Genomic DNA, 72,089 nt, shown 5'->3' on the forward strand with positions numbered 1-72,089 from the left:
CTAGGAGATCATAGCATTGTTTGAATTTGCTGTTAACCAATTAAGAGCTCACTCTGTGACCTATAATTTATATATAGATTTATGTCCAGTAGAGCTGCAAATGATTTCTATCTGGTAAAAACAAAATGCTCATGGTTAGTTACTGTTTCTTGCTTTATAGGACATTAACCAGTTTTGTATCTAACCTACCAATCTTTTTTTTAAATTAATTTATTTTTATTTATTTTATTTTTGCCTGCGTTGGGTCTTCGTTGCTGTGAAGACCTTTATTAAAATGCCCACAAATGGCCAGTTCCTCCGTGATTTTTGAACCTGCTTCATCGTCTTTTCAATTGAAGTATAGTTGATTTACAATGTTGTGTTAGTTTCTGGTGTTCAGCAAAGTGATTCAGTTATATATATATATATTCTTTTTCATATTCTTTTCCATTACGGTTTATTACAAGATATTGAATATAGTTCTCTGTGCTATACAGTAGGACTTTGTTGTTTATCTGCTTCATCATCTTATTAATTAATGAGTAAAATCTTTGACCTATGTTCATCTTATATTCACATATGAGTCATGTTTTTAACTTCTGAAAATCAGACTTTGACATGCATTTATTATTGCTTAAGGTAAATATTTAGCAGATAATAGTGGTACTCCCATTTACATAAAGGGCATAAATTATAGGCAAATAACCCAGGCTCAAACCTTCAAGAATTTAACTTCTGGCAAGAAGCCTGGAAAGCAAGTAAAATACATAAGTACCGTCTAGGGAGCATTCTTCCCTGCCTGCAGTCAGCAGGGGCCCTTCTTATCCTTCCATGATGTCATTACCTGATCGCTCTCATTGTATCTGGCATCTATATTATATTATAATCATCACTTTTGAGAGTCTGTTCCCCTCACCAGATCCTGAGCTTCTAGATAGTGTCTTAGAAGTCTTATTCGTCTTTTCATCGCCAGTACCTAGCACTCAGTAACCTCCCAGTAAGTGTTTATGATGGACGCATGTGTGAGGGGCGTGACCTTTTCTTCCATCAGGCCCAGCTTAGGCCAGGCGCCCCCTTTTGCACTCTCAGAACACCCTCTTCCTGTTATATCCCTATGTTTAATGCCTCTCTCCCCAGGTAGATGCAAGTGCCATGAGAACAGGGACAGACGTTTCAGCTGACCTGGTGCCACCGCGCACCACCTTAAGCCTAAGAAGCTGCAGAGGAGATGGGAGAACGGGGGTGAGCTCAAAGCTTTGTCCTTTGCCGCTCGGTTCACGTGTAATGGCACTGTTGCTGCTGCTCATCACCAAAGCTAAAATACAGAATCATTTCTTGAAGCAACGTCAACTGGAATATCCCATTACTGATGACTGGTCATAAAATCCTTGTCTCCTCAGTGAGGTACACTTATTTCAGCTATAGAATGATTAATTTGTATACATATATATATATAATCTAAAAGATTAGCTTTACTTGTATTTCATTATTTTAAATTTAGTAACATTGTTTCATCTTTTTTATAATGTCTTCTATTTATGGCAGTTAAATGCTATTCTTTTTTAGATATTGCAATAAGGTATTTTTCAAAATTTTTATCTAAATAAGAGTCAATTTAAAGAAAAAAGTAACTGATAATACAGGTATATGCATATATGACAAAAATTGTGAAGTGCTATTCAAAGAAGTCCAGTTAGTCTCTAGTGGAATAGGGATCGCCTATCAAGATGTGGCTTAGCCTCAGTGAAATAAAGCCAGGGGTCAACCAATGAGCTCCATCACTCCCTGACACTGTCTGCAAATATTATACAGGTGTTTTTTTCTCAGGAAAGGATCAAACTTTCCCTCAAATTCTTAAAGGAATCTGTGACCCAAATGTGATCACTCACAAACTACTACTGTGATTCAGTTCTTTTTGCTCCAATTCCATTGCTCACTAAGGAATCTTCTGTTTCCTAATTTACTAATAACACTGATTACTAATTTGCCAGGTCCCTTGACTAAAGTAAGGCAGTGTTCTAGATACAAGATTCAAAAGGTCCGGCTATTGGAAATACAGACCTCACTTAAAGTGAGTAAATTGACATCTGGTTTTCAAATTAATCTCTTATGAAACTGGTCCAGCAGGAATCTGTCTCATTGGTTTTGACCAAAGTTTTTGAACTTAAAACACTGAGAACCAACCTTGGGTGTCAAGTGTGTGTTTCCTGGTTTACCTCCCTCTCTCTGAGGACGGGCTGGGAGTCTTGTGTAGGTGTCGTCCTCAGTGTGTCGTACAGGGCCTGTCACACATGGGCAGGCCGGAGACATCTGTTAATTACATGCAGGAAACAAAGGCTATTTATGCACAGTAGGGGATGGGTGACAGTTGTTTACACTGTGACATACACACAGAGGGGACAACATATCTATGTGACAACATCTCCTTGGGTTGAGATGGAGGAAGAGTTACCTAAAAAGTGAAGAGCAGCACTGTTTTTAATGAGTTTTAGTCCAGAATACAAAGCAAGGTGCTAGTTGCTACTTCAAAGATGGAACAGTGGTAAACAATGGCTTTTTCTTCCCCCATTAAGGCAAGTTACAGAAGTGTTTCAGATGGACAGGATGAGATATTTGAATCTATCTTTGAAAAAATCACCCTGAAAGCTAGTAGTATTGTTGCAGTTTAAAAGGCTTTCCATATACCCTTTGCCCCACACCCACCCTATTTATTGATTCAAATTCTGGAACTTTCTTGATCCAAGAGATTTTTCTGGCAGAATTTCTCTTTTGAGACCTTTAGCATGCAACGGTCATTTTTCTTGGTTTTGTTGCTTAATCTCCTTGAACTTTGCATCACTGGATGAGTAAGAAAGCCAGCATGGTTCTTTATGAGTTCTTCTGAGGAACTTTGACTGTGACCTGTAAGAGGGGTGCAGAGAAGCTGTTAAATCTTCATGCTTCCCTTTGGTCTGCAGGCCCCCTCAGCTGGGTGCTGCCTGAGCTATAAACAGAAGGGCTTTCCTGACTTCTAACATCTCGATGGCCAATGGCCAATCCCAGCAACCGCTAGGGCTGTGTTCTGCATTAGATCACACTCTGCCTCCCCTTGACCTAGTCATTCTCAACCGGGGGCAGCTGTGCCCCCCAGAGAACAGTGGGCAATGTCTGGAGACATTTTTGATTGTCACCGTTGGGGGGAGGGTTGCTACAGGCATCTAATGGGCAAAAGTCAGGGATGCTGCTCAACATCCTACACTGCACATGACAGCCCCACCACAAAGGATTATCCAACCCCAAGTGTCCACAGTTCCAAGGCTGAGAGACCCTGACCGAGACCCGTATGTTCCTCCACAAGAATCAGAGCCAGGAAAAGATAATGTGCCCAAGCTCACAGGTGTCTCAGTGTGTTAGTGGGAAGGTTGCAGATTCAGATGGATATGGGGTTGAATCCCAGCTTTCCCCGCTACTGGGCAAGTGCTTCACCTCTGTGTGACTCGTTCCCTCATCTGTAAAATGGGATAACAGCAGTATCTCCTTCATGGGGTTGTTGTGAGCATTAAATGATGTAACATACATAAGACAGTCTAGCACAGATTTTGGCACAAAGTAAACTTTCAGTAAAAATAAAAAGAAATTTTCTCATCAGTCCCCCTTGCAAACTTGACTTCTCTTCTGAAAAATCCCTATTTTTGTTAGTGTTGTTATCATTCGAGTTCCTAAAGCTCAAAATACAGGACTTTTTTTTTTTTTTTTAAATTACAGGACTCTTTATCATGAGCACCAAGCACAGTGTGGGTGCTGGGCTGAATCAGCTTTGCCCCCTTCACCCACATCCTCTAACCCTCCTAAGCCATCAAGTCCTGCCATTTCTTCAAAAGCCTTCTCGAGTTCTCCCCAACATCTCATTTCCTGAGGGCTCCAGCATTCACAGCTTACACTTGGATTCCTCCACAAATCACCTCAACTCAAGCCTCTCCTTTTCAGGCTCTTCTACTGCCCTCCAGTCAATCCTTAAGTACTGCAGTTCCTTGGGGCTCAGTCCTAGGCCTCCCTCCCCCCTCACTCCATACCTAAATAATCTCCTCCATAACTATTGTTTTGATGAACAGTTATAGGCTAATGACATCTCAATGTCAATATCAAATCTGGGTCTCACCTCTTGTATATAATGGAAACATTTCAATAAACAAGTAAACATGTTTACTTTATTCCAGTGATCTTCTTGAGAACTTAGGTTGTATATTATTAGAGTTTCATACTATACAGAGTTATTCTCAGGCTTCCACTGTAGTACTGAATGAAGACCACTGTTTACCTTTTCTTGCTCTGTTCCCCCTTTCTCATCCTGCTCCCATCGCCGCCCCCACCCCCAGGCTGGTTTGCTTGCCCTGTGCCCATTTCTCTTTTCTTAAAATATCATTTGTGAGTATGTTTCCTGGTTAAATTATAATTAGTATTCATTGTAGAGAGAAAATCATTTTTACTTTAGTATCTTTTTTTCCTGTCTTTTTTCACATTGATAAAGATATCTGAGTATCTGTATATGAGCATATACAGTTTTAAAGTTGGGCTTATACTGCATTTATCACTTTGTATCCTGCTTTTTTACTTCAAAGGATAAGCATTTTTCATATCAAATATTCTACAAAAATACTTTAACAGCTACTTAATATTCCATAATTTATTGGGCATTTAGGTTACATCTGATTTTTCCCTGTTGGAGAATGCTGTGATGGCTATTTATGGAAATAAAGCTTTCTTTCTATTTCTGATTAGTTCTTCAGGATTGCAGAAGCAAAGGATATGGCCCTTGATATCTAATGCCTCGTAGCTTGATTCTTATTAGAAGTTTTTCCTCGCTGCTTCAGCCCACTGGGATCTTTGCCTCCTCTCAGGTTTTACAGTACTCAGTGTATAACAAAGCCCAGCAAAGGACTGTGTAGGCATAGTGGTGGTCAAGTCCCTACTTATTCCTCATGAGACACAGCAGAGACTGGGTCTTTACCCTCTCTGGTAGCTTCCATGGCTTAAAACAAGAAACTAGCAGTCAATACTGATGGACCCCAGCACGAGGGAGAGGGCTGAGAAGGTGCCCATACTCACAGTTTTCACTTCAGTGTATGCCTGAAGCCCATACTCTCCCAGCTCCCGGCCGCTCCCAGACAGCTTGTAGCCACCAAACGGTGACTGGGCCCCAAACACATCATAGCAGTTGACCCTATAATTTAAGATGAGATTTTAGAAGTAACTCTTGGGGTGGGGGATAAGCATCATACCCCTCGGACCTCCTGTATTGTTCTAAAATTTTATTGAGAAAAATGGATGGGTAGAACCCTACTAATAGCTAGCTATATAGGAGTCAAAAGCAGGCCACATGAAATAAAGCCTTAAGTCATCTCATCCTTCATGATGTGGCCACACATGGATGTCAGTAACGGGGTGCACCACATGCTAGCTTCCCATTTTAATGAATCATTTTTGCTAATTGGGTATTAAGCTTTTTGGGGCAATTTTTTTAAATTATTAAATTTTAACTGAATTTAAAACTCACCACTTTAAAGGTGCTTTATAGTATATTCAGTGCTTTATAATGTATTCACAATGTTGTGCAACCATTACCTCTATATAATTCCAGAACATTTATCACCCCAGAAAGAAACCCTATACCCAATAAGCAGTTACTCCCCATTCCCCCACTCCTTCAGCCTCTGGCAGCCCCTAATCTACTTTCTCTTTCTATGGATTTGCCTATTCTGGACATGTCATATAATGGAATCATATAATATGTGACCTTCTGTGTCTGGCTTATTTCATTTAGTATTATGTTTTCCATGCTGTAGCAGGTTATCAGTACTTCATTCCTTTTTATGGCTGAATATTTCCATTGCACAGAGAAACCACATTTTGTGTATCCATTCATCAGTTGATGGACAGTTAGGTTGTTTCCACCTTTTGACTACTGTGAATAATCTGTGAACATTCAGATACACTTTTTTGTGTGGATGTATGTTTTTTTTCTCTTGGGTATGTACCCAGGAGTGGAATCACTGGGTCCTATGATAATTCTATGTTTAACTTATTGAGAACTGCCAGACTTTTCTAGTGGCTGCAACATTTTATATTCCCAACAGCAACGTATAAGGGTTCCAGTTTCTCCACATCCTAACCAACACTTGGTATTTTCTGTTTTTTAAATTACAGCCATCGGGGCTTCCCTGGTGGTGCAGTGGTTAAGAATCCGCCTGCCAGTGCAGAAGACACGGGTTCAAGCCCTGATCCAGGAAGATCCCACATGCCGCGGAGCAACTAAGCCCATGTGCCACAACTACTGAGCCTGTGCTCTAGAGCCCGCGAGCCACAACTACTGAAGCCCACATGCCTAGAGCCCATGCTTCACAACAAGAGAAGCTACCGCAATGAGAAGCCCATGCACCACAACAAAGAGTAGCCCCCACTCGCCGCAACCAGAAAAAAGCCCACGTGCAGCAACAAAGACCCAACGCAGCCAAAAATAAAATAAAATAAAAAAATTTTTTTTAATTAAAAATAAATAAATTACAGCCATTCTAGTGGGTGTGCAATTGGTGCTAAGCTTTTAAGACCAGTGTTTACAAAGATGTGGGCCCTCAGCTCTGGTCTCCTGCTCTTGTTACAGCTTGGTAAGGAGCCCCAGTCATCCATCTGCTTGCCCAAGAACAGCTGCACAGGCATATGCACTGGAGGGAAGTTTAATCTGGAGGAGAGGGGGAAGGACATCCCTATCTGCTATACCACACCCTGACCCAGGAGGAACTAAGCCTGGCACCCCAATTCTGGGATGTGAGTAGTGGATTCCAGAAGACCCCGGCTTGGGGATCTCTACCTGGGTTGCGAGAGGCTGCTGGGAGGCACTTACCACACGGTGCCAGCCTGGAGGGCTTGGGACAGATAATTGGCCTTGTCCAAGTCCTTTGTGAAGACAGCTGCAGCCAGCCCATACTTGGAATTGTTGGCTCTCCTAACGACTTCCTCTATGGTCTTGAACTTCAGAATCTGCATCACTGGCCCAAAGATCTGGGGTTAGAGAGCACAATGGGTGGGTGGGGCAGACACGGAACCACCTGTTACCCAGCTTTCCACAGCGCTAAGCAGATGATTCCAGATGTGGTAACAAGCCCCCAGACACACCCTAACAGTTCCAGAGGGAGACGACAGCTCCCACACTCACTGGAATACAAAGGGAAGGAAGCTAAGGGGACCTTCTATGTGCCACGGACCTTACATACCTTATCTTATTTCTAAACAGTCCTGTGAGGTAGGGGCTTGCACTGACAGGTCACATGGAGATTTAGTTTCAAAGAATTTCAGTCATTCAGCAACACTAGATGCTGAAGAAAAAGCTATGAACAAAATAGGGTCTCTGATCTCAAGATGCTCTGAGTTTATCTTATACTTTCCCTGCCCTATTTCTGAGCCATTTCTTCAAGGCATCCTGGTTCCTTTTAGTGGGCTTTAGTGGGCTTTGGAAACCAAAACATGGGAGCTAGGTGTGCTTGTTGCGGTTGGGGTGTGGCTGCTCTCAGCCCTACCAGGGGAGAGACCCCGGGGAACAGATCCTGATGTAATTAAGTGATTGGCATGTGACCATGACAAGTGGTGGGAGCCCAGAGGAGCTACCTGGCCTGAGTGGTGGGAGGCAGGGGATCAGCGAAGGCCTCGAGAGGTGATAGTCAAGCTGTGACACCACACGAGCAGAAACTAGCCAAACCAGAGTGAGGGTGAGGAGCAGGGAGGAGGGAAATGGAGTTCCAGGCACCGGCACACGCAGCACCCATTCTTACAAAATCCCATTCTCCACTAAAAGGAACTAGGACTTCTTGAAGAAATGACTGATTCTAGGACTGGGTGGAGAGTGTCAAGACGGAGGTGCGAGAAGACTGCCAGGAGCCCATCATGGTTGGAGCAAGGACTGCGAGACGGGGCATCTTGCACTTTGGGCACTAGCAAAGCAAAGGCAGCCCCTGCCCTTCTAGAAAATGGATATTTTCCATTACCATCAAGATTAAAAAAAAAAAAAAAGCATCAAAGTAGTCATGATGGGAAAAGAGGCAGAACTCTGTTGTACTCTCTTACCCTGATTTTGCATTTTAATATTATTTTATTTTGAATTATCCATGAAAGGGGGTGGCAGTATAATGTTTTCCCTGCATAGGGCCGCTAAAGGGCTTCATCCTGCTGGGGGAAGTGGAGTGAGTCTGAAATCCACAAGGGCAGAGTACACATGTCAGATACCCCTGGATCTCCAGTGTCTGCAGAGCACCTTTCACATAGTAGGAATTCAAAAATTATTTGTGGGAAGGGATATGGGGATATATGTATACGTATAGCTGATTCACTTTGTTATAAAGCAGAAACTAACACACCATTGTAAAGCAATTATACTCCAATAAAGATGTTAAAAACAAATTTTGTGAAATGAACGAATGAATGACATGGAGCTGCTGCCCTACGTTCGTAATCAGTGCCAAGGGGGAGAGAAGATCAAGGGACTCTCGCCATGTGGGGAAGTCAGCCCTTTGATCTAGTCCAGTGTCTGCTCACATGAAGGCCATGAGAAGGGCCGGGAAGAGTCATTCCTTGACTCACAGCTCGCAGGGACGAGAACACACAGGACCTGTAGGCTCTGCCGGGGAATTCAGACGTTCTCCCCAACCACTGGCAGCCATAAGAGGCTGAAGAGGAGAGGCACAAGATCAGAAGTGAACTGCAAATCATTTGTCTTATGCATAGAGCCAGGATTTGGCCCAAGGCCAGCGGATGGGTCCTGGGTCAAGATGCTGGACTGAACTGTCCGCTTCTCCTCCTAGGAGCACTCCCTCGAGCGCTGGAGCCATGCCTACCTCCTCCTTTGCGATGGTCATGCCATCCTGCACGTCTCCAAACACGGTGGGCTGGATGAAGTAGCCATGGTCAGCAGCCGCCCCTCCACCACACAGCAGCTTCGCCCCCTCCTCCTTCCCAGATTTGATGTAGCCAAGGACCTTCTTAAACTGAGTTTCATCCACCTGAGGGAGAAGGAACCCAGAGTTACAGAGATGCTACAGCCATACCTCTCCCAGCTGCAGGCTTAGAACCACACAGGCAAGAAGACAACTGGGAAATGGGCCAGATCATGAATAAGCAAGGCCAAAAACATAAGAATAGATTCCTCCAGACTCATTAGCCCTCAAAGAAATGAATATCAAGCCCACTGTTTTTGTTTTTCAAATATGAGATTACTAAAAATTTTAAATAGTAAGAAAATACATTGATGCCAAGGGTATGTTGCATACTCTGTAATATTCATACATTATTAGAAGGACTGATACAACATTATAGGTCAGTTACACCTCAATTTAAAAAAAAAGAGAAAGGACTGTTAGCTGGTACAGCTCTTCGGGCAAATGGCTTATTAATATCAGACAAAAAATTAGATGTTCATATCCTCTGACCCAGCTATTTAACTTCCAGGAATTTATTCTACATGTGACAAAGGGACCTGAACAAGGATAGTCACTGGGGAACATCTTACAGAAGCAAAAAGTGGAAACAATCCCAACTATGCATCAGTAGAGGAGCTGGTTAATATGGCACATCCATATACTGGCATCATTAACAACAGATCTGTCCACTGACTGACACAGAAAGACAGCCTAAGATGTTCTGTGAAGAGCGGGGAAGCTTGTAGGATGATATATATTATATGACCCTACTTTTGTTCAAACAAACATGCCAAAATGTAACTGTGTGTATGTGGTTACCTACGAGGAATAGACATGAAGGGGACAAGGGGATCTTATTTTTTACTTTAAACTCTTTTTTATGACGTTTTTAATACAAATTTGTATTACCTTAATTATATAGCCACAAACCACAAAGAAGAATGAGAGAAAAAAAGACGTTGGGATTCACAGCAGCACTATTCGCAATAGCTAAAAAGTAGAAACAACCCAAGGGTCTATCAACAGATGAATGGATACAGAAAATGTGGCCTATCCATTCAGTAGCATGTTATTCAGCCATGAAAAGTAGTGAGCCATCAAGTCACGAAAAGACATAGAGGAAACTTAAATGTACATTGCTAAGTAAAAGAAGGCAATCTGGGGAAAAAAAAAGAAAAAGAGGAAGAAGCCTAATCTGAAAAGGCTACAGACTATATGATTCCAACTATATGACATTCTGGAAAAGACAAAACTATAGAGACAGTAGAAAGATCAGTGGTTGCAAGGGTTTAGGGGGAGGGAGGAATGAACTGGTGGAGCACAGGAGATTTTTAGGGCACTGAAACTATTCTGTGTGATACCGTAATCATGGGTACATGCCTTGATTCATTTGTCAAAACCCACAGAATGTACAACACCAGGAGTGAACCCTAATGTAAACTACAGACTTCATTTAATAATAATATATCAATATTGGCTCATCAAATTATAACAAATGTATCACACCAATGCAAGATATTAATAATAGGAGAAACTAGGGGATGGGGAGGTTAGGGGATATATGGGAACTCTGTAGTTTCTGCTCATTGTTCTAAAAAAATAGAATCTATTACTTAAAAGAAAAAAAAGGCTGCCTTGGGCCAGCACTGGAGCCTGGGGAGTAGACACAAGGAACGCAGACGCCCCCAGGACAATGAAGCCTGCAGAGAGGCCCCCACCCAGAAGTGGGCTCAGGGCCGCGTGCAGGGGATTTGTGGGAGGAAGCATCCCTGACCCAGTGGATTCCTCAGCCCTGGGAGGAGGAGGCTGGAGGAGGCCAGCACAGGGCCCTGTGGAGAGTGAGCCCAAGACAGGCTGGGTCTAAGGCCGATGCTGGAAAAAGGATCAGGATGTGAGAGGAAGTGGTGGGGTGAGGCACTGTGTTTCCTTTTGTTATAATTATTATTGACTATATTTTTATATTTATATTGACTATAGATTTATATTTTTATTAGTTAAAATGAATACATGCTCATGGTAAAAAAAAAAAAAAATTTTTTTATATTTTAAATCAAACAGCTCAGAAGAGTATAAAGTGAAATGAAGTCCCTCTGCTACCACGGCCCTCCGCCCTCCTCCCAGAGGTAACTGCGATTAACAGGTATGCGTGTGTCTTTCTGGTAGATGCATTTATATGGATGGCCAAGGTCCAGGAAACATGCATTCCCTTTCTCACAGCCATTCCTCCTATTTATTATGTGTATGTAATTTACAAAGGGCTTTCCATTATTAATTTCCACTTCACGGCCACTCTGTGAGTTACAAAGGGCAGGCTTTATGGATGAGAGAATGGTGGCTCAGAGACAGCATGTGGCTTCCCAAGGGCACACAGCTGGTACCTGGCAGAGCTGAGACTTGAAGCCAGGCCTGCCGGATTCAGAGTCCAAGGCCCTTTCCTCTTCTCCATGGTGGCTCCGGACACCGAGACCTGCGTGCAACCACGGGGCTTACCTGCGGCCCCTGCTCAGTCTGGCTGTCAAAGGGGTTCCCGACCACACGAGACCTGGCCCGGGCAACACTCTGCTCCACAAACTTGGCATAAATGTCCTCCTGCACAAAGGTCCGGGAGCCTGCACAGCAGCACTGGCCCTGGTTGAAGAACAGGGCGAAGTGGGCCTGCTCCACAGCCCAGTCCACTGCGGAGGCAGAAGGCAACCATGAGAAGAGGATAAGGAGGAGCCTGGCCCCGGTGGCTGCTACCCTTAACCCGTTAACACTACCAACAGCGTTCGTGCCTGCTGGGTGCCAGACTCTGTGTGGGAACAAGGCAGGGCCGATCGCTCCCTTCTCTGAGTGTGGAGACCAAGTGGCAGATAGACACGAAGGAGAGTGGTCATCACCCACTGTGGTAATGGAGCCAAGGGCGGCTGGAGGACCAAACCAGCTGGCCTATGGCCATCAGGGAAGACTCCCTCAAGGAGGACGAATCTGGGAGCACCTCAGCAGGACCAGGAAAAAGGATGTGATGGAAGAAAAGTAGTCTAATCTGAAAGCATGCTGCAAGCTTGTGCAAGTGAGTAGCTCAGCCTGGCTGGATTATAGGGAGCAGAGAGGAGAAAGGCTGGGGGAGAGGCCACATCGTGTAGGCCAGAGGGCCATGCTGAGGAGTCTTACTTTCATCCTGAGGCCCTGGGGGCAGAAACCAAAACCGAGGGATGCTGAGGACTGCGGAACTGAGTGGGACCACAGAATACAGAGCTAGTGGCAGGTTGATACCAGACCTCCCCCCTGAAAACTTACTGTCAGCATCTGACATGATGATATTGGGACTCTTTCCTCCTAGCTCCAGGGTCACTCTCTTGAGGTTACTGTTCCCCGCAGCAGTCTGGATTAGGTGGCCAACCTATAGGGAAGCAGGAACAGAGACAAACTCAGCGGAGGAAAACAAAACCAAATGTTCTCAGACACACAGAACAGAAGCCCCCACAACCTGAGGGAGTAGCTGGACTACAAGAGACCTGGAGAATTTCACCAAATCTGGCCATTCACTTACCATCACTGCCCCATCCTCTGAGCTCCTAGGATGACAATGACAGTAACGACACGAGCAGGGTCATTGCTGTGTGGCTTCTACACTCAGCACCACCTACATACCAGACACTGTGCTAAGTGTTTTGTGTGCGTTAAGTTCAACCCTCACAACAACCTCAGAGGTAGGGCCGACTCTTTCCCTTGATATAGAAATGTGGGAGCTATAGCTCAGAGTGGTCAAGTCACTTGCCCAAAGTCACACAGTAAATGTGGAATCAGAATTCACATTTGGGCAAACTGCATCCAGCACCAGTTCAGACCTGCTATCCTGCCTCATTCTCACAGTGTTTTAAATGGTATCTCCTAGCACAGGGCAAGGATGGGGTGCTTCTCACCTCCATATTCCAATAGCCTGGTACAAAGACACCCCTGTGCTTATCTGTTGAATGAACACACATACCGTGGTCAAGAAACCATCCCGTCTGACTTCCCTGGTGGCGCAGTATGGTTAAGAATCCGCCTGCCAATGCAGGGGACACGGGTACGAGCCCTGGTCCAGGAAGATCCCACATGCCGCGGAGCAACTAAGCCCATATGCCACAACTACTGAAGCCCGCGCGCCTAGAGCCCGCGAGCCACAACTACTGAAGCCCGCACCTAGAGCCCGTGCTCCGCAACAAGAGAAGCCACTGCGATAAGAAGCCCGCGCTCTGCAACGAAGAGTAGCCCCCGCTCGCTGCAGCTAGAGAAAGCCCGCGCACAGCAACGAAGACCCAACACAGCCAAAAATAAATAAATTAATTAATTTAAAAAAAAAAAAAAAGAAAGAAACCATCCCATCTGCAAGATTCTCAACATCCCCTTGAGGCATTAATTTAGGTGGTGACTAAGCCAAGAAAGAGCCTGGACTGTGTCATCTAGGCCACAGTTCTGCCCTCCCGCAACCGCCATCTCTGCGTACAGACTGAACATCTGAAGGTATCTTTACCTCGAGGATCACCTTTTAAAGATCACCTTTATTATACTATTCAGCATGCCTTCTCTAAAGTCATGCAATGAAGCCTTCCAAGAATTCAAGGATAGGAAAAAGGAATTTTGTCCCTGCTTTCAAGGTGATTATGTTTAAGGAATCCCCAGGCATATTATATGTCTTTGTCTCTCCGGGGCCTGGCACAGAGCAGCACTCACTCATTCATTCATTCATTCACTCACTGAGCACTTACTCTGGGCTAGACTTTTGCTGAATACATCATAAGCTTTATCTCACTCTGGCCAACCCCGGGAGGTGGGCACAGTTATTATCCCTATTTTACAGGTGGGGACAAGGAGGCTTTAGGAGGCTGACTTGCCTAAGGTCGCATAGCTAAGTAAGTGCTGCTGAAACAGTTAGTTTGACTCCAAAGCGCATTATCTTCCCCACTACAGCACACCCACTGTCTGTACTGCATAGATACTGCCATCCTCATTTTAAACACAATGAATGGAGCCCCCAAAGACACTCAGTGAATTGCCTCATGTCAAAATGGCAAGGCTGGGATTTGAACTCATGTCTCCCTGAAGCCCACTCTCTTTAATCGCCAGGGCAGTGCCAGTCAAGGAGTCTGACACGGCCGAGGTGCTTTGACCTTGGGCAGGCGGTCAGCTCTGGGCTTTATAAAGTCTAGACAGTCCTGGCCTCTTTATCCCACATGGGGTGCCAGGCCACCCCCCTACAGCAGCTGGAGTATCAACCAATCCACAAAGGGCTCCACCCTGATGGTCCCTGCTGGCACACATGGGGCCCCTCACTTGAGCTACTCAAAGGCAGTCCTGGGGCAGACCCCCATGCAGTACCCAGAGGCTAATCTTATTTTACTTTATTTTAGCTGCGCTGCACGGCTTGCGGGATATTAGTTCCCCAACCAGGGACTGAACCTGGGCCACAGCGGTGAAAGCGCCGAGCCCTAACCACTGGACCGCCAGGAAAGTCCCCCAGAGGCTAGTCTTGAACGCATCATCCTTTGAGGACTGGGGGCGCTTGAGCCAAACATACCACAAGCTTGAGGTCCTAGGATGCCTTACCTCAGTGGAGCCTGTGAAGGCCACTTTGTCCACATCCTCATGGGAGGCGATGGCGGCCCCAGCCGTGGGGCCAAATCCAGGTATGATGTTGACCACGCCAGGAGGAAAGCCGGCCTGTAGGCAAACACCAGGGACACTGGGAGTCGTTCTCCCGCTCCAAAGGGTCTGGACGGAAGAATACACATCCCCTCCCAGAAGCTGAGGCAGTCTGCCCAGCACACAGGTGAGCAGTCTTACCGGGTACTGCTCAGGAATTCTAAATGGTGCAGCAAGAAGCCTGTTTTGTGGGATTCCCTGTGCCCTTTGCCCCTGCCCCCATGGCACTCACTTAGAATGGTTTTCATTCTCCAGAGGGGTCTTGCAGTGAAACCCAGTGTAGAAGAGAGGTGGTGCGGGTCACTTCGGCTGAAGTGTGATGAGCAGGGATGAGGGGGGTTCAGTCCCTTCTCTCCAAATACCCACCCCCACTACAGGGGCCCCTCATCAGTACTCCTATAGAGCAAGCCTCTACAAAGGCATATAGAGGTCAAGATGGACGCAAGCCACGCACCTCCTTAATCAAGTTGGCCACATAGAGGGCAGTGAGTGGAGTCTGCTCAGCCACCTTCATCACAACCACGTTTCCAGTCGCCAAGGCTGGGCCCAGTTTCCATGCTTGCATCAAGAGCGGGAAGTTCCACTGCAATCAACAACAGCCACTCCCGAAATCTCAGCCGAGAGCTGCACTGGCAGCAGAAAGTGGCAGCCGGAGAGCAGAAGCAACACCAGGTTCTCTGAGCCTCTCGTGTTCCCCTCACAGCTCAATTGTAGGTTTAAGACAGATGAACAAGGCAGGTGGTGGATGATGGTATTAGTGACTCGCATTCATGCTTTTCCATACTAGGCACCACGCTACATCACCGCATTCAATCCTCCCTACTGCCCTAAGACAGCTACTATCACTTCCACTTTTCAGAGAAGGAAACCAAGTCCTAGGGGGATAAGTGACTTGCCCAAGGTCACAGAGTTCAGCCGTGGCAGCGCTGGTTGGCTTTGTTAAAGACCATGTTCTCAACCACTGCCCAGGCCGCCTTCCAACATCACCCTACAGACCCTCCCACCTTGGCAATGAACCTGCCCAAGATTGCTGCCTCTCACAGCACTCCTGATAAAGCTTCATTTGTTTATTACGAGTCTAACACTCACCGGGATGATCTGCCCGCACACTCCCACAGGTTCATGGCGGGTGTAGCTGAAGTAGTCCCCATCGATGGGAATGGTTTTCCCGTGGTACTTATCAGCCCAGCCGGCATAGTAACTTAAAAAAAAAAAAATCCAAACTCAATCAATGACTGTCAGGGACCCCTGTAAACTCTGGCAGAAAGAGAAGACTCAAACTGGTCCAACTGGGTCTTTCTGATAATTGCCCTTGCTCTGGGCTTATTTCCAGAAAGACTTAACTAACTGCTAGGGTCACAATAATTCATTCTCAGTAACTAACCTCTAAGTCTCAGAATCACCTGGGGTGCTCATAAAAAACACCAAATTCCAGGTACCCACTTCTGACCTACTCAACTGACTCTCTGGGGCTGATGCCCAGGAATCAGTATTTTTAATAAACATTCAGATTTATTAAACTGTGACTGTCGCACCAGCCCAGCACCACAGATTAGCATCTGAGAACCATGGATCGACTCTAGTGGGATAGTGCAAACCCATCTAACAGCTGGCACTTGCTGTGTGCAGAGCATCATACTAAGACTGAGTGAACAGTGACCAGAAACAAATCAATGACTGGGTCCCAACCCTGTAAAGCTTACCATCCAGACACACAGGGACACAAATGGCAAAAACACAGCAAATTAGAGCTGGGGGGAAAAGAAGAGTCATGTGTTTATAGTATGTGATGATTTTCAGGGAAGTAGGAAAAATGAAAGATGGGGGAGAGATGCAACATGCAGTGTAAAAGAGAGATTTCTGAAATGAATGTGTCTGCTGAGGTTAGCCTGAGACCAGACTTGACCTGGGTGTGAACACAGGTTTGTGACGCCAGGGAGAAAAATAGCCACGGAGTTGCCAATCTGTACAAATTAAGGCATCACTGCTCCCTTCTTCCCAGGTCTGTATTACGTGTGTTTGCATGCCTCAGAACAGGTATTTAACGAGCACAGAGGCACTCTGCTAAAACTCGGGAAGGCCTGGGGCTCTGCCTGCTGTTCACCAGGCTGCTCCCTCTGGGGCGTCCTTGCAGAGCGTTCTCAATCTTGGCACTGCTGCCATTTGGGGCTGGAAAATTCTTTGCTGTGGGGGGCTGTCCTGTGCACTGCAGGATTTTTAAAGCATCCCTGGCCTCTATGCACTAGATGCCAGTAGCACCCCTCCCTCCCAGTTGTGACAACCAAAAATGTCTCCAGACATTAGCCACTGTCCCCTGGGAGACGCAATTGCCCTGGCTGAGAAACCCTGTTATGGGGGATAACTACTGTTTTGTTGTCCAACCCATACTTTTCTGGCACTGCTTCTTTCCCTCCACCTCTGTCCACATGGTCACGGAGGAACAGCCATTATTTGAACAATGATCTGTCCACCTGAACCACATCTGGTCAGACTCAAGGCCAGCCAATCAGGGCCCCCGTTCCAGGAATTTGGCACGAGGACTAAGGGACTGCAGCTTAGTCTGGCTGGAATCACTCATACAGCAGCCAGCCCAGGTGTGAGCAACCGGGTTCTAACATGCAGACTGGCCCCAGGAGAGGCCAGCGTAGTTGAGAGAAGAAGGAAGCAAGTAGGCAGCAGTTAGACTCAATGGCCTTCTGGATTTCAGACCCCTCACTCTCCACAGTTGCCCAAGTTAGGCTGAGTGAGTTCCTGTTACCTGTGACCCAAGGGCTCTGGCAAAGCTCTTATTCCTCATCTTTTATTTCTTGGTTATTAAAACGTTTATGATTAAACTAAACCCAAAGCTAGCAAGAGGAAGCAAATAATGAAGATCAGAGCAGAGATAGGTGAAATGAAAAACAGAAAAACAACAGAGAGAATCAACAAATCCACAAGCTGGTTCTTTGAAAACATTCACTAAATTGACAAACCTTTAGCCAGACTAAGGAAAAAAGGGAGAAGCACAAATAACTAAAATCAGAAATGGAAGTGGGGACATTATAATTATAAAAACGAGATAAAAACGATTATAAAAGATTACTATGTGCAACTGTAGTCAACAAATTAGATAACCTAGAAGAAATGGACAAATTCCAACTAACATATAAATTACCAAAACTGAAAGAGAAAACGTGTATGAGTCAATTACAGTTTTGTATTGAGGGATGATTCCCAGGAGATGGAGTCTAACTAGAATAGTTTCTCCCACTCCTGTGATCCTTTTACACTGTTCTGTTTCCACCCCTCCAGCAACACTCCCTCCCCTGTGGCACGGCCAAAACAAAGAACAGGAAGCCTGAGCCCATACCGGAGACATCTGAGAACCATGTCCAAATCCACCAGGTAGGAAATGACATAGGGCTTGCCGTTGTCCAGGGTCTCCAAGGCCTGAGCAAAGAGAAAAAGATCAACACGGACAGGCGGGCACAGGAATGAACCAGCAAATCGGGTGACGAACAGCATTGAGGCTCAGCATGGTCTGAGAAGGGCTGGTGGCCCCTTTGTGCTGAATTCTGAGGCATTTCTGGGCCTCTTCAATGGCAGGGAGCAAGAGGAAGGGGATGGGAGGAAGGATGCACCAACTTCTCATTCAATCATTTCACTGACATTTTTTTCAAGCTTCTACTCTATGGCGGATCCAGGTGCTAGGCATACAGAGGCGATCATGGAGCTTATAGAACAAAAAGCCTTTGTAAAGCAATTATACTCCAATAAAGATGTTTTTAAAAAAAAAAAAAAGAGCAAAAACCCAGCAAATAATGACATGAATTAGTCACAAGTGTTAAGAGTGTTAGAAAGTGCCCAACCCAGTTGGAGAAACTCCAGCCTGAGAAGCACCCTTTAGGCTGAAACCTGAAGGATATGTAGGAGGAACGAGGCAAAGGGGAAGGTATGAATGGTGACAAAGGGAAGAGTACCCTGGGCAGAGGAAACAGCATGTGCAAAGGCCCAAAGCTTGGCAGTGAAGGAGCTGAGGGAAAGCTGCTGAGTTGAGCTGTGTGTGTGAGAGCCACAGTTGGGAGATAGAGCCAGATCAGGGAAGGCCTAGTAGATCATGTTGAGGGAACAGGGCTTTATCCTAAGGACACAGGATGCGATGGAAGGCTTAAGAGCAGAGTGCCATGGTATAATTTGCCTTCTAGAAGCTTCACTCTGGCTGCTATGTGCAGTATGGACTGGGGGAGGAGAGGGTATTGCCTCCTGGTTTCTTCTGCCTCTTGCAGACGGGGAGGAGGCCCACCACACAGAGAGGGTCTGGGAGAGGTGTCCATCCCTCTGGGGGGTCTCTCTCCAGGAAGGCTTCCCCATCATAGCCCCCTCCCCACCCCAGTCTCCTCCTTTCTTAGCCAAACCCACTGCATCAAGGAAAACACTAAGAGGCTTCCCAGGTTGGCACAGGAGGGTACCCCAAAGGTGTCCAGCCTACGCCATTCTGGCCAGTTACTTGTCAGCAAGGCAATCCTTTCCTGGCTATCGTGGGATGTCCATTCGCCATGTGGGATGAGAGGGGAGGGGGCGGAGAACTTACTGCCAGGTAGGTCCGGTCCCGCTCAATCAGATCAGCCAGGCGGTTCAGCAGCCAGCCCCTTTTGGACGCATCCATGCGGCGCCAGGGCGAGCCCAGCTGGAATGCAGCCCGGGCAGCCTTCACTGCCCTGTCCACGTCTTCCTGGAAAAAACCCACCGAGGTACTTCAGGCCTTCTCAGCAATAACCACCTCCAAATGCCTCCTGCCCCGCTGCCGAACATGCCACAGGAGCTTCAATCAATGCCTGTGTGGAAACTGCCCCAAACAGTTCCTCCCAGCCTCAAAAGGGCTCTGTTTGACCAGCTTCAGAATTAAATGACTGGGCTTCTCTCCTTCCCAGCAGTCATGGTGGGAATGAGGATCCTGATGGTTTCCATTTCTGGATTTCCATTTCAAAATCCCCCAAAGAGTTAACGTAGGGAGAGGCACTCAGGGATCAGCACTTAGAAACTGGCCATTTTTCCCCTCTTCCTTTCAAAACAAGCCCAGTGAAATTAACCATTCCTTCTGAGATGACTGGCAGTCTCCAACTAATGCAGGTTTAACCAGCTTCCCTCTCCTTGGGAAAGCAATAAAATCAACACAGCTAGCATTTTCCATATAGGGAGATGTGTATCAGGAGGTAGGGAGCATGGTTTTCATTAATATTAAATACATTTACCATTAGACTACCCTATGAGCCAGAAAAGTAGTCACACTTTCTTTTAGCAAAGGGAGAAAGGCCTTAAATGTGCATATAGAAGACTGTTTTAAAGCAGAGGACAGGAGGCATTCTTGAATTATTTTTAATGCTTTTTCTATTTTAATAAATGAAATGTTTTTTACTGAAAGTCTAATTTTTAACTTTCAAATTAGTATTACTGTTTTTTCATTACTATGGGTATACATAATTAAATCAAAATATACTACAGACACCATAGCTAGATCTCAGGAGACCTGAATTCTGCTGAAGAAGATTTCCATCTAGCTGTGTACTTCCCTTCTCTGACCTTCAACTTCCAGGTCTGAAATGGAGAGATTGGATTAGATGTTCTCAAATTAAATTCCAAGTCTACAATTCTGCAACTGTATGAATTTTTTTACATATTTTTTTTTAATAAAGCCTTGAAACTGCAGTCTTTTTTTTTTTTTTTAAGAAATTCACGTTCTTTTATTTATTTATTTATTTATTTATGACTGTGTTGAGTCTTCGTTTCTGTGCGAGGGCTTTCTCTAGTTGCGGCAAGTGGGGACCACTCTTCATCGCGGTGCGCGGGCCTCTCACCATCGCGGCCTCTCTTGTTGCGGAGCACAGGCTCCAGACGCGCAGGCTCAGCAATTGTGGCTCACGGGCCCAGTTGCTCCGCGGCATGTGGGATCCTCCCAGACCAGGGCTGGAACCCGTGTCCCCTGCATTGGCAGGCAGACTCTCAACCACTGCGCCACCAGGGAAGCCCTATATTTTATTTTTAATAGATCTTTATTGGTGTATAACTGCTTCACAATACTGTGCTAGCCTCCGTGGCACAACAAAGTGAATCAGCCACATGCACACATACATCCCTATATCCCCTCCCTCTCGAGCCTCCCTCCCACCCTCCCTATCCCACCCCTGTAGGTTGTCCCAAAGCACGGAGCTGATCTCCCTGTGCTATGCTGCTGCTTTCCACTAGCTATCTATTTTACATTTGGTCGTGTATATATGTCGATGCTACTCTCACTTCGCCCCTCACCCGCTGTGTCCTCAAGTCCATTCTCTACGTCTGTCTACGTCTTTATTCCTGCCCTGCCACTAGGTTCATCAGTACCTTTTTTTCTTTTTAGATTCCATATATATGCATTAGCATACGGTATTTGTTTTTTTCTCACTTTACTCTGTATGACAGACTCTAGGTCCATCCACCTCACTACAAATAACTCAATTTCGTTTCTTTTTATGGCGGAGTAATATTCCACTGTATTTATGTGCCACATCTTCTTTGCACAACTATATGAATTCTTGAACCTGGGTACAATCTAGCACTTTTACCTGCAAGGAAGAGTTTCTGTGGTTTCACTTAACTCAAAAAGTTTAATTGGCATTTTTAGTTATGAAAGTAATACACACAAAGTTTCAACCATAAAAAAACATGTTAGAGAATGAAACCATCCTTGTGCACCCCCAACCCACTCAGCCCTGCCCTGAGGTTAAGTTACCATATCTCACCTTGTCCCCTTCAGCTACATGACAGATGACATCCCCAGTGGATGGATTGATGGTGGGGAAAGTTCTCTTGCTGACAGAATCATGCCACTCATTGTTTATGAAGATCTACAATGAGAAGGAAGAAAGTCCTCAGGACCAACTCTCAACCTGATACTGACCACCAGCCATGTTTAAAAAAAAAAAAAATCAGGAAGAACAAGTAGGAATTAGCTTCAGAGGGATGTGGCCTAGAAGTTAAAAGCACAGGCCTTGGAGACAATCCAAGCTGGAGCACCCACTCTGCCAAGTACTGTGGGTAAGTCATTTGACCTTTCAATGCCCTGGTTTCTTTGACCTGAAAAATGGAGACTATGTTCCTTTCTTATCAGTAATCTGTATCTACTGCTGTGTTACATCACCTCAACATTTGGTAGCTTAAAATGATTTATTATTATCTCTCACAGTTGTGTCCATTGATTAGGCTCAGCTGGGCAGGGCTTGGTCACGTGGTTGCAGAGCGAGGGCACCTGGGGTTGCAGGTGCAAGATACTTTCTTCACTCATATGTCTGGCACCACATGGTTGCTTGAGCTTCCTGACTGTATGGCAGACTCAGGCTAGTCAGACCTCTCACATGACAGCTGGCTTCCCTAGAGAGTGTTCCAAGACACCAGGCAGAAGCTGAAAGGCTTCTTAAGATTTAGCTTCAGAAGTCACATGGCCTTATTTCTGCCACCAAATTCCATTGGTCAGCATGAGTCACAGGCCCAGTCCAGATTCACAGGGAGGGAGGAGAGCCTCCACCTCTGCCTGGGAGGAGCAACGAAGAATTAGCAACCACTGTTCCTCTACCACACTACTGTAGTAGGGTTGTTATGAGAACCAAGTTAGATTATTCTTTCATCCATTCAGTAAATATTTTGTGAACACCTGCAATGGGCCAGGCACGGTTCTAGGGCTGAGGACACAGTGGGAACCAAACTCAGTGAGGAACTTTTCTCTCATGGAGCTGGCGTTCTGGTAGGCACAAAAAAATAAAGAAGCAATCAAATATACAAGGCAATCTCAGACTGTAGTCATAAGTGCAAAGGAGAAGAACAGGATCCATAGAGAGTACTAAAGTGGAGGAAGACAGAGAACTCTAGCTGGGATGGTCAGGGAGGGTTTCTCTGAAGAGCAGACATTTGACTTGAGCCCTGACTGATGAAAAGGAGCCAGCCATGGGAAGAATGGGAGGATGAGCAATCCAGGCAGCAGGAACAGCAAGTGCAAAGGCCCTGGGGCAGGAATAAGTCTGGTGTGTTTGAGAAAAAACAAAGGCGGCCAGAGTTACTGGTGAACCAGGAAGGAAGTGCTAGGAGATGGGGTCAGAGAGGAGGGCAGGTCCTGTGAAACCCTCAGGGGAGCACAGAGCAGAAGTCTCCCAGCAAGCTGTCCCCTGAGGCTGGGGAAACTGGTCTTTCCAGAAGGGGGCTGAGGTCACTTCAGTCACTTTAACCAAGGCTGGGGCAAAGGTCACAGGTGGGGTGAAGGCAAGGACACCCGTCCAAGGCCACTCTGCCTTCCTTCCCCAAGGGCTCTCCTGGGCCCCAGCATCCCAACATGGCCTGGCCCCGGCTTAGGACCTGGGAAGTTGTCTGCAGTCACTCAGCCAGGTTCTTTGGAAATGTGTGTGGGTTCACATTAGGTGGTTGATCATCAATTTGAAGGGAAAAGACACCTCTGTTTCTTCCTGCAAGAGAGCTGGGAAGCAGGCAACAGGTAGTTTCCAGTGGAGGGAACAGGTGTAGCAGAAAGAGTTCAGGCTGGAAACCAGGTGGACCCGAGTTCAAGCTGGACTGGGCCACACCCTCCCCACATGCTCCCCCCTCTCTGAGAATCGGCCTCGCCTCCTGGTGAACTTGGAGGAGAGTGAAGCCCATGGGGAGGAGCAGAGATAAAACCCGTGGAGGAAGGAGGAGAGCCTGGCACACAGCCCGTGACCACTCCAAACATCTGTTCCCATTGCCACCCTGAGTGCAGGCTCAGGTTTCACAGCCTCACACCCACCGATTCACTGAAGCACTTTAAGGAGGAGGTCAGCTACAGAGAGAGGCAGGCCTCAGTGGGTGGGGGTGAGCCTGGCTGGCCTTGTAATGTTCCCTTCTGCTGACCAAGATGTCAGCACCTGGTACCATGTGAATGTTCTACCCATCACCTGCATGTCATGGAAATGGCTATTGACTGTTCCTGACTACTCATTATGCGGCAGCCCCTGTACCACAAGCTTTCCATTACTGGATCATTCCCATTTAAACCTCATAGCAAACCTAGGTGAGCTGCATCCTCTCTACAGTTGGGGGACACTGAGGCACAGAGAGGTCAAGCCACCTGCTCAAGGTCACACAGCAGTGAGAGCAGAGCCCGAATTTGAACCCAGGTCTTCAGAACTCCAAGGCCTGTGCTCTTTGCCCAGTTCTTCCCCCCAACTCCAGACTCCAGTCAGAGCCCATGTCTGCCTTTGAGGAGGTCAGAACTCTTGTTTCCTAATCTCCATCTTTATGGTTTACTTAACTGCCCTGCTGCAAGTTTGATTTTGAGTTTTTATTATGGGTGCTATAAAAAGCACCAGCCTCTAAGCCAGACAGACATGTGTTTGAATCTTGGCTCTACCCCTCACAAGCTGTGACCTTGGGGCCAATCCCTTCATTTCCAGATGCTTCATCAGTTTCTGGGGATGACACATCCGGGGGCTTAAATGTGAGGACTATATTCAACGAGGGGTGTAAGCTCCTAAGCCAGGACCCCACACACAGTGTGTCTCACCACCACAGTCAGTACATTACTCCAGATACCTGCACAGCAGCATACTAAATTAGTTTATCCTGAAAAAGTTTTCGTTGTTATTTTACAAAGATCAGGAAGTATGAAGCGGAGAGTGGGCCAGTCTGGTTAAACTCCCCAGGTCCTCACCCCTTTCTCACTGGGCGGGGCCCACACCATCCCCTGATCTTAGTCTAGGACCCTGGAAGGACCACTCCCTGGCCCCTGTCTGCCTCTCAATGCCCTGGATTTGTTGAGTCACTCTCCACTGTTGAATTTTCAACAGTCCATCCTCCCTTCTAACTAATAGGATAAGCTGGGGTTTGCAGGAACCTGGAATCTTCCTTCTGTTTAGAGTTCCCACTTCCTTTCTCCTACAGCCAGACTTTAGTGGTGCCCTCCTTGGGGAGGGGGAGCTAGGGTGAGAACCGTTCTCATACTGAGCCTCTGCCAAAGTTCTGCTTCAAGTGAGGAGAGTTTCATAGTGACTTATCTTGAATAAACACAAGAGTGGACTCTAGGCCGAATGCTTCATAACCTCTCGGCCAGAAACCCAACGCCTAACTTAGATAACATGTTAACTCACTCACCCTGGGAGGGGGTCCTACCGGGCTCACACTTCCCCATTAGTTTCTAGAAGCAGAGAGACAGACAGCCTCATGGCATCAGAAGTTGACACTTTGAATCTGGACTGCTGGCAAAACTCATAGAGCTTTTCCATCAAAATGCTCTATTTTCTCTACATTTTAATAAATACATCTCACTGCATTTTATAAAAGTTGGATTCACTCATCCATGCAGTGGTTAAGTGTTAACCAAGTGCCATTGCCATGCTGGGCACTGAGTGAAACAGCCAAGTCCTGGCTTGTTGAACCAAAGTCCCGGGAGGAGAGACATGATCAACAAGCAAATGAAGAGAGAAGCAGAAACAAACAGGCAACAGTGAGGACCAGAGGGGCTGCCTGAGGCAGGGGCTTGGGGACACGAGGAACCAAAAGGGCCCCGTGGCTGCAGAGTGAGGGTGGAGGAGAGCAGACGGGGGCTCTGGGTTCTGCACCTGCTGTGTGCCAGGACCTGCACTGGTGCTGGGGTCCTGGAGGGAATGGGACAGATGTGGGGAGTGTCCATTCTCAGTGGGGATCATGGACTTTTTTTTTTTTAAATAAATTTATTTATTTTTGCCTGTGTAGGGTCTTCATTGCTGCACACGGGCTTTCTCTAGTTGCGGTGAGCGAGGGCTACTCTCCGTTGCGGTGCGCGGGCTTCTCATTGGGGTGGCTTCTCTTGTTGCAGAGCACAGGCTCTAGGCGCTCAGGCTTCAGTAGTTGCAGCACACGGGCTCAGTAGTTGTGGAACGCGGGCTTAGTTGCTCTGCGCATGTGGGATCGTCCCACACCAGGGATTGAACCTGTGTCCCCTGCACTGGCAGGTGGATTCTTAACCACTGCACCACCAGGGAAGTCCAATCATGGACTTTTATTCTGTAACTTGCTTTTTTATGAGTAAGTTTATCTTGGACGTTATTCCACAGGCATATCTGCCTCATTATTTTAAGCAACATAGCAATCTTCAAAACTAACGGACCGCAATTTATTTAATCATGTCCTACAAATGCGCTTTTAGGAAACGTTTTCACTGCAAGCAGACCTCAGAGATATTTTGGGTTCAGTCCAGACCATCGCAATGAAGTATTGCAATAAAGGGAGTCACATGAATCTTTTGGTTTCCCAGTGCATATGAAAGTTATGTTTACATTATACCACAGTCTATTAAGGGTGCAATAGCATGATATCTATAAAAATCGATGTGGCGCAGTGGTTGAGAATCTGCCTGTCAATGCAGGGGACACGGGTTCGAGCCCTGATCTGGGAAGATCCCACATGCCGCGGAGCAACTAGGCCCGTGAGCCACAACTACTGAGCCTGCGCCTCTGGAGCCTGTGCTCCGCAAAAAGAGAGGCCACGACAGAGAGAGGCCCGCGCACCGCGATGAAGAGTGGCCCCCACTCGCCGCAACTAGAGAAAGCCCTCGCACAGAAACGGAAGACCCAACACAGCCAAAAATTAATTAATTAATTAATTAATGAAGACCCAACACAGCCATAAATAAATAAATAAATAAATAAAAATTTTTAAAAAAAATTTGGAAAAAAAATGCCAGAAAGGTCCAAAAAAAAAAAATCAATGTGCATACCTGAATTTAAAAATACTTCATTGCTGGGGCTTCCCTGGTGGCAGAGTGGTTAAGAATCTGCCTGCGAATGCAGGGGACATGGGTTCAAGCCCTGGTCCGGGAAGATCCCACATGCCGCAGAGCAACTAAGCCCGTGCGCCCCAACTACTGAGCCTGCGCCTAGAGCCTGTGAGCCACAACTACTGAGCCTACGTGCTACAACTACTGAAGCCCACGCGCCTAGAGCCTGTGCTCCACAACAAGAGAAGCCCCCACAATGAAGAGTAGCCCCCGCTCGCCGCAACTAGAGAAAGCCCGTGCGCAGCAACAAAGACCCAATGCAGCCAAAAATAGATAAATAAATAAACAAAATTAAAAAAAAAACTTTATTGCTAAAAAGTGCCAATTATCCTCCAAGCCTTCAGCAAGTCGTAATCTTTTTGCTGGTGGAGGATTTGAAATATGGTGAGAATTACTAAAATGTGACAGAGAGACAGGAAGTGAGCAAATGCTGTTGGGAAAATGGTGCCAATAGACTCGCCCGATGCAGGGTTGCCACAAACCTTCAATTTGTAAAAAAACGCAGTATCTACAAAGTGCAATAATGCACAGCACAATAAAATGAGGTCTGCCTGTATTCCTGACAGTGCTGCTGCAGCAAACATCTTTAGACATGCATCTTTGCAAAGCTGGGGCAGGTTACCATATTTACAATTACTGAGTTGGAGGATAACATGATCCGTGGCTTCCTCGGGTATCTTCTATTCCAGGCCCCTGCGGATGAGGAACTGCAAACAGAAACTTGTGGGGAGGGGTGAGAAGCTGGGGCAGGGACAGTAGAGCTGGGAGCAGGACTGCAGGACCCTGGAGAGGAGTCTTAACCAAAGCGAGGACAGAGTGATATTCTAGTGCCACCTCCACCCCATGGCAATGGACAGTCATAATCTGCCCAAGGTCGCCAAAAAAGGTTAAATGCCATTCAGCAGCTCCAATTTACAGACGCAGGACCCATTCTAGAAAGACTTTATTTTCAAGCTTTGATGCATGAAAGAATTAGGGATCTGTTACCTAGGAAATCTACACCCCTGGAATATGTTATTTTCCCTAAGGAGTGAGGAAATGCTGTGGCTTTCTATCCTGGGGTGAATCCTGCTGGCAACTGCTTTTTCAGTGGCAGTTGGGTAATTTATGTCTAAGAGAAAACAGATCATAAGGAGAGAAGTTCAGGATAAACATGGAATGCCACCACATTCACACTTATCCAATCATTTAGGTACCTCGGGATTAGTTTGGGATTAAGGCCAAGGGCAGCCATCTCCCCCAGAATGTCTCCCTGAACATTCTTTCCTCATCCCCCAGGGCCTTTGGTCTCACATTCCTGGACTTTCTATTATTTCTACAAAGGATCTTAAAACTCCTAAACAAGCAATAAAAGCAACGTGATCAGTGTGGAGATATGTCACTTGACTCATTCAGCACACAGCCATTCCAAACCACTGCTTAGCCCAACACAGGTTTTGGCTCATTCCATAAGAATCTCTCAAGGAAAACAAGATAAATCAAACTCCTATTCTGTATATACCACCTGTTAGCAGTGATTATCTGCAGGGGTGGGATATCAGAGGACTGTTTTTCTTTTCTTTTTCGTTTTTATATTAGCTTATAGGCCACTTATTTTTAAAGAAATAAAACATTTAAAGTCCCCTTGAATCACTGCCCACAAGCAGATTCCCTATGCAGCCCTGCCCTCACGCCAAGGAGCGTTTTCCTTCCAGGACATTTTCAGCCATTTATATGGAGCTATGTTTATCCACATTTGATAGAAAGTCTGTTTTGATAATTTTAATTAGTTTCACATCACTCAGAGTGCTAGACATTTTCCCCTCTTGAAACATTGTTTTTGAGATCCATTATTCATACAGCTCCAGCTAATTCCTTTAACTACTGCGTGCACAGAATTATTCTTTCCTATAGCTGTAACATATGTTGTTCATCTATTTCCCCATGGAAGGCAGGCTGGCTTATTTCTTGGTTTTTGCTAATATGCATCAATGAACATCTATATGTGCCTATGTATATGTCCAGTGAGTTTCCACCTCACATACTTCTGTAATGCTTGACTTTTTGTACTGAGGATGTATTACTATTGGAATCAGAAAATTCTATATAAGGAGATCCTTTTTTAATTCTCTTTTTGTCAGTTTTCTCTTTAGTTCCTGAATGTTGTGGTCAAGAGGTTAAGAATAGAGACACAATTTTTTTTTTTTTTTTCCTGGCCACAAGGCGCAGCTTGCAGGATCTTAGTTCCCCGACCAGGGATTGAACCCTCGCAGTGAAAGCGCAGAGAACTAACCACTGGACTGCCAGGGAATTCCCAAGACACAAATTTAATTCACCCCAAACTCCCATTCAACTTTACTGCAACCTAGCACAGCCCTCCAGGAAACAAATTACAACTAACAACAGTGCCCGCATAAAATGGAGTTATATCACCAATATATTGTAAGCTCAACAGCATCACTGTTATCTCCTATTTAAGGCTGCAGTAAATACGGAGGTGCAAGAAGCCATGAGCCAGGCACTTGCTAAGGACTGTGCAAGGATGCCTCCCTTTTATCCTGACAGCAACCATATGATGTAGACGGGATTTTTACCCCATTTTACAGATGTAGCAGCTAAGGTACAGAGTTAAGTAATTGTACCACCCTCCATATCCCTCCTTCCTTGCCTTATTTTTCTCCATAGCACCGATCGATCAGCTTGCTCCATACTATGGATTTCGCTTGTCTTCCAGGATGCAAGCTTCCCATGATCAGGAATTCTAGCCTGTTTTGTTGGTTGGAATTGGGGGTGCTGAGGTGTCTTTTGAATGAGTGAACCTGCCCGGATTGATGTTACTGAGTGACAGGCAGCCTGAGTCCAGAGAGTGAAATAGTGTCCAGTGATTTTTCTCATCTTCATTATTATTATCAACCAACATGAACTGGTGATGCTGAAGATGAAAAGTATTAGTCACACCTCATCCAGAGGAATTACTCTGCTGAAACCACACTCCCTTGAGTTTTCCTTTGAGTTGTCTTTCCAGATCTTAATTACTCTCCAAGTCAGGGAAGAAAAAAGGAATGAAAAATGAAAATCAGTTTCCTTGACAGAGCTGTGTCCCTGAAACCCACCAAGGCTGAGAAATGTTGATCTTCATGAAGCCTGGCCATCATCAGCTCCCCATACAGGTCCCTGCTGGTGAGTGGGGGAGGAACTTGTCCTGTAATCTCCCTAACCCAACAAAGAAGTTCCCCCAACCCTGTAGCTCCACCCAGGACAAGTAGAGGCAGGAGGATCCCAGGAAGGTTGACCAAACCACCCCACTCTATAGACTCTTCTGGTTATGAAATAGAGGTGGGAAGGAAAAGACCTATTGCCTGTGCCACCCCCTCTTCAAGGAGAGACCCAAAAAGCTTGAAATGCAACATTCCCCCAAATACCCTTGGGTGAGAAAATCCAGCGCCTACAGAAGTAACTTCAAAGCCTGGAACAGCTCCTTCTGGGGAAACTCCAGACTCCAGAACAGTTCACTGAACATCAAGGAATCAATAATCCCCAAGGAAATGTCCAGGCATATGATCTAGTTTGTACCTAGAGCCCCTGGTAAGAGACTCAAAATGTTAGGATTAGACCTTGGCATTCTTGCCATCAGGTATTGCAACAACTCAACACTGAAAATGGCCCAAGAAGCTTTAAAAGGGGCCTGTTCCAGCAGAGTGTGGATTGCTCATGCATATTGCTTTGCAACCCCTGGGAAGAATAAATAAGATCTGAATGTACTGGTTTAGGAAGACAATCCAGATACATTGTTCAATGAGACAGCTTCAGACCAGTAAGTGCCAGGATCTCATTTAAGTAAAAACAAAAAAACCTGGTGCATGCTCACTTGTCCATGCTCTCACACACACACAGATGCAAAGAAAAAGTCTGCAAGATCACAGACCTACCAGTTAACAGTGCTCTTGAAGGGAGTGCAACGGGGTATTCGGGAAGTTTTACTTCTTCATTTGTATACAGTGAGCAAGGGTTCCTTTTTTTTTTTAATAGCATTCATTTTTTTTTTCTCTTGCACTGCGTGGCCTGTGGGATCTTAGATCGAACCAAGGGCCCCCTGCAGTGGAAGCATGGAGTCTTAACCACTGGACCACCAGGTAAGTCCAAGGGTTACTTTTATGATCTCAAAAAAATCTGATAAAGAAAAGCAGCTGCAGGAAGATTTCACTCTGCTCCAACTTACCTTATGAACTAAATCTAGAGACCAGGACTCGTGCTATCTACCAGGGCTGTGTGCACGTTTGGACCCTGTTTCCTCACCTCCACATGAGCACAAAGGAGGATGATCTTAATCAGATCCTGTGGCCACAAAGGCTTGTGATGCTGCTGCCTTTCCCTTGAGGATATTTCTGCTTGATGTTCAAGTCTTTCAAGCATGAACTCCTCCTTAAGCAGCCTAAGGAGCAGCAGCTGCTGCCTTTTTGGCTTGTGTTATGCAAAGGGCATCTTATTTTATCTTTTGTTTTTATTCCCTTGCAAATGACCACTTGTAACACCCTTTAAATCACACAGATGTGCCTTTACCCACTGTCTCTGTGCAGATTTGCAGCCGAGCTCCTGACCAGACAAGCAGGTCCCCTGTTGAAAGCAGCCAGCCAGGGGCCGTCTCTACAGCATCCTAAATCAGCAGTGACCCCTTTATTCCCACCCAGAGTTGCAACAATAGTACCATGGAAGATTCTGGTTATCGGCTTACTCTTGGGAGCCTAGATGTGAACCCCAACTCTGCCGCTGACTTGAGTCTTTGGGTAACTCACTAAACCTCTTTGTAACTCAGTCTCTTCATCTGTAAAATGGAGATAATCACAGTACCTACCTCACCGGGCTGTTTAAGGATTAAACGGCACAACAGGTAAATGGTTAGACTGGTGACAGGTGCAAAGGAGGTGCACAGAGAATATGAGCTGTTACTCCTGTTAAGTGCCCACGTGGTGTATGAACCCCTGTGCTCACCCTCTGACCCCTTCCCACTTTATAGAAGTTGAAGCTCAGAGAAGGGCAGCAACTACACTTCTTGCACAAACAAAATGGACTCTCATAACCAATTTCCTTCTCTGTGACTTTCAGCACTTTACCCAAACTCAAAGATCAAAAGAGAAAATATTCCCAAGTCCTGGTTGAGCAAGAAATCAGCTACTGGGAGTCAATGTTATCCTGGAAAGTCCCTCCTTTCTTTGACCAAAGAAAGATCCTTGGAAGGTACAGACACCATTTGGGGATTGCGCTGTTGTAGCGAAGGTCTCCACCCTTTCCCAGTTCCCAGCAGTGGAAGTGCCAGAAGGCCGAGCGGCCGGCCCGTGGCCTTGGCCTCTCCCTTGGCGAACTGGTGAACCTTAGCTGAAAAGTACTCCTTTTTGTTTTTCCTTTTGGACGTTCTTGGACGAGAGCACGAGTCAAGGGATAAAAGACTACGAAAAGACAAAACTGTTCCTGCAAAGAGGGTCGTAAATGGACATGTCCTCTGGGTGGGTGATGTCGTGAAGACTCTGCGCAGACACAGGACAACTAAGGCCCAAAAGCCGAGGACGACTGGGGGTGGGGGAGGGGGCGGGGGATGGAACCCGGAAAACGGGCAGCGGCCAGACAAGACAAATAAGTGGCCAAAGTCACAGCTGGGTAATGGAACCGAGGTGTCAGGGGCGGCGAAGGGGCCAAACTGCTCGCAGGCAGGGAAGGGGTGCGGAAACAGCAACTGCAGCAAACCCCTCGAGTCCCAGCTGGATAAACTGAGGCCCGAAGAGATCCAGTCCCTCCCCACCCGGCGGCCTCCGTCCCCAGAGAACAAAGCGCTGGGGCGGCCTCACCTTGTTGTATAAGACCTCGGGCTGCTGGTTGGGGGCCGGCACGGCCGGGGTGGCGGCGGCCGACAGCAGCCGGAGGCCCTGCCAGGGCCGGGCGGCGGCGAGCACAACTGCGCGCAACATACCGAGGATCGAGCTGGAGTGCCGAGCGGAGCCCTGGCGGCTTGAACTGGAAGGACGGTCGGGCGGGCAGCTTGCGTGCGCCACCTCTCCCTGCCCCCGGCGCGGCCGCCAATGGGCAGGCGTGGGGCGGGGCCCGGGGGCGTACCCGCGCCTTCCCCTCGCCCCAGGCGAGGCTGCCGCTCGGCCGCTCGCCGCAATACGCGCGCGCCCGCGGAGGGGGCGGGTGGTGATCGAGGTTGATCCTCCTGCGGGCCCGGCGCTGCACCACGCGTGGCGCGCCGCGGGTGTAGAATGTCAGGATCGGGCGAGTTCACCGCACGTTGGCTGAACCCCTACTGTGTGCCTGAACCCTTAATGTGTACAGGCAAGAACCGAAGCGACCCTGGCCCTGACTTCAGGGGGCTTACACTCTAGTGGGAGAGGCCAACCTTAAACCAAACACGAGGTAATTTCAGATTGTGATAAGGGATGTGAAGGAAATGAATAGGGTGAAGAGGTAGTTGGGGCGGAGGGCACTGCTTTTAAATCCCTTGGTCAGGAATTGACACGTGAGACCTGAATTGTTAAGGTCCTGTGACTACGGGAAGCATTGCAGGGGGAGGAACAGCAAGGGCAAGGCCTTGAGATGGGACACCTGAGTTGTGTTGCAGAAAGGGAAAAACTGGAGGCCAATGAACAAGGGGGAGAGGGTTGGGAGGTGAGGTGAGAGAGGTGGGCAGGGCCAGAGGTGGAAGGATTTTAGAGGCAGTGGTGAGGAGTTTGGAAGGGAAGGATAGATCTGAGAGAGACAGCAGTGAGTGGTCCTGAGCAGAGATTTTTAGTTCCCTGCCCAGGAATTGAACCTGGGTAGCCTAGATGAAAACCAGAAATCCTAGCTGCTAGACCACCAGGGGCTAGAGGCTAGAAGCAAGGTGGCCCTGGCTCCTTCCCCCGTTTGAAAGCAAGAATGGTTCAAAGAGGCAAAAACTGTAAAATCAGGTACAAAGTTTATTATTAGAGACACAGCACAACTGTATGGGAGAACACACAGAGAAGCAGTTTATTTATGTAAGTCAGAAGTTAGGCAGAAACACACACCCAGAGAGAAAGGGTATGGGCGTCCTCTCTAATGAGGAGGAGCGCAATAAAGAGATGATTTAAATCTCTCATACAGGAGAGTTCTTCCAGGTCTTTGTTTACATTTGGCCAATTATATATATTTTTTAATGAATTTATTTTTGGTTGGGTTGGGTCTTCGTTGCTGCGCATGGGCTTTCTCTAGTTGCGGCGAGCGGGGGCTACTCTTCGTTGTGGTGCGCGGGCTTCTCATTGCGGTGGCTTCTCTTGTTGTGGAGCACGGGCTCTAGGCGCGCGGGCTTCAGTAGTTGTGGCATGCAGACTCAGTAGTTGTGGCTCACGGGCTTAGTTCCTCCGAGGCATGTGGGATCTTCCCAGACCAGGGCTCGAACCCATGTCCCCTGCATTGTAAAGCGGATTCTTAACCACTGCGCCACCAGGGAAGTCCCTTGGCCAATTATCTTGTTTCTTTTTTCACACCTGACCAGTCCTAGGACATCCCCAACATGCATGCACATCTTTTTGCTAAAATGGATCCCACCGCAGAGACCTGTGGGGGTATGTCCACACTTATTATGGGGTGGCACCCCCTCCCTTTTTGAACCCTAAGGAGCCTTCCTGCAGATGTGCAGACAGGGAAGTTTTCCTTGACCTCAGGAGTGGTCATCTTATCTCTTTACTTCAGCAGAGCTCAGCTTCTGCCACTAGCTTTGTCCTTGGAGTGGACAAAGCTTCAGTTTCACTCCACTTGACAAACACCAGCTGTCTGGCCCAGGGGCCCATCTATCTCCTACCTCAGGATGACTTGCTTGATTTGCATCTTAAACTAACTGGTTTCTCCTTCTTTGGAAAATGGACTACAGGAGGGCAGGGCTGGAAGTAAGGATCTTGCAAACTTTTATTCCATAGACATCCCAGAGCTGGGCACTGGGGACACAGGGAGGAATGAGAGGACATAGGATAGGAAGGCAGATGGATACCAGGTCAAATGTGTGCATTGCAACTAGGTAAATATCAGCAAAAGTCCAGGAAGGAGTGAAGAAACCTGGCAGGAGGAGCTGAGCTGGTCAGAGATAAGTGTTTTGACAGCAGAGAAGCAGAGGAAAGGGGCACATCTAGGTGGCATGTGTCTGGGGAGCTGTTTAAGACTCCAGCCATTGGAGCTGAGGCCAAAGAGGTTGAACAAGGCCCAAATATGAATTACCAGGCAAAGATGTTGATCCAACGTCTGAAGGAGACCAGCAGAGAGAGAGAGTTTTGCTTTGTTTTGAAGAGCTAATATGATGTCAAAAGGATATTGTAAATAGTTAACAAAGCTGCTAAAATAGATATGCCACAAAATTCTGGTGGCTAAACACAATAAAGTCCCTGCCCACATGAGTCTCACACAGTAGTTCCCCTCCAGGTGACTCAGGTCAAAACCTGATTCCCAAAGTCGCCCTAGGTCTCAGCACCATTCCAGACAACTGAAAGAGAAAAAAGCATTACGGATGGCACAAGGGAGGTTTTTCTGGGTTGAGCCTGTTTCATTGGCTAGAATTCCGTCATGTGGCCATTCCTCCATGTAAAGGAGTCTAGGAAACAGGCTATGTTCCCAGGAAGAAGGGGAAATAAGTTTGGAGATCAGCTGCAGAGATAAACTGCCAAGTGAGTCTCCCTCTCTTCTCTGAATACAGCACCCAGACCCCACTTCCTGTTCCCCTTCCCCAAGACATCTTGCTTTTTTCACTTAGTAATGTGTGTGGGAGATCTTCTGTAACTGCACCCAAGGAAAGTGCTCTTGAATGGCCATTTAGGTTGTTTCTGATCTTTTGTTATTACAAACAATGCTGCAATGTATATCCTTGACTTGCTTGAGAAATTCATAGAAATGGAACTACTAAGCTGAAGGATATTTACAATTTAAATATAGCTATCGCTATATTATCCTCCATACAGGTTTGATCAATTTATGCCCCACCCCCTGTCATGTCTGAGTTTCCTCACACCCTCACAAATACAGTTTATCAGATTATTTTTTTTTAGCTTTGCTAATCCGGTAGATGAAAAATAGCATTAATTTGAATTTCTCTTCTTAGGAATGAGCTTGACTGTCTTTGCCTGTGTAAAGTCACATATTCTTCATTTGCTACAAACTAACTGTTCATGTCCCTTGCTCATTTTTCTATTGGATTGGTTGTTGGTTTCTTTAAAATTGATTTGTAGGGGCTTCACTTATATCAAAGCAATTAACCTTTGTTCTGTCATATGTAGTGCAAATACTTTCTGTCAGTCCTCATTTATCTCTTTACTTAGTCTATAACTTGTTTTTATTTTTGTTTTAGAGATTTTTTTGTTTGTTTTTGCTGGGGTTTTTTGGCCAATGCTTTCTTTTATGCCTTCTGGCTTTTATAGTATGTCTAGAAAGCCTTTTCCACTCTGAGATTTTTTTTTATTTCTCCTATATTTTTTCAAGTACTTTTTTTTTCAACTTTGTTGAGATCTAATTGACATAAAACATTGTGTAAGTTTAAGGTATACAACATGTTGATTTGATATATTAACTAGCACCCCCATCACATCACCTAAATATCATTTCTTTTTTGTGGTGAGAACATTTAAGATCTACTCTCTTAGCAACTTTCGAGTATATAATATTGTTAACTATATTACCAATATAGTTAACTATAATACCATGCTGTATATTAGATCTCCAGAATTTATTCATCTTATAACTGGAAGTTTGTACCCTTTGACCAATATCTACTCATTTCTCCAATCCCCAGCCCCTCATAACCACCATAACCATTCTACTCTGTTTCTATGGGTTTACCTTTTGCAGATTCCAATACAACTACAGTCATACAGTGTTTGTCATTCTGTCTCTGACTTATCTCGCTTAGCATAAAGCCCTCATGGTCCATCCAGGTTGTTGAAATGGCAGGATTTTTTTCTCATGGTTGAATAATATTTCATCTTCTTTATCCATTCATCTGTTGATGGTTGTTTCTGTATCTTGGCTATTGTGAATAGTGCTGCAATGAACATGAGAGTGCAGATATCTCTTTGGGATGGTTATTTTAGTTTCTTTGGACTCAGAAGTAGGATGGAGAGATCATAAGGTAGTCCTCCATACTGTTTTCCATAGTAGCTGTACCAATTTACATTCCCACCAGTAGTATGTAAGGGTTCCCTTTTCTCCCCATCCTCACCAGCACTTGCTATCGTTGACTTTTTGTTGATAGCCATTCTAACAGGTGTGAGGTGATATCTCGTTGGGGTTTTGACTTGCATTTCTCTGATGATTAGTGAGGCAAGTCTCTTTTCATGGAATTGTTGGCCATTTGTATGTCTTCTTTGGGAAGATGTCTATTGGTTCCTCTGCCCATTTTTTAGTCAGGTTATTTGTTTTTCTGCTATTGGGTTGTATGAGTTTTTTTATATATTTTGTATATTAACCCCTTATCAGATATATGATTTGCAAATATTTTTCTCCTTCTGAGGTTGCCTTTTCATTTTGTTGTTACTTTTGCTCTGCAAAAGCTTTTTAGTTTGATGTAGTCCCACTTGTTAATTTTTGCTTTTGTTGCTTGTGCTTTTGGTGTCATACCCAAAAAATTATTGCCAAGACCGATGTCAAGGAGCTTTTTTCATGTTTTGTTTTTTTTCCAGGAGTTTCATGCTTAAGTCTTTATTCCAGTTAATTCGAGTTAATTCTTGTGAGTGACGTAAGATAGGGATCCAGATTCATTCTTCTGCTTTCCCAACACCACTTATTGAGTATTTCTTTATTTTCTAGTACTTTTATTGTTCATATTTTACACTCTAAAATTTGATTCTTTTATTAATTTTGGTACAAGGAAAGATTTAGAGATCCAGTTCTTTTTCTTTTTTTTTTTTTTTTTGATGTTACTTGGAGTTCCTAACACCATTTATTCAATAATTAATCTTTTCCCCACCCATATGAAAAGCCATCTTTTTGTACTAAATGCCCTTGAGTAGTTGAGTGTTTCTGAACTATATTCTGTTTCATGGATCTGCCTGTTCACATGCCAGTATGATGCTGTTGTGACCACTATAGCTTTCTTGTAAGTCTTAATCTCTCGTACTAACATTTCTCTTGACCAAGATTTTTAAGCCTGGAAGTGATGAGTTTGCATATGTGCTTCTGCGGGATCCCTCTGGAGACAGCATGGGAAATCAATTGTAAAGAAGAGACAGCCTGGAAGCAGAGAGCTGACATGGGAAATGATGAGGGCCTGGTTAGAAGCAACAGGGATGTTTAGGAGGGAGGGCGTGGAGGTAGAATTGGCAGGTCACTGGGTAGAGATGAGGGTGAGGGAGGAGTGGAAGATGGTGCTGAGATTTCTACCTTCTGCTGTTCACTAAGAAATGGAAGCCAGGAAAAACAGTAAATTTGGTTGTGGGGACAGGAAGGAGAAATGCATTAACATATACACATTCATTTATGCTGAGATGGTGTGCGGTGACATGCTTGGGTCCCCACTGGTGTGCACGGTTGTGTGTATCAGTTTAGCACACGTTGGTTCACAGGTTCATTTATTCTGGTTTGTTCGTGTGTGGTGCTCACCATACCCCACCAGCAGCTTTCTTACCCCTGGTCCCCTAGTTTTGGGGGCCCATCTTCCCCATGCCCATCCTACCCTCTCTGCTTAAGGAAATCTTACCTATCAAGATTCAACTCAAATCCCGTCTTCTGGGGAAGACTTCTGTAACCACACTAGCCTCCTTTAGCTGCTTTCACACAATTTTCAGTTCAAGGTCAACCAAACACTGCAGCCTAAGATTAGCTGCATGTACTGAAACCCTAATGTATTTGTGGCTCCATTTGGCTCAGTCCGACCAAAGCATTAAGTATAATTCAACTCTCAACCTAGATTTCTCCCTGACAATCTGTGTTGGCTCTATTCTTTCTTCCATCTTTCTTTCAGTCTGTTTTCGTGCTCTTATGTAAGTCTTTATTCTGATTTTTTTTAAGACTTTTTTTGACATGGACCATTTTTAAAGTCTTTATTGAATTTGTTACAATATTGCTTCGAGGTTTTTTGGCCTCGAGGCATGTGGGATCTTAGCTCCCCGAGGAGGGATCGAACCTGCACCCCCTGCATTGGAAGGTGAAGTCTTAACCACTGGACCACCAGGGAAGTCTCTATTCTGATTGTTTTAATCTCTTTTTTCTCTGGGTCCAACTTTCTCTCTTATTCTCCATTGCCCCTTGTCTATGGAACTCACTGCCAGGAAAGGAACTGACAAAAGCAAATTATCCTTAAAGGGAAGAAGAATGAAGCAGGGGGAGGAACTAAGCAAGCAAAATGTAACTTCTTTTCAGGTACCGAAGAGGGGAGAGATGCGAACACTTTGACATGAATAAATGTTGTCCTCCCACAGTGCTGAGATCATTGGGAGAAGCACCGAGGTGGGTAAGAGATAGTCATTCACTTCCTCTAAGAAAATATACAAAGTCTTAACTTCGAAATACTCCAAAAAGTCTCATTGTTATGGCCCAACAGTGTGTTTTCAGGTTGAAAAAGATCTACTTCCACCTGCTCTCCAAAAACAGTGGTAACTGAGGTGTCCATCTAAAATGGTGAGATTTTAGCTCTTTGCTTATATAGTCCCAGTGCTGGGACACTGACACTATCAAATGGAAGGTGTGTTTTGTTTTTTGCAAAAAATGGTGGGGGTTAATTCAAAGCAACATTTAAACAGGAAGACATTCTCTCTCAGAGGCAAGAGGAAAAAATGTGATCCAGCCTGTGTGCAGGCTGCCCTCCTTACTTGCGTGCACACACACACACACACACACACACACACACACACATAAACTCATGACACGCCCGGCAACTCACCCCGCCCCACCTGCAGCCCAGCCCTTGGAGAAGACACACCCACCACATGGACTGCCCCCTAAGGCAGTGAGGAGGTACCCCCGAGATTCCCCGGCTCTGGAAACATACTCACACACTTTCTTCATGGCAGGACATGCCCTCCTTGGTTGGGTGGGGCTTCTTTTTCCTCTTCCTCCTTTTCCGGGTGAGGCAGCCAGCACCTCTCAGGAAGCCCCTCAGAGATGGTAACAATCCAGGCCTCCAAGTGGAAAGAGCTCTACAGTCTCGTAGTTTAGTTTGAATTCACTGACTAGCTGTGTGATCTTAGGCAAGTCATGTAACCTCTTTGAACCTCAGTCTCCTCACCTCCTAAATGGGCAGAAAAATGTATCTGCCAGTTATTTTAAGGGTTCAAAATAATACATGTGCAGTTCTTGGCACCTGGTAGATACTAAATACCTAGGAGCTATTACTCCATCCAGGGGATGAAGTGAGGGGAGTCTAGCCATTCTCTTTGCCCAGCTTCTCCAGATGGGGTCCCCAAACAAGCAGCATTAACGGTGAGCGCGTTAGGAAGGCAGACCTGCTGAGTCACGCTCAGCACTATAACCAGATCCCTGGGTTCATTCCCCTGCACGTTAGCCTGTGAGAGGCTGCAGCCTCAGCTGGTCCAGCTGTGCCAGGCCCTGGTGGGCCCCCCGCACTACTGTATCTCAGCTGAAGCACAGCCTCCTCTTTAACCCCCTCTGGACTCCAGCCACGTGAAACACTGGCATGTACTGCAGGCTTCATATTTAATCTTTGTGGGGCAGCTCATTTAATCTTCAAACAATCCTGGGAGGGAATGCTGTTCTCCCCATTTTCCAAATGAGAAAAATAACCCTACTAGATGAAAAATCACTTCCCTGTTGTCACCCAGCCCGTCTGTTACAGAGGCAGGATTGAAACCCAGGGCCATTTGAATCCAGAAGCACAGCTGACAAAGAGCCTCTCCTTGACCGGACTCTTGCTAGGCTTCTCTAAGCTCTCATCTTCTTCTTCTTTTTTTTTTTTCTTTTTGTGGCACCGCATAGCTAGCAGATCTTAGTTCCCCGACCAGGGATTGAACCCAGGCCTCCGCAGTGAAAGCACCGAGTCCTAACCACTGGATGGCCGGGGAAGTCCCTAAACTCTCTTCCTGACTGGGCCTCAACCTCAGCCTATAAAAACTGCAGCACAAATGATTTAGTCAACCCCTACTACATCTGAAGACATGAACAAACACTAACACAGTTTTTAATAGCTCAAGGCCACACCGGAGCCTGGCAAATGTGCCTGCCTGAGAAAACTCAAAGCTGCCAGAAGTTACTGTTTATTCCAGCCAACGCCTCAAGAAAGGGCCCCATCTCCCAGTCTCTTTGAGAGGCTAGGAGCCAAACTTCCTTAAGTGCCAGTTAGCAAACCCAGGTAAGTTTCATGTGGACCAGAGCCCTCCACCTTCCCACTTTTTGTAGATTTAGCAGGAAATTCCATGTGTAAACCCCATCATTGCCCCTCCCTGCTCTCTCATTCTCCCTTTAAAATGCCCTCTGTACAAATGGAAGTTGAGATCAGTTTATGCTGGGCCCACTTTCCTATTGAAATAGCATATTACTGATTAATATCTGTTCTTAATACTTTAGTGTCTGTCTTTGTTTATCTGTGACAGCTCCTTACCACTAGGTTATCTATCTAATGCTGCTAAGATACAGAATTCCCTGAAATCATTTCTCTATTCAGCCATCTTGATTAAAAGAACTCTGCTCCCAGAGTACTTGTCCAATAGGTGATCACAGGTTTGGACCCCAGGTTGCTGGAGTCTGGGACTCCTCCGTCTTTCTGCTCTGACGCTCACACACATTGGCATGGTCGATGGAGGGGAGAGGGCTGTAGCCACAAGGCACTGTGGAGGGCAGTATAAATACCAATCCAGATGTCCCAGAGGTGCTCAACCAATCCTTCAGCCCTGGCCTTGCGCTGGGTTTCCCTGTGACTGCAGAGAGGTGAGCTGCAGCACAGCCCTGGCATCCCCAAGGCATCCCTGGAGAACTCTGAAGTCCCGGGTGGTGACAGACAGGAGCCATCTCTTAGACAACCACTGGGGACTCTAGGATGGGAATGTTGGTGGAGAACGCTGGAGCCTGTTCTTTCAACATCACTCCCAGTGATGTCCTGAAGGGGCCGCATCCAGGCGAGTTGCCTGAAATCTGGTCTCTTACAGCCTCTCTAGGATTATTCTGGAATGGTCTGACAGTATCTGAAATCAGGGCTTGGAGGAGCACAGGCAGCTGTGGATGCCAAGACCACAAGTCGCTGCAGGGAGCATAGGTGGGGGAGAATGGGAAGGGAGGGATGGAAGCCTCTCCAGAGCTGGCATCCTGGATGGAACCCTGAGGCCCGGGGACTGTCACGGGACCACTGGGGAGGGCTCAGCCCTACAGGAATCTAGCCCCTGATGCCAAGAGACGAGCAGAGGAATGTGTGTTCAATTGTTTTGGGATAGAAAATTGCTGTGAGAAAAAAAAAAATCATTAATATATTATGATCACATTTTGTTCCCTTTCCCAAGGCAGGCTAATAGGAAGGCAGGCTCAGCCATGTAGGGCTGGTGGCAAGATGTTAAGTGTGCCACAGATAAAACTGGTCAGGCACGCTCATCACCACACCACACGCTGACCCCACTCCAGAGAAGCACAGTGCTGGTGCGTCACCACACTAGTGACAGCATTGGCCCACCAGAAATGCCAGCTGTCTGCTGAAGGTGGGGAAAAAGCCAGATAAGGACCAGGTTAGATTTCCTTTATCCTTTAGATTCTTTGCTCATATCTTGTTAAGGCTCTGCCCCCATTCCCCTGGCTTTCCTCCTCTTTTCTTTCTTTTTTATCTTATTTTATTTATTTATTTATTTATTCATTCATTCATTTATTTATTTGGCTGCCCCGCATAGCATGCAGGATCTTAGTTCCCCGACCAGTGATCAAACCCGTACCTCCTGCAGTGGAAGCATGGAGTCTTAACCACTGGATCGCCAGGGAAGTCCCTCTTTCTTTTTTAATTTTAATTTTAATTTTAATTTTGTGGGTGGTTCTTTTGGAGCCCTCTGCAGCATTAGGGAACCAGCTCTAATCCTCCTTTATTCCTTCTTCATCCTGGTGGACTTTGGAAAGCAGAAGGATCTTTTAAAAACTCAAATCAAAGCATGTCACACCGCTATCTAAACTCACATTTGTCACATTTAGAATGAACACCAAACTCCTGACCAAGGCCCCTGAGGCCTCATGAGACCTGGCACCTCCCACTCTCTGTGCTCCTCACCCAGACACACTGGGCTGCCCCCCAGGGCCTCTGCATCTGCTGCTCCTTCTGAAGCACGCTTGCCTGTTCGTGTCATGCACATCTGGCTCAAATGCCTCTTCTGGAACGAGTCCCCCCTCCTGAGCCCGCAGCTCCTCACCCCCAGCAGTGCCTATCACATCACCCACCACAGCACTCACCACAGCACCCTCATCACTCACCACAGCACCCATATCACTCACCGCAGCACCCTCATCATCCAGCACAGCACCCACATCACCCACCACATACCCACATCACCCAGCACAGCACCCACATCACCCACCACAGCACCCTCATCACCCAGCACAGCACCCACATCACCCAGCACAGCACCCACATCACCTACCACATACCCACATCACCCAGCACAGCACCCACATCACTCACCACAGCACCCTCATCACCCACCACAGCACCCACATCACTCACCACATACCCACATCACCCACCACAGCACCCTCATCACCCAGCACAGCACCCACATCACCCAGCACAGCACCCACATCACTCACTACAGCACCCACATCACCCACCACAGCACCCACATCACCCACCATGGTCTTGGACTCTCACCACCATCCCCCACTTGAGATATGGGCCCTTTGATAATGGCAACTTGACCTGTTTGTTTTCCTGCGCATTCCCCAAGGCCTAGACCAGTACCAGGCCCAGAGGTGGGGTGCAACTGACAGCAATGAGTGGAATTATTTCACAGAATAGGAGACCCTGGTTGAGGGGCTGCTGGAGGCCGCATATCTGTGACTCGCATCCTTCAGGCACTGTTCACTGTCCCACCCTCGGGCCTCCCCACTTTGCAGCACAGTATCTGAGGGACACATGGAGTCGCCCCACAGCACTGCTTCTATTTTCATCCCTGCAGCTGTACTACTTAACAAGCAAAGTTAACCTCAGAGGCCATGAGAGAAATTCTAGGGCCACGTGATACACTGGGCCACCGGCCAAAGCACTTCCTTTTTCAAAGCATCTTCCTCCTTCCTAAGGCTTGAAGCAGGAAGTTAGGCTGCTAGAACCCTGCCAGAGTTTGCAAAAGGTTGTTTGCCAGTGTGGCTGGTGTTGTGACAGCAATTCGTTTGGGGGTTTGAATTTAACTTTACCTTTCGTGAGCAACAAGCAGTAGAGGAGGACCTGTCTCCCCAGACCACTGGGGCAAGAATATCTGGGAAGCCCTTTCACAACACCCCCATGACTCTGCGGTACCCTGAAGGCCAATTGTCCTGGCTGCAGCAGGTGGGCGCTCTCTCCAGTAAAGCAGTTCCCTCGAAGAGGTCAAGTCTGCAGTGCAGCAGACAAGGGGATGACGGTCCCTGGCCATCTGGTCTGACCTGAAATGGGCAGCTGTTGGCTACATAATCCCAAATCATGAGATTAGCAGTCCAGGTCCTAACAGCCAGTGGCTTATCTCTGCCTGCCACCTGGGTTCATGGGACACCCATTCCTTGAAGAGCTCGGACCTCAGGTGAGCAAGCATGTCCACCTTTCTCCGAGGGAAGAATACTGCTCTCTGAATTGTAATGGCATATTGCCCACCACCTCCCCTCCCCCCAGAACATTCTGACTATAGAGCAGATGGAGGAGTGGCCCTCACACACCAGAAAGCCATGGTCCTTTGCTGACCTTTATATGAGCAGCAGTGAGGCAGCCGATTCAGGACCTACCAGGGGTCACCGCGTCTGTGCCCCCCATGCATACAAGTGGGCCGACGCACTGGGCAGGATCCCAAGTAAACTCAAGTACGAGGAGGCAACTGATGTACTGAGACAGGGGCTGAAGTGTGAGCCTTTTTTCTCCATTCTTTTTGTATGACATTGAACATTCATGACATCTCTGAGGTATATTTTCTTGTTCTTTTGTGTTCCCAGAGTTCCTTTGCAAAATAAGATCTCAGTGTTCTGTATTTTAGACATTCAAAGGAAGAACACCAGATGGCAGTGGCTTCATGATTTGGGTTTCATTCCTTTTTCCCAGGAGCACTCCCGCCCTGGGTCTGTAGGCTGCAGCCGTCAGCTGGGAGCGGGGGTGGGGAGGCGCGGAGCAGGAGGCCCCACATTGAGAGCAAGCACAGGCACACCACCCCAGCAGGACTCCTAATATTCGTGCAGAGTCCCACAGCCTTTAAGCACCACAGCCAGAGAGAAGGGGGCCTGGCTGCCCAGCCGGGCGCCTGGACTGAAGACCAGCTCTCCACCCTCTGTCCTGAAACCCGCTCAGCTCTTGGCTAATCCCCTCCCTCCTTGCCTGAAACAGGCAACTCCAGGCTTCTCACAGAAGCGTCTTCTGTGGGGACCCACCAAGGCTGAGTTCACAATAAGGGTGAATAAGGACAGACCTGCCGGGCAGGGTGCAAGTATCACACATATCAGGACTTTCAAAGCACATCATTTAAAGTTTTAGGCACTGCAGGCCCTGCAGGGACGACTGGGCTCCTGCAGGCCTGTGGGTCTAAATGCAGCGCTTCAGCTCTGTCTTGGCCACTGCCGCCCTGGGTACCTCATCAGGGCAAAGTGCAGGGCTCGGGCCCAGGTGAAGAACTGAGCCAGTGGGTAGTTGTTGCTCAGCCCTGCTGCTCCGAAGGCCTGGAAGACACAGGGCAGGAGGGGAGGAAGCCCTGGGTGAGCCCTCGTCCCCGAGAGGCCCAGGAACAAGTGCCTGCTCCTAAGATCTCAGAACAGCTCATAACAGCCACCTTCCTGAGCATGTCCCCTGACACCTGTGTGATAACGATGTTCTGGAAGACTTCAGGTGGGCCCGCACTTGCCATCCCAGGGGTGCCAGACTCCCCATGTCTGCTCTGCTAGGTGACTTCTGCCATCGGGAAATCCCTCTGTTGGGGCCAGGGATTGAGATTTGGGAAGGAGGCATCCCTGCATGGTTAGGAGGCTGGGCCTGCTGAAAGAAGGACCTAGGTTCCCCAAATCTGAGCTCAGCTCCTTGCAAGCTGAGTGACCTTGGACAAGTCACTTCACTTTTCTGAGCTCTGTTTCCACATATTCAAAATAGAGGAGGGAATAGGACCCTTCATAGCATTGTTCTGAGGAGGAAAAGGAAAGTCACGTGTGGTGAGTGTGCGCAAAGGGCAGCTGAAGGAGAGGGAGTTTTGCATCTGTTGTAAATGATTCAATGGAACCACCGATCCGCTGTCTGTGCTCACCAGAATAGAATGATCAATCACTAGGTTCGCCATGGATGGGGCCACCATTTTAATCATGGCAATATCCAAACCTGCAGCCTGCAAGGAAGAGGGAGTGTGGTTAGGGGGGCAGACCCGAGGGCCGAACGCTTGGAAGAATGATCAGTTTCACAGGGAAGAGTAGAAACTACAGCTCAGAACCGAACCTGAGGTCCCGCTGGACCACAAGCTCCAGCAGGCAGCCCTGCCTCGTGTACAGTGTGTGTCCAGCACCAAGGAGGGTGGAGGGGGAGGCGGTGGTGACTAGGAGGATGACTCAGGATGTTGTGCAATGTGAGTGGGCGTGTAGTCTGGCTTGTGCTTTGTTCAGGGTCATGGCCACTCTGTTTCCAACTGGACATTGGACCAAGGCCAGCCAGGACTCTGAGGAATTGAGCTGCGAGGATCTACCATGATTGTGGGCATTCGAGCGAAGCCCCTTATAGCCCTCAAAGCTGGCACTAGAGAACCAAGAAACTGGGAACTTGAGTCTGGGTCACCACCCCCCACCCCCTTACCGAGGCCTCTCGGCTGAAGGGTGGAGGCCCCATGGAGAGCTGGAGGAGGCAGGGGTCAGCGTGGCATCATCGTGCCTGGAGATAGAGGCCCTCAGAAGAGCCGTTTAAGGAAAAAAGTCACACCTGAAAGTAAAGCTTCTCTTTTGGCTAATTCCCTTGTTTACTCTTAGTTTGCCTGATGCCTGGAAGTCCAGGCGGGGCTGTAGCTGAGGCCGGGGGGCGTGTGGCCCTGTCAGGCCCGCTGTCTTGGACCCCGAAATTCATCGGGTCAATAAAACAGAAAGTTCAGTCCTTTTTTATTGTACCTTTTCCATTTTTGAAAAGCTGCCCAAGCAGTCCCAAGGAGAGTTGGTCAAAGTTATTTATGTCAAGGAGCCAAGCGCTTTCTCTGTGGTTTGCTGAATGGGGAGGGAAGAGTCCGAGTCTACAGATTCAATCCCTCACCGTGACCTCAGGACCTGTCCTCTGTGAGGGCCCTCGGCCTGCTACCTCCTTCCCTCCCCGTCCAGGAGGTGGGCAGCTTTCAGCACCAGCAGCCAGGCCTGCTCGATCTCCACGCGGGACTGGGCAATGTCGGCCAGGACCGTGCCCTGCTCTACCAGGGGCTTCGTGAAGGCCACTCAGGACTTCGCCTGCAGACACAGGAGACAGGACGGGAGGCTCGGGGCTGTGCCCTGCAGAGGAGGTGGGTGGAAGCACACAGGAGAGGGCTGGAGGGGAAGGGGGGCAGAAGCGGGACCATGCAGCATTTGTCACTTTGCCAGCTCTCCAGCCACTGGAAGCTTCCAGGGAGAAGAGCCAGACGCAGACAAAGTTCGTGGGCACTGTGGAGCTGGTCAACGTGGTGGCTGCACAAATTACTTCCGGGAACCCCTTTACTCCAGCCATTCTGCTCCTTCTGGGCAGGCTCGGCTGCCAGGCAGGGACAGTGCTTGATCTGAGCTGCCTCTGGCCCAGGGCTACTCTGCAAACTAGGCAGTGACTGTGGGCGCCTCACACAGGCCAGGAGGACGCCCTCGGGAGCAAAGTGGCTGCCAGAGCCCCCTTGTTGCCAACCGTTATTGCAATGGGGATTCTACAGTCTTTGAAAGCCATAAGTGATCAGAAAAGGTTATAAGGGATCCTTCTCCCCCCGCTTTTTAAACTAAAAATTGTTTTGACACAAATAATATATCTCATGGCAGAAATAGTACACATTTGCAGACAAAAAAAGAAAATACAAACACCCGGTATCCCATCATCTAGTCACTTACACTTAATATTTGGTGGATACCCTTCTACACTTTTTGTACATGCATATACATACATCTGCACTTTTTACCAAAAATGGAGTCATACTCTATATAATGCTTTGTAGCCTGCTTTTTTTTTTTTTTTTTTTTCATTTAAGAGCATCTCTCTCTATATTAAGAAATAGATTTCTAGGGAATTCCCTGGCGGTCCAGTGGTTAGGACTCTACGCTTCCACTGCAGGGGCACAGGTTCCATCCCTGGTTGGGGAACTAAGATCCCTGTATGCCACGTGGCGCACCCAAAAAAAAAAAAGAAGAAGAAGAAATAAAGAAATAGATTTCTATAGCATCATTTTGGAATTTCACTGCATGCCCATATCACCGTTATCTAGACTAGGCTCCGATTGTTAACCTTATAGGTTGTTTCCAACATATTATAATCACGGCTGTGGTGAGCCTCCTAGTATCAAATCTAATTACTCCTTGTGACCAAGTCCTGTGAGTGGAATAGCCACGTGAATACTATGGCACCATCTAAGACTTCTGACACGTATGGTCAAACTTCTCTGCAGGATGGGAGTGGAGTACTATATATTATACCTGAGCCCTTAGAGAGGAGCATTTTCTTTTCAAAGAAAAAAAAAAAAACACGGTTGGTCTCAACTCAAAAGGGTGTGAATCTCAGGTTTGCTCAGTAATCCAAACACACTGGACCACTTCTGTTCTTTGTACAGAGTGTCTTGTGAAATATTTGTTTGGTCTCAACAGTTTGCTTCATCTTTGTGAAATCAATACAACTGATTTGAATTGCCGTTCCCAGCAAGAGCTTTCTTTTGTGTGGGCTTCCAACCTTTGAGGGGGTCACAGAAGAACAACGTTTTTAGGACATGTAGGAGAGGAGGGTGGTGCAGGACTGGATGCTGGAACCCCAGGCTCTCCCAGGTAAGGTATCTGATTTTTAAAGATAACCTGGTAGAAGGAATGGTCCTCAGTAGGCCATGACTCTGTGGATCTTGGAACCTTGCCCGCTGCTGCCACAGAGCCTGGCCTTTTCCTTCTGGTCACCTCGACAGAGTGAGGCCTATTCTCTACATTTCAAACTTCAGCTAAGTAGCAGATGCAAAGCAAAGACAGGGACACAGCTTCTTGAAAGAACATCACCTTGTTTCACCTGCTAACTCTGCTCTCAGAAAACAGTTAGGATTTGAAGTCTGATAAGAAAACAGACGGTGGTTCTGGGACAGAGACGGGCCTTCATGAGCATTAGCACCCTTTCCGAGTACCCGATCAGCAGCATGCAGTGATGGATCCTGCCGGAACCCAGTTGGCCCTGGAGGATCTCAAAGCCCAGGCCGGGACCCAGGACCATGTTCTCCTTGGGCACGCGCACCTGCTTGAACAGGACTTCACTGTGGCCACTTGAAAGACCCAAAGGTTTCCCCTGAGCAAATCGCCTACCCATTTTCCTCGGATGTGTTATCCCTCGCTTCAGACAGGCCATCTACGGCAATATTCCTGCCCTTTTGTAGGCTTCTAATGGACATGGTTGAAGGGGGAGGGAGGGCAGAAAGGAGCCTACTAAAGATGAAAAATAAATCACAGATTGACGATATCAAATGGATAGTTTGCCATTCCTTTCATAAAACGTGCTTCTGCCTTAAGCTGAAACTGCCTAGCGGTATGTGACTCTAACAATGCAGTGATCCTACAGAAATACTGAAGGCAAAATGTGAACATCGTGAGCAAAGAGAAAGAGCCCCTGTGAGAGGACTTCTGGGCCTGGAGGTCAGCTGTCCATCCTGAGGTCTAGAAGAGAAGGCCTGGAGGGTACTTCCTGCCTCCTGCTCTGTCCTCTGTGGCCTCCTTGCCTTGCAGAAACCTGTTTATTTTCTAAGCTTAGAAGAGAAAAAAAAAAGTATAAAATCCTGTCTGAAATTTGCCTGGGTTGTTGATACTCATGGATGGAATTGAAATGCAGGAGCACGTGACCTTCCAAATGTCGTCATACCCTTACAGGTATTACTCCCTGTGCTGGAGCAAGGGCTGCCCAAAGCCTTTTCTGCAGGCTCAGACCCAGACGCACACAGAGAGGAGAGCCGCCCCTGGAGGGCCAACCTGGTGCGTCCTCCAGCCCATACACCGTCAGAGACTGGATGATTTTTATCCCGAGTATCCATGGGAACCAGGAACATGGACTGCTGCTGGTGGTGTGAGTCGTTTTTCGCATAAACATGCAGAGCTGACAGCGAGGATCCAGGATACCTGCCAGGAAAGGAGAGAGACCCCATCATCTGACACCAGGGCCATCAGATCTCTTCATAGATGCAGTCCTGGCCCAGGGAAGCCGAAACCATCAAGCAGACAGGGTCCTTTAAGACTTCCCGTGATCAGATGGGGACATGCAGGCCCTTTACCAGCTATAAGAACAATTGGTTTTTGTCCCAGTGAGGAAGGAATCCAACACCATAAGAGCAATTTTTTTAAAAAAGCACCACATTGAGTTGAAAATATAATTGCAGGACAAGAGGCTCAAAACTGCTTCTTTATCACTGGCAGCCTGTTCTGCTTTGTTCCAACAGGCAGTGGAAATATAATGGCTTTGGGTATAATCCAGAATCAGGCCAGCCTTGAACTCTGGGTTCCCTACTTGCTAGTGGGGGGCTAGTACCTTAGGCAAGTGACTCAAGTCACTTCTCTGTCCTAGTTTCCTTCTCCATAACATGGGGATAATAACACGGACCTTCCAGGGAGGCGGGGAACTCAGTGAGGTGAGGTCCGCACAGCACATATGGAGGGCCCTGCAGAGTTAATGCCTAGTGAACGACAGGATTATCACCAGCCCTTCTGACCTCACAGCAGAGGGGGCGCCAGTGAGGAAGTGACCTCCTGCCTTTCCAAAGGGAGATGCCCACGGCAGAACAAGAGAGTGGGGAGTGAAGGAGAGATTCCTAGAACTGTCACATGTGAGGTCACCGGGTGACCGACATAGAACCTCTGATTCTCCCAGGGTTTACTGCCTCTTCTGGGAGCAGAGACAAGATTTTTTTGTGTCAACTGGAAATGAAGCTTGTCCCTCCCACAGTTTCTCAGACAACAGCAGGGCAGAGAAGACATGCTTATCAATGCAGACCCACATAAGTGTAATTGAAAAATGAATTTCAGGCCAAATACCTGGGATCCACCACTTGTGACCATTTATGACATAGAAGCCATCCTCCTCTCGGATGGAAGACTCAATGTTGGTGGCACCTGAGGAGGCAACATGAGTGAGAGCACATTCTGATTAGAGCTGGCAAGTGTCCCACAGTCCCTGACGGCAGAACCCAGATGGGGTCAGGTGAGGGTCTGGCCTGAAGAGAAGGAGTGCCCGTGAGTGACCTAAGCGAGGTACCCGGGGCTCAGTCATAGCAAAACAGGAGCGGGCCTTTCCCTCGAGCAACGGAATCAGCCAGCGGGCCTTCTGCTCCTCGGTGCCGCGTCGCACCAGCAGCTGCCTGTGTCTGGAGCAGAACAGTTAAAGATCTGAAAAGGAGAAAAAGCAGAAGGGTGATCCCTGGCTCACAGGATCTTGGAAACTGTCAAAGGGCTTCCTGATAGGCAAATTGAGGACAATCTAGCGGGGTTTGTTGGTATAGAGATTCTATAGAATGCATAATTCTTTTTTTAAACTGAGATATAATTGACCCAGAATGGATAATTTCTTTTTAATTTTATTGAAGTATAGTTGATTTACAGTGTTGTGTTAATTTCTACTGTACAGCAAAGTGATTCAGTTATACGTTGTACATGTACATATATATACATTCTTTTTCATATTCTTTTCCATTATGGTTTATCACAGGATTTTTTTTTTATAATTGCTTTACAATGGTGTGTTAGTTTCTGCTTTATAACAAAGTGAATCAGCTATACATATACATATATCCCCATATCTCCTCCCTCTTCCATCTCCCTCCCATCCTCTCTATCCCACCCCCTCTAGGTGGTCACAAAGCACCGAGCTGATCTCCCTGTGCGATGCAGCTGCTTCCCACTAGCTATCTATTTTACATTTGGTAGTGTATATATGTCCATGCCACTCTCTCACTTCGTCCCAGCTTACCCTTCCCCCTCCCAGTGTCCTCAAGTCCATTGTCTACGTCTGCGTCTTTATTCCTGTCCTGCCCCTCGGTTCTTCAGAACTTTTTTTTTTTTTTTAGATTCCATATATATGTGTTAGCATACGGTATTTGTTTTTCTCTTTCTGACTTACTTCACTCTGTATGACAGACTCTAGGTCCATCCACCTCACTACAAATAACTCAATTTTGTTTCTTTTCATGGCTGAGTAATATTCCATTGCATATATATGCCACATCTTCTTTATCCATTCGTCTGTGGATGGACATTTAGGTTGCTTCCATGTCCTGGCTATTGTAAATAGAGCTGCAACGAACATTGTGGTACATGACTCTTTTTGAATTATGGTTTTCTCAGGGTATATGCCCAGTAGTGGGATTGCTGGGTCGTATGGTAGTTCTAGTTTTAGTTTTTTAAGGAACCTCCATACTGTTCTCCATAGTGGCTGTATCAGTTTACATTCCCACCAACAGTGCAAGAGGGTTCCCTTTTCTCCACACCCTCTCCAGCATTTATTTTTTGTAGATTTTTTGATGATGGCCATTCTGACTGGTGTTACGTGATACCTCATTGTAGTTTTGATTTGCATTACTCTAATGATTAATGATGTTGAGCATTCTTTCATGTGTTTGTTGGCAATCTGTATATCTTCTTGGAGAAATGTCTATTTAGGTCTTCTGCCCATTTTTAGATTGGGTTGTTTGTCTTTTTGATATTGAGCTGCATGAGCTGCTTGTAAATTTTGGAGATTAATCCTTTGTCAGTTGCTTCATTTGCAAATATTTTCTCCCATTCTGACGGTTGTCTTTTCGTCTTGTTTATGTTTTCCTTCGCTGTATCATGAGATATTGAATATAGTTCCCTGTGCTATACAGTAGGACCTTGTTATTTATCCATCCTATATATAGTAGTTTGCATCTGCTAACCCCAAACTCCCAATGAATCCCTCCCCCATACCCCTCCCCTTTGGCAACCACAAGTCCGTTCTCTATGTCTGTGAGTCTGTTTCTGTTTCGTCAATAAGTTCATTTGTGTCATATTTTAGATTCCACATATAAGTGATGTCATATAATATTTGTCTTTCCCTTTCTGACTTACTTCACTTAGTATGATAATCTCTAGGTTCATCCATGTTGCTGCAAATGGCATTATTTCATTCTTTTTTTATGGCTGAGTAGTATTCCATTGTATATATGTACCACATCTTCTTTATCCATAGAATGGATAATTCTTTTTTTTTTAAGATTTATTTGTTATTTATTTATTTATTTGTATTTATTTTTAGCTGCATCGGGTCTTAGTTGCAGCACGCAGGATCTTTGTTGAGGCATGTGGGATCTTTCATTGCGGCACGTGGGCCTCTCTCTAGTTGTGGCATGCGGGTTTTCTCTTCTGTAGTTGTGGCACACAGGCTCCAGGGCACGTGGCCTCTGTAATTGTGGCGTGCAGGTTCCAGAGCGTGTGGGCGCTGTAATTTGCGGCACACAGGCTCTCTAGTTGAGGCGCATGAGCTCAGTAGTTGTGGCACGTGGGCTTAGTTGCCCCACGGCATGTGGGATTTTAGTCCCCTGACCAGGGATTGAACCTGCGTCCCCTGCCTTGTAAGGTGGATCCTTACCACTGGACCACGAGGGAAATCCCTAGAATGGATAATTCTTAATGACAGAATCAATCCATCTATCCCCAGGCACTGGAGCAGAAGGCAGTAAAAACTCATCAGCCCACTAGAAAAGGCCTACAGGCAATCAGACCTCTTCATCACCATTTGGACTTAGCAGCCATTCTGTTTACTTAAATGTTCTTGGTTATCTTTTATTGCAAAACCATAACAAAAATTGGGAAATAGTGGCTTAGCCGAGTTTGTCCTATGCTTTGAGAATAGCGCTGGCTGCATCCCTCACTCCCCCAGCGGCAGTTCCTACCTGGCTGAATGGGAAAGCTGGACGGCAGGTAGTGAGCCAGGCAGCTGGAGGCCACATCGGCAAGGGGGTCGCCTGAGGTAGCGAGTTCCCAGTCAAGGACAGCAAGCACCTCGGCCGTTTCCGGATGGAATAGCACGTTGTCCAGCCTGAAAGAGCTACAGAAGGGATGAAGTCAGCGCTAAGAAAACTGACCGCTAGGGTGTATTCTGTGCTGGGCGTCTTCTGCTGACCCCTTCAGAAGCACTCCCCACCCCTCCCATGTGCCCGGGAGCCTGCATGGGCTGCATCCACCAGCTCCCTTGCCCTCTGGCTCAGTCGGGCTCAGCCAACTTGGGCACCAGCAGGTGGTGGGCAGGGGGCCTGCTTATTAATTCCCCACCTCCCTCTCAGCAGAAGACTGAGGGATATTCCTCTCCCGAGGGCCACAGCTTTGGTCAGGTAGCCCTCTCTACCTAGCGACCATGTCTGGGTTCTGGTAATTACTCCTTCCCTGAGATGGTTTTAAAACAAGTCTGCAAGTTTTTGACACTCCTGCCACAAAAGGAAGAGTCTAATCCTTCACCCCTGGAAGCATCTCACTTCTAACAATTACAATGCAGGTGGAAGCGGTGCTGAGTGACTCCCGAGACAGGACAGAAAAGGTGATCAGCTCCTGCCTGGCCCTCTCCCCTCAGAACACACACCTTTGCAGCCCTGAGCCACCAGGTAAGAAGTCCAGCTACCCGGAAGCTGCCATGCTGGAGAGACCAGGTGGGAAACCACAGAGACACAGAGAGAGGCTCCGGGAGCTCAGCTCCCTTCTGCCCCCATGCAGGTGTGAGCGAGCCTTCAGGTGATTCCGGCCCCCTGCCTGAGACCCACCTCAGTGGCACAAACAGCCATCCTGTCCCCATACTGCAGATTCATGAGTAAGATCATTGCTGTCGCTGCTGACAGGCATGCAGTTTTGGAGTTGTGTGTTGTGCTGTAGTTATAACTGGAGCCTGGGCTTGCACCTTTGGACCTGAGGGTGGTACTAACTCCTGCTGTTGCACAGGCCACGCCCCCCATCATAGAGAATTAACTGGCCCAAATGTCAGTAGTGCCAAAGCTGAGAAACCCTGCTTAAAGGCCACGCACAGGGAGAGCCCATGCAGTGGATAATTCTCAACTGTAAACTGGGCCAAGACCAGCTGCTTAATTTCCCCTTCAAACGCCCTTCCCATTACTTTCCATATCTAGAGCCACACAATTGAATACTGTGCATCCACTTTTAAAAATTGACTCTATGTGCACAAAGAAAAACATCCAAGATACCTTGTTAGATTAAAATAAAAACAAGTAAGACAGCAACAGGCTGTATAGCATAATCCCATACAAATTACAAGAATATTTTGGATGCTTGGGAAAAAAATGAGGAAAGTATATACAAAATTTAACAGTGGTTATCTGGGGAGAATGCAAGCTGTGAGAGAGGAAAGAAATGGCAGTTAAACTTTCTATATTGTTGAAAAACTAAAATTCAACCTAGTAAATTTGAAGATCTAATTGGCTGGTTTCAACAATCCAGGAATCCGCATTTTATCTAGCAACTAGAAGGGCACTCCTAGGGGTTGTACAAAATGGAACATTTTTATAGGAAGAAGGGTGGGGCAAGGGAGCTCTTAGCAGAAGAAAATAAGGATTATTTTCAGGCCAGGATATCTTTTTGGAGAGAGGTAACAGGCAAGGATATTATCATGCAGATTTCCTCCCCATCCACTGGGGCAGGAGTGAGGGTGGGGGGAATGGAGAGGACCCACGTGACAGATTACCACATTGGTGCTGACCAGAAAATTCCTAACTGGTTAATTAAGATTGCATTTCTGGTGAAGGTCAAAACTGCAATTAGATTAAGTATGAAATCTAAGTTTGGTACCATGGGCACTAGCACAAGTGATGCCATTTGGGGCCAGTGGTTTTTCTCTTTAACAATATATATTATACATGTCACTATATGGAGAAATCTTTTATTTTCTTGACGTCAAAAGTTATCTTCTACCCTAACCCCACCCCCTTGCACTGCCTTCCACAGAACAAGACCTAATTTTGTTTGGTAAAAACTTTTATATATATCTTGTAGAGTGGGTCCAGTTGTGTGCTGGTAAATGCTTAAGAACTAGCTTCTGGGGTGGAGGGGGAGGTGGTGATTTACAGTGTTCGCCAATTTCTGTGCTGTAAATGCTACAACCACAGCCCGTTTCAAGCTACCACCATGATTTCGTTGAATGTGCAACTGAGAAGAAAAACACGCAATTAGGTCTCTCAAGCCTGAGAAAGCTAGCTCCAGTGCCCATTCCCAGCCATTCTTGACAAATAATTGGATATTGAGCTGCTTTCTTTTCCAAAAGGGTCAGAGTACAATCAGCCATCTGCTGAGCTTTTCTCTTTTTGAGTGGGCTAGGCAAGTTAGGAGCCAGAACTGAGTTCTTCCAGACCATTGAGGGGAATTTATGTTGTGATGGGGAACAAAGACAGAGACAGGGAAGGAGAAGGGGATGGGGGACAGGAGGCTGATTTTTTTTTTGGCTGCGCCAGGTCTTAGTTGCGGCATGTGGCATCTTTAGTTGCAGCATGCTGGCTTCTTAGTTGTGGCATGTGGACTTAGTTGCGGCCCGCGTGCGAGATCTAGTTCCCTGACCAGGGATCGAACCCGGGCCCCCTGCATTGGGAGCGCGTGTCGTGGTCCAAATCCGGGTTGGAAAAGAATTTCTAGACACAAGGCAGAATGTAAAGAAGATAGAATTTATCAGAGGGAAGGGTCGCTGCCAGAACAGTGGGCTGACTTCCTATTCCGAACATGTGCTATTAGTCAGTTTTTATAGCCAGAGAACAAAGGAATGGTCCGAGGTGAAAATTTCATTTACTGATTGGTCGAGGCACATATACCTTCCTTCTATAGAGTGGGATTGGGACAGGGCAGATGCCTTTCCTTATTTGGAACAGGTCCCCGTTGCCCAGGTGGGCTCAGGAATTTCATAACCATCGCAACATGGTAGGGAGGGTGATTAAGAGTCCAGTAGGGGGTGTGACCCTGAAACCTTTTCAGGCAGGGTCGTCCTTTGTCCTTGAAGCACCATTGTCCTTGGAGCACCACAGCTCGTAGTCTTGCTCACTGGACCACCAGAGAAGTACCAGGAGGCTGATATTTAGAGAGGAAATTCCAGTGGAATATAGATGTTTAAAAGGAATTGCTGTGATGTTTGCCATGTGGTATGCAATGTCACTCTTCTTCCACACCTTCTCCAAAAAATCTTCAGTAAAACTTTATCGCTCCATCATGTATAGCAGACTGGAACTGGTCTCCTAGCATTGCATTTAAACACTGAATGCAGCCTCAGTGTGGACCAAGGGTGAGAGCTCTGGTTACCGTTGGGGGCCTTGCCACACCTGGCCACATCTGATTATTTTTAATAATGAGCATGCATTATTCGAGTTGTCAGCAAAAAAAAAATCTAAGTTACCTGCACCTAAGAATGTGGAGTTGACAGTTATTTTCTTACCTGACTCAGTAGAACATGGCATAGAGACCTTTGCACTTGCAAAAGGGAATCAAGTCCTGGAATGGAATATAAACCAGTGGGGTCTGTTTAGAAGAGTGTTTTGTTATAGAAAATAATCTCCCTAAAACTTCTTGTGTCCTTCCATTGTGTTTTTATTACAAACCTTTGGCAGAACCTCAAACATGCTAATAAGCCTCCCTAACAGCTTTATAAAGAGTAGACCCCTGTTCAAACTTGCCCTGTGGTTCAGGTTCCTGAGATCGTGCTGATCCTGTGGACTCGTAACTTGGATGGAAGGCATTCAAGTCTCTGGCATGTTCCTCCAATGAGGTGCAAATATGGATTCCTATTATTGCCAAGGTTCAGGGCCTGGACTAAGAAACTGACAGAGAGACAGAGACAGAGAGACAGAAGGAGAGAGAGGGGGGGAAAACACATCTTCATACCTAACTATAGGTATACATTTCCTGGCTTTGGGTACTTGCTTTCTTTATGTCAGTGGTACCTCTCAAGTTCACCCTCTTTGTTGCTCCCAATGATGGATACTCCTGGGACTGGCACCCACCAAACCAGTCTGGGAGAGAGAGTGCCCGAGTTTGCAGCAAAGGCACAGGGACTTTTGCTGTCTGCCTCTATCAGTGTATTTTCTAGCTTCCAACCAGCCACCCAGTCTTGACCACTTCCCTTCTTTTTGCCTTGGAAAGTTTCTGCCTTTCTAGTCTCTGCATACCAGCCTAGATTGACACATAGTCTTACCTGGGTCCCCAGCTGCAGCTTCAGGGTTCCATCTAATGCTTGCCGACTGGTTCCCACCCCCTTGCTAAGTTCCCTGGCTGTGGACGACTTCCAAGACTTCAGATCCCCAGCATGGCACTGATGGCTAATGTCACGCTATTTTGTATCCTTCGTCTCTCAAAGGTTCTGTTGGCCTAATTTGTGCATCCAGAACGGGCAGTTGGAGTCAGTACAGTACAGAATAATGAGTAAAAAAGCACAAGGTTGGACAGCATGTACACATAGAATGCAATGTGAATTGTGCCCCCTGAAGGAAAATTCCAGCACTGCAGTCCACGTGAATGATTTCCCTTCCATTTCCCCAGGGTTGTGCAACGGGGGCTCTTACAAGCTGTATGACTCTGAACAAGTCAGTTCATCTCTCAGTGCCTCAGTTTCATCATCTATAAAAAGGAGCTAATATACAGCACCTATGTCACAGGACTGTTGTAAGGAGAAATGCTATGTAAAGGCAACATAGTGCCTGGTACATTAAAAATGTTCTATATGAGTTAGTAGTTGTTATTTTCCAAGTATGAACACAATGGCCAACCTTCTTTAATCTAAGCTTAAGTTGCATTAGAGATGCTGTCTTTCTACATATTGGTGGGACCAGCAAGCAATACTCCTGGGTTGCTAGAAGTTTGGCTGGGCTGGGCTACAAGATCAAGATGGTCTCACTCAATATTTGGTAGTGGGGGCTGACTGTCATCTGAGGAGCCTGAGTTCTCCTCCACATGACCTCTCATCCTCCAGTTGGCTAGCCCTACACCAGGACTCATGTAAGAGATACCAGAAAAAAAGAAAAAGAAAAAAAAAAAGAGAGAGATACCAGAAGATCTATTTTTTCCTCCCCTAAATGGTGTGGCATGAAGATATGAGATGTACTAAAAGTAGCAGAATCCAGAGCAGCCATAGGACCACGAGGTAGACTCTGGAGATGATGCCAATACTATAGGAGTTAGAATGGAGAGGCAGAAAGAAAGACATGCTTGGTGACATTCTGTAAGCCACTGGATCAAGCCTTACATGAAGGGAGCCCTATGTATAGACATTGAGTTATGTGAGCAAATAGATAATAAAATGCCTGTAATTTTAAGCCATCTGGAGTTAGGCTGCAATCAAAAGCACCCTCACTGACAACTATCTCTTATAAGAATAACCTGCTACTTCTTTAGTGGGTAAGAGATGGAGGAACATCAGGCCATGTGTCATTGAAGAGGACCCAACTCCCAAAGCAAGCTCTGCAGGCTCTCTTGGCACTTTAAGGGGTATTCACAGATCCTCCTTGAGCCCCTTCAGTTATAGAAACCCTATGTCTGCGTCCTCCAATGGAATCTTTTAGAATGTCCTACCTAAGCAAGAAAACCAATTTATGATTGACCGGAAATTTTCATTGTGACTTCAGTCTTTGAAAATCGTTCCTATAGTCCTAAGTGTGAAGAATAAGGCAAGAACAAACAGAGCTAGTGTCTTGGGGCTAATTCTGGGCTCTTACAACCCACATAAAGCTCAGAAAATCATTTATTTTGCATCTCTGGCCATTGATAAACACAACTCTCCTCTGTGTTATGTTGATCCAAAGACTCAACCTGCAGGATTCAGAAATGATTTGGGACTTGCAAAAGTGATCAGAGGCGCAGCTGAGCTTATGAGAGTTGATCAGGTAATTCACTTTATTCTCTTACTGCTGCTAACTTATGAAAAGGAAGTGTGAGCTCCATTTTACAGATAAGGCCAACTGAGGCATGTGGTGGTGATTGACTCAGCTATGGCTTAACAAGACAAGCACTAGCAAGGGCGCCCACATTTAATGCTGTGCAGAGCTCTTAAATAACCTTTGTATATAAATTGCCTGTTATCCACCTGCCTAGATGCCTAAAAATAGAACTGGAGTTCTCCTGAGGGGCCGGGAGGAGCAAAAAAAAAAAAAAAAAAGGAAGGAAGGAAGGAAGGAAGAAAGAAAGGAGGAAAGAAAAGGCCAGGGACATTTTAAAATTATAAATCTAGGTCCCTGCAGGGACCTCATTAGTGACTAAATTTTAAGGAGTTATTAGAATTGTCCAAAAATGAATACTGACCCTTCCACAGTTCCATGGATAGACTCAAATACCATGAGCAACTATGCATATTAGCAGATGCCCACATGCCCAGAGTCTAAAGAAAATAAATCAAGAAGTTATCCTAAGAAACACATTCTTCCCCTTTATGAGCATTTTGTTCAGTTTAGTTCAACAAGCATTTACTGAATGCCTACTCCATGCCCAGCACTGAACATTTCATTTCCATTCATACGATGGTCAGCTGTCACCTCATTTTCCTCATCGACAGAATACTGTGTTAGTTTCCTAAGGCTGTCATAACAGAGTACCACAAACTGAAGAGTTAAAACAATGGAATTTAATTGTCACAGCTTTGGAGGCTAGAAGTCCCAAATAAAGGTGTTTGAAGAGCCATGTTCTCTCTGAAGACTCCAGGAAAGAATCTTTCCTGCCTCTTCCAGCCTTTGGTGGTGCCAGGTGTTCCTTGTCCTGTGGCCACATCACCCCAATCTCAGCCTCTGTCTTCACGTGGCCTTCTTCTGCATGTGGGCCTACCTGCATCCTCTCCTCATATTATAAAGATGCCAGTCCTTGGATTTAGGGCCCAGACTAAATCCAGAATGATTTCATCTTGAGATCCTTAACTAGTTACATCTGCAAAGACTCTACTTCCAAATAAGGTCACATTCTTAGGTTCCATGTAGGCATGAAAAAAAATTCTTTTGGTTGGGGAGGACACCATTTTATCCACTATAATGCTGTCTCACAAAAGCATGACTGAGAAATGCCAGTTTCACCAAAGCTTTTGAGAGGGACCAGGAGAAGGTTTAGATTCAAGGTACCCCACAGCAGATACCTTGAAATCCCCTGTCACAGGTTGGGTTGCTGGAAAGCAGACTCTGAGATGAAGATTAGCATGAAAGGTGTTTATCAAAGAGTGCTCTTGGGACCCCAACCTTTGGGAAGGTACGGAAGGAAAGCAGGACTGGGAAAAGTTGAGTTGTGATGCAGTCACCCCAAAGGCTGGCCCTGTGAAGAACTCTGGAGCTGGGTTGGCCTTTCAGAGCTTTTTGGTCCCCCATCAATTATTGGTTATAGGAATGGGGTGTGACCTTGGGTGAAGTGGCTCTCTTTAGGAAAGGTAGTCCTCATAGGGAGCTGAGAGCTGAGGACTGCCAGCCAGCAATACGCCCAGCAGCTGGGAGAGTAAGTCCTTCATCCTTGAAGGGGAATCTGGACAGCGCATCACAGTTCCGACAGCACTTCCTTACTCACTTCTCTCTTTCTGCAGCTGCCATCAGGGAGGCTTCCCTTCTTCTCCTGTCTCCTCACAGGGCTGAGGACCCCTCACATTCCTCACCCCCACTGAAGCTTCCTTCTCCAAACTTGCAAATGCAAACCCATCCACAAACAAAGGGTCTGAGAATTACCCCGAACTAAGAGTTACCTCCTTATTAGAAGATATTGAAGGGGGTAATAAATAGCAACCAAGGAGGTGTTTGTCAATGTTGCTTATTGCATAATGGAATACATACTGGATTTTGAGTGAGAAGACACAGATTCAACTGCTAGCTCCACCACTAGCTGTGTACACTTGAGCAAATCACTAGTTTATGAGACAAGAGGGCAAGGATTGTGTCTGCTTTGTTTGTCACTGATTATGCAGAACTTAGGTTAGTGCCTGGCACATAGCTGGCTTCGTAAATACATGAAGGAATGAACAAGCTTTGCCTGAGCTTTGATTTCCTTGGGATAATATATTTTTTTAAATTTTATTGAAATTTAGTTGATTTACAGTGTTGTATTATCTGCTGTACAGCAAAGTGATTCAGTTATATATATATATTCTTTTTCATATTCTTTTCCATTATGGTTTATCACAGGATATTTAGTTCCCTGTGCTATGCAGTAGGACCTTGTTGTTGATCCAGCCTATATATAATAGTTTTCACCTGCTAATCCCAAACTCCCAAACCTTCCCTCCCCCCGAACCTCCCCCTTGGCAACCACAAGTCCATTCTCTATATCTGTGACTCTGTTTCTGTTTCATAGGTAAGTTCATTTGTATCATATTTTAGATTCCACATATAAGTAATATCATATGGTATTTGTCTTTCTCTTTCTGACTTACTTCACTTAGTATGATAATCTCTAGGTCCATCCATGTTGCTGCAAATAGCATTATTTCATTCTTTTTTACGGCTGAGTAATATTTCCTTGGGATAATATTGAATTGGTAAAGAGAGGCGAGGTAATAATTCCCAAAGCATGGTCCCTGCAGCAGCAGCAGCAGCAGCCCTGAGGAACTCGTTAGAAATGCAAATTATCAGGCTCCACCCCAGATGTGCTGAATCAGAAAATCTAAGGGAAGGGCCAGCATTTTGTGTTTTAACAAGGTCTTTTGTTGATTCTGATGCAGGCTCAAATTCGAGAACCACTAGCCTAGGTTATACCAAGGCAACAAACTCAAAATCTCAATGGCTTAATACAGCAAAGGTTTATTTCCTGCTCACACTAAACGCCCATCTTCTGTTGACAAGAGGCTCTGTTCATCATAGTCACCCTGGGATTCAGGCTGATGGAGCCGCCATCATCTTGAAAGCCATTGGTGGTCATGACCAAGGGAAAAGCTGTGGTGAATCACGAACTGGCTCTTCAAAGCCCCACCAAGCTGTGCTGTCATTTCTGCTCACAATTCGTTGTCAAAAGCAAGTCACACGGGCACATCCAACTGGAAAAGAGTAGGGATTGTCGAGAGGATCAAGTTAAATAGCAGGTAGGGAAGCCTTTGGAGAACGGTTAAAAGCTATCGCAATTTAAGAGATTATTTCGATTATTTCTACTCTTGGTATAAAAGGGCTGGCTCCCTGGCTGTTTTGCTCATTACCACCATTATTAAGCGATGGCTGACAAGGGTGGAAAGATGGTGTGGAGTTCTGAAGCTGGAAGTCATTTATCAGATTTTTTTAAGATGCTGGCTTTGAGGAGACAAAATGATAGAAATGTATAAAAAACACAATCCACACAATACTTGGCACATTAAAGGTATTTGATATGTTTTTGTTAAGCAAGTGACTTTTCCAACTATTTATACAAATTATTGTGATGATCTCACAGTTGCAAAGATGGAATTGGTTTGGAACAAGCTTTTTGTTTCTGGTCACATTAGATGTAGAGTTCATATGCCTGGTTCACTGGACAGTGTACAGAAGTAGAACTCCATCCAGAGTTCAAATCCCAGCTCAGCTGCTTATTACCTGTGTAACCTGAAGTGAGTTACTTAAGTCTCTATGACTCTGTTTTCTTCTCAGGAAAAATAAGGATCATAATAATCCCTGCTTCACAGGGTTGTTGTAATGATTAAATGAAACAATACTTGTAAAATGCTTAGAACAGTACCTGCACATAGTAGGTACATAATACATACGTGTAAGCTATTGTACTATTGTTGGTTTTTAACTTGGAGTGAAATCCAACCTCTATCAATAAACTACAAGACCCTGCTTGAACTCTGTCCACCTTCTCCCCCTCATCTGCCCCATTGCTCCTCACTGACTTACCTCTCGAAAACCACACTGGCCTTTTTCTTCCTCAAATAAGCCAAGTTTGTTCCTGCCCCAGGGCCTACTTGCCATTCCCTCTGGCTGGGCTCTATCAGCAGCTCTGCAGACGGCTAGCTCCATCCTGTAGTTTATTTCTTGGTTCAGATGTGCCCTCCTATGGGGTGATCACACAACCCCAAATTAGCCACCCCTACTGATTTAGTTCTTCTCCCTCACCACCCTGGCATTATTACTCTTTGTAACCATCTTGTTCATCTGTTTACCAGCTATCTGATGTCATCTTCTTAAGAGCAGGGACCTTGAATGTCTCCTTCACCCCTGGAACCCAGACTCCTAAAACAATGCCCAGGGCATTAAGTCAGCGCCCTACAAATGTTTGTTGAAAGAAGGACTCGGGCAGGTCTCTGCTTCCCTTCAGAGGTATTGGCACTCGACTCCATGAGAAGAAAATATCTTCTCTATAAACTTGAGATGACAATGAATTTCTACAGCAGAAATTTTTTCCACATTAAATAAATGGATCCAAAAATGAAGTGCTTCTGGGAGCCATGTGTGGAGGAAGTGCCATTTTTAACAAAGGGCTTACAGGGTCACCGTGCCAGCTGACCCACTGTGCAGCCTCACCACAGATGCCTGGCAAAATATTGTACTCACGGCCAAATTATTTTTGCACATTAGTACACTAGAGCGATGTGTGATGTCCTAGCAATTGTGTGTACATATACTTTCGGGAGAAAAATAACATTTATTGTAGGTTTTAAAATTTTCTAATTTCAGAAGAATCACAAGCTCAGTGCAGAAATTTTAGAAAACAAAGAAAAGCAGAAAGCACAAAGAAAACACCAGTCTTCCAAACAGTGAAACAGTTCGATGTGTGTTTTTCAGTGTTTTTTCTGTGAATGTTTTAAAAACGAGTCTGTATCTGCTTTGGAGTTGTGTTTTTCCCTAGTGTTTTTCAGGCGGTGGTGTTAGCAGGATTTGGTGATTGATTGGATGTGGAGAATGAAGGAGAGGAAAGAGTCATAGACGATCCTGAGGTTTTCTCCATTCGTGACTTGTTGGATGGTGGTGCAAATAAGGATATACAAGCAAAAGCAGATCTGGAGAGAAAAGCAATGTGTTCAGTTTGGACCAGATGCATTATGTGGATACTGTTGAGTGACTAGATGGTCAGCTCTGCCATCAAGAGAGATGATGGGGCTGGTGACGGAGACCTGAGTGTCATTGGAGCAAAGGCAATAGTCGGAGAAATGGAAATGGATGAGTTCACTCAGGGCCAACTTCTCCATCGGCCCCAGCAGGCCCAGTCCCTAGTGCCCTCAAAAATGTGGGCAGAAAGTGAGTGAAGGGGTATGAACTTGTTAGAAATCAGGGAGAACCTTCAGTTACGTTACTCCTCTAAAACCCCCGGAGCAGACCAGAGGGAGCCTCTGAGGGGAAGCTTGCTTTTTGCTGCCATCTGCTGGCTGTTATTGGAGCAGTTCCCACAAGAAAAAAAAAATTCTACCCAACAGTTATGCAGCACCTACTGTATTCAAGGCTCTATGCCAGGCAATCTATAAATAAGTCCTTACATTTTTATGCTCCTTTACCAATGATGGAGCATTTTCACATACAGTATTGCAACTTGTCCTCATAGCAATCCTGTGAGGGAGGCCCTGAGCACGTAAAATTATTCCCATTTTGCAGGTGAAGAAACTGAGACCCAGCCTGCACAAGCCCTTGCCGCTGGGAAAGAGCAGAGTTCAGCTGAGGTTGGAACCCACGTTATCTGACTCCTAGTTCACTGGCTACAACCAAATCGATATTACTTCTTTAGTTTTATTCTGGGTAGAAGGCAAAAAAAAAAAAAAAAAAAAAAAAAAAAAACCTAAGTTCTCCAGCACTGAAGGCAAATAAACCCTGAAAAGTGACAGAGAAAATGAAAATGGACCAAGAAGAGGGAGAAGAAAGAAATGGCATTTCTAAAGTTTTTTCCAGCTCAAAATTGATTAATTTCAAGTAATACCCCCAAAGTTTAAGATTTCAGATCAGTGAGAGACAAATAAGAATCAACTAAAGGGCTTCCCTGGTGGCGCAGTGGTTGGGGGTCTGCCTGCTAATGCAGGGGACACGGGTTCGCGCCCTGGTCTGGGAGGATCCCACATGCCGCGGAGCAACTGGGCCCGTGAGCCAAAACTACTGAGCCTGCGCGTCTGGAGCCTGTGCTCCGCAACAAGAGAGGCCACGATGGTGAGAGGCCCACGCACCGCGATGAAGAGTGGCCCCCGCTTGCCGCAACTAGAGAAAGCCCTAGCACAGAAACGAAGACCCAACATAGCAATCAATCAATCAATAAATAAATCTTAAAAAAAAAAAAAAAAGAATCAACTAAGATACCAATACTGTATTATTGTACAATTGAAGGTTGCTTAGATTTCTCATCACAAGAAAAAAAAATTATGTGAGGTGATGGAGGTTAACTAAACTTATTCTGGTAATCATTTTACAATGTATACATATATCAAATCATTCTGTTGTACACCTAAAAGTAATATAATTTTATATGTCAATTATATCTCAATTAAAAGTAAATTTTTAAAAAAGAGTAAAAAGGGGACTTTCCTGGTGGCACAGTAGTTAAGAATCTGCCTGCCAATGCAGGGGACACGGGTTTGATCCCTGCTCCAGGAAGAGCCTACATGCCGCGGAGCAACTAAGCCCATGCGCCACAATTACTGAGCCCAAGCGCCCTAGAGCCCGTGCTCCACAATAAGAGAAGCCACCGCAATGAGAAGCACGCACACCACAACGAAGAGTAACCGCCACTCACCGCAGCTAGAGAAAGCCCACATGCAGCAATGAAGACCCAACACAGCCAAAAATAAATAAATAAAATAAATTAATTTTTTAAAAAAAGTAAAAAGGAATCAACTAAGTTCTTCACTTGAAGCTCAGCATTAGAAGGAACCCTGAAAGTCACATAAATTAATCTTCCTTGCAAAGCAAGTGTCCTCTATGTAGTGTCCTCCAGTCTTACTGTGCACACAAATTCCCCGGGGATGCAGCTTCTGATGCACTTGGTCTGGGGTGGGGCCTGAGACTCTGCATTTCTAACCAGCCCCCAGGTGATGCTGATGCTGTAGTTACACAGACTGCTACTTTGAGTCGCAAGGGTCTAGAGCAGAGGCCAGCAAACTTGTTCTGTGGTGGATGAAACATTTGAGGATTTGCAAGTTGTACAGTCTCTGTTGTGACTACTCAACTCTGCCATTGTGAATTCTCGGTTCTGCCATTATAGCACAACAGCAACCTTAGATGATACATAAAAAAATGGGTGTGGCTGGGTTCTGAAAAACTTTACTTACAAAAACAAAAGGCTTGCTGGATTTGGCCTTCAGACTATCGTTTGCCCACCCCTGCTCTAGATATTTCTATTCCTGGATGAGCTTTAAGTATGTAGAGAATGTGTTGGCTGGGTTGTATGTGGGGTACTGTCCAGTTGAGATTTCAGGTTCTTTTAAAAAAATTTTTTTAAATATTTATTTATTTATTTGGCTGTGCCGGGTCTTAGCTGCAGCACGCAGGACCTTTGTTGCAGCGTGCAGCATGCAGGATCTCTGGTTGCTGCAGGTGGGCTCTAGTTCCCTGACCAGGGATGGAACCCGTGCCCCCTGCGTTGGGAGTGCAGAGTCTTAACCGCTGGACCACCAGGGAAGTCCTGAGATTTCAGGTTCTTAAACCCAAAGGCCATCACCATCACTCCATACTAAGTTGTTCCCATTCATTTAAGCCTTCATATTGGGTATTGGCCTAACATCAGGTTTTGATAACGTGGTAGAGAATTGAAAATAATATTACTAACACTTACACAGTGCTTGTTATATTCCAGGCACTGCTCTAAGTTCTTTGTGTATATTAACTATTTAACCCTCACAACAACCCTATGAGGAGGCACTATTATCATCTCTACTTCACAGATGAGGAAACTTAGTTAAGTAATTTGCCCAAAGTTGCACCAATAGTAATTAGCAGAGTCAGGCTTCGAATTAAGGCGGGCCAATGCCAGAGTCTTTACTCTTTACTGCCTCATTTTACTACTTCTGAAAAGAAGAAGCAAGTGGTACCAGTAGTTGGGGTCAATGGGTAAAGGGAGGCAGTGAGTGACATGGAGAAAGGTGCAAATTCAGGAAGCTGAAAGTTAAAGATAAATTATTTCCTGTTGTATAACTTGCTGAGACCAGACCCTGTTAGTGGGGGTTTTCTTACATTCTATTTTGTCCTGCATTAAATTTCCTTAATGATAGTATATGACTATTATTTTCCAAGAGTCAGAATAGAAATAAACCAAGCATGGGTAATTCTCACATTCAGTTGTATACTGAGCTACCCCTCTTTTTGCTAAAGTGTTTTAAATACTATCTTTAAAACAGAGTCCAGCAGAGCTTGGGAGAGTGAGTTTTCCAAGCAGTTTAGCTGGGCACTTTGAAAACTTTTACCTGCTATGTTCAATGCCCTCCTCCCAAATTGGGAAAACAGGACTTCAAGTGTACCTCCCTATGCCAAGACCAGCCATAGAGTGTGCTGCCAAAGTTTTTCTGTCGAGGCAAGTCTTCTTGTTGAGACTTCTCTATATACAAAAATAAAGACCATGTCTGTTTGCATAGATCAGAAATTCTCAACTTCAACACTATTGAGATTTTGGACCAGAGAATTCTTCGTTGTGGGGAGCTGCTATCTGTGCATTGCAGGATGTCTAGCAGTATCCTGTCCTCCTACCCACTAGAAGCCAGTAGTATCACCCCAGTTGTGATGATCAAAAATGTCTCCAGACATTGCCATTATGCCCTGGGAAGTCACAATCACCCTCAATGGAGAACCACCAGCACAGATCAATGACAATTTACAATTCAAGAATGCCTACCACCATCTGTTTGTGGGAGTATACGTTGGCACAAACCTTTTGAAGAGTGATTCTGAAAGTAGGCTTTGGAAAGCAATCATTAAAATATTCAAAATATTTGCATTTGGAAGGAAAGGGAAAGGATTTATTATTTATAGCTCCAGGAATATAAAAGATTCATTAGGAATAAAGGTTTGACAATCTATAAGACTTTATTTTCACTGAATGATAGGCACAGATCTGATAGTCGCCATCTCCCAAAAATCCCTGAAGCAACTGTGTACATGAGAAGTCCTTGAGTAATTGATCTGAGGTGTGGGCATCTGGCTTAACGGGCTTAGTTTACAGGTTATTTCCTGGAATACAGTGATTGGTCCAAGGGTGAGCCAATCAGAGTACCTCTCTAGGGTTCTTCTAACTAATCTGAGGGAGCAGGGAGGGGAAAAGGGTATCTCTCCTCTATGATCACAAAGAGGTAAAGATGGGAGCCCAGCGTTCAATAGCCATGCCCCCACCTACTGAAGAAGCTGTTCTGAGAAAACGAAGCCAATACATAGAAAACAGCATGGGTGAGAGACACAGAGAATCCTTGCGATATTCCAGTCTCGGGTTCCAGCCATCCCTGTGGCCAACTCCAACCGGGACCTTCCCATGTTTTCATTGTGTGAGCCAATTTATTCAAGCTAATTCATGTTGGATTTTTGTCTCTTGCGACCACTGGGTTTTGACTAAGACATCTTACCAAAGTTGTAAAGAGAATTCACATAATGCCCAGGAGCACTGGTAAAATTTTCACTCATAAATGTCCTGTGCAAACCAGATGGGTGCAAATTCAGCTATTTTGTAAATTCTTGTGTGGCTCTAGAAAATGCTTAGCAAATATGGCTGCTTCTTCCCATCTACAGATACCACCACAATGGCTTCCATTGGTTCAAAGGATTTATATTTCCCAAAGCTTTTACATTCATTATCTCATTTGCCTTCCACCATAACTCAGCCAGACAGGGAAGGAGATTTTAGCATCCCCACTTCCAGGTGAGAAGATGGAGCCACCATGTGGCTAAATGACTTTTTTATGTAATGCAGGGATTTCGAATGAGATCAGCAGTTCTCAAATTCAATCAGTCACGAACTGTGTCATGACTGATTTGATGCTAATGGTTAAAGTACCGGGGCTCGAGAATGATTCATCTTTTTAAAGATAATACATTATCCCTGTAACAACTTAATTCTTGCCAGCATTCAATATGCTTTCCTGGTAGGAGAAAAGGAGTGGAATTACAGCTGGCATGTTGGGAATTCCCATGGGAGTGTTATACATGTGAATATCCAACCATGTGCATTCCAATAGTTAAAAAAAAAAGAAAGAAAGGTTGAGTCAATGGATAAGCCAAAGGCTGAGTCAATGGATAAGCCAACCATAGAGTGGCTTCCAGCTCTAAAATTGGATGATTCACCCAAAATAAACTATGAGTTGATGGCATTCAAGATCAAAAGAAACCACTTTTCCCTGTCCATGGATCTTATTAAGGATCACTCACTTTAAAGAGTTGTAGGTTGATCATAAAATGTATCATCCAAACCAGGATAGTTTTAAGAGAAAAAGGGGCATCAATGGAATGGAACATCAGGGCAATATATTAAACAGGAATTATGTTGAACAAACCAGGACTGGAATCACCCTAAGTATATGTAATGCAAGAAAAGTACATTTATATAACTGGAAACTGCCAGAACTGCCCCAAGGAACATCACTCTAAAGGTGAGTTGGATGTGTCTTGGTTTCAGTTCCCCCAAAAGCAGACTCTAAGATAAAGATTTCAGTGAGAGTAGTTTATTAGGGAGGTAAAGGAGAGTGGGGAAGTGAGGCAGGGAAAGAAAGGTAGCCAATAAGAGTGTGTCCTCAAGCCAGCAACTGCTGAGGCCAACTGGAACAGGATCGCTGAGGTGGTCACAGATGTACCACCCACATTCCCCCCACGAGGAAGGACTTGCGCTGTCCTCATGCAGGGAGTGGGGTCAGCAGATGGCCCCCAGCTGTCGGCTCCTTCAGGGCCTGCCTTAGGGGCAGAGAGCTGCCTCGTTCAAGGTCATGTCCTTCCCAGAGCAGCCTGCACTGCTGACCAAGCAAGGCAAGGCTATAACAGCTGCCCATTTCCTCCAGATGCGGGACAGTCTGATGGGCAGTCCTCACTCCAGAGCTTCCCTCTGGGTTGGCCAAGCCTTTGTCAAGCTGGTATTGCAACTAGACTTTTCCTTTCCTTTCAGAGGGGCTGATCCTTAATAAGCATTTTGTTTCCCAAACCCCATGTAAGCATCTGCTTCTAGAGAACCTATCCCAAAACCATCCCTCTAGGGAAACTCAGTGTATTAATCATGTTTTTTATCTTCTGTATCTTATGATGTTTTTGACATCCTGGGGGACCTTTCAGACTTGAGAAGAGACTGCCCTTATAGGGATAGCTAATTCCTAGGGGAGGTGGACTGCTTGCCTGGAATATGTCTAGTCATGCGCAGACCACCTGACCCAGTGCCACGTCCCCACCCACCTGCTTATCTAACTCACATACCAACCCAATATTTCCTCTGTCTTAATCATCCCAGAATCAGGTCCCAGACAACTGAAGACAGCTCCTATGCCCTAGAGCCCACTGGAATTATTCAAAGGAGCCCATCCTAAACTGTTTAACTGTCTCTCCTTTTCTGCAGAAACTCCAATAAAGGCTCTGGCTTAGGCTTTTCCCTTATTCCTGCTTCTGCCTCCTGATCAAAACCTGATGCCTTCCCTGTGGCCCTGAGTGGCATGGCATGTCCCCTTCTCTCAGGAATGTAAGTAATAAATAGTCGTTCAATGGCATTGGTTTCTCCAGGTCATCACTCAATCTGAGAATGCCTATAGCACCTTTATTTATAATTGCCCAAATCTGAAAGCAACCAAGATGTCGTTCAAAAGGTAAACAAACAAGTGAAAGCAGTCAGTCTGAAAAGGCTAAACTCTATATGATTCCAACTACATTACACTCTGGAAAAGACAAAACTATAGTCAAAAGTAAAGAGGATTCTAGTAAAAAGAGACAGGAAGAGATCAATGGTTGCCAGCACTTTGTGGGAGGGAGGGAGGAATGAATAAGTAGAGCACAGAGGATCTTCAAGGTAATGAAACTACTTTGTATGATACTACAATAATAGATATATAACATTACATGTTTGTCAAAACCCATACCAATGTACAGCACAAAGAAGGGCCCTAATGTAAACTAGGGACTTTAGTTAATAATAATGTATCAGTATTGGTTCAACAATTGTAACAAATATATCACACTAATGTATGATGTCACTAAGAGGGGAAACTGTGAGAGGAAGGGAGAAGAGGTATATGGCAACTCTCTATACTGTCTGCTCAATTTTCTGTAAACCTAAAACTGTTCTAAAAGCAAAACAAAACAAAAATGTATGGAAGAGGAAAGATGGGGGAAAAATGGATGTTTTTTCCAGGACAGGGGGAAACTTAAATTTTCAAAAAAAATAACAGAGGTAACCCACAAGATACCACTTCACACCCATTAGGATGGTTATACTTTATTTTATTTTTATTTTTATTTTTTGGCTGTGCCAGGCCTTAGTTGTGGCACGTGGGATCTTTTTTTTAGTTGCGGCATGTGGGATCTTAGTTGCAGCATGCATGCGAGATCTATTTCCCCTACCAGGGATCAAACCCGGGTCCCCTGCATTGGGAGCGTGGAGTCTTACCCACTGGACCACCAGGGAGGTCCCAG

The 72,089-nt window shown here is 46.0% G+C and overlaps 1 protein-coding gene across 1 annotated transcript; it reads right to left on the reverse strand.

Moving 5' to 3' along the window:
- Positions 1-2,439: 2,439 nt before the first annotated feature.
- On the reverse strand, positions 2,440-32,373 carry ALDH2 (aldehyde dehydrogenase 2 family member). Its single transcript, XM_036823823.1, has 13 exons — positions 32,196-32,373; positions 21,344-21,448; positions 19,159-19,299; positions 17,938-18,017; positions 15,678-15,789; positions 15,043-15,171; positions 14,493-14,606; positions 12,201-12,303; positions 11,412-11,596; positions 8,841-9,005; positions 6,857-7,014; positions 5,065-5,179; positions 2,440-2,880 (listed from the first exon to the last, which is right to left on the reverse strand). Exons 1-13 carry the CDS (start codon positions 32,313-32,315, stop codon positions 2,848-2,850), a joined length of 1,560 nt encoding a protein of 519 aa, XP_036679718.1. The 5' UTR covers positions 32,316-32,373; the 3' UTR covers positions 2,440-2,847.
- Positions 32,374-72,089: the final 39,716 nt, after the last annotated feature.

This window comes from Balaenoptera musculus, chromosome 14 (assembly GCF_009873245.2).
Source record: "Balaenoptera musculus isolate JJ_BM4_2016_0621 chromosome 14, mBalMus1.pri.v3, whole genome shotgun sequence".
Classification (NCBI taxonomy): Eukaryota; Metazoa; Chordata; class Mammalia; order Artiodactyla; family Balaenopteridae; genus Balaenoptera; species Balaenoptera musculus.

What these genes read in the sequence shown, in the direction of transcription:
- ALDH2 (XM_036823823.1), bottom strand. Translation starts at nt 32,315, where the DNA reads ATGTTGCGCGCAGTTGTGCTCGCCGCCGCCCGGCCCTGGCAGGGCCTC. An exon ending in CATCATGTCAGATGCTGACA is followed by an intron (nt 11,597 to 12,200) that starts GTAAGTTTTCAG and finishes CTGCCTCCGCAG; the next exon opens with TGGACTGGGCTGTGGAGCAG. An exon ending in AGACTGAGCAGGGGCCGCAG is followed by an intron (nt 9,006 to 11,411) that starts GTAAGCCCCGTG and finishes CTTCTCCCTCAG; the next exon opens with GTGGATGAAACTCAGTTTAA.